The sequence below is a fragment of the Nannobrachium achirus genome (genome assembly GCF_963921795.1).
Source record: "Nannobrachium achirus genome assembly, chromosome: 9".
In the NCBI taxonomy this organism is placed as follows: domain Eukaryota; kingdom Metazoa; phylum Chordata; class Actinopteri; order Myctophiformes; family Myctophidae; genus Nannobrachium; species Nannobrachium achirus.
Window position 1 is genome coordinate 43,937,632 of NC_137818.1, and position 72,089 is coordinate 44,009,720.

Here is a 72,089-nt window from a genome sequence, read left to right on the forward strand (position 1 = left end):
CTGATTTCATCAGTGACTCTGACGTCAGCATCCTGAATTTGAACTTTTTCAAGTGCTTGTTCAGAGCACGTAAGTCCATAATCGGACGCAGCCCCCCTCCTTTTTTCTGAACCAGAAAATAACGGCTCCAGAAGCCTAAACGGCTCTGGTCGCGTGATAACTCCACTATAGCGCCCTTGCGCAATAGTGAGCTTATCTCCTCCCTCAAGGCATCCGCCTTCAAGCCGCGGGCTCGAGTATAAATAACCTTGCTGGATAGGGAGGGTTTTTTCGCGAACTGTAGTCTGTAACCCCGCGTCACCGTCCGAAACACCCAGTGATTCGGATTGCAACGTTTCCATTGCTCTGCACACTGTGCTAACGTGTTGCTGAGCAACGGAGAAGCCTTGGGGTTGTACCGCCTGAGCGGAACTACTGGGCCGGGAGGGAAAGGTTCCATATCCGGGCACGTATCCGTATCCGCTAGACGCCGGGCCGGAAGGCGCGGAGTCACCGGCGGAAAGAGCGTTTCCGTTACGCTTATTTCCGTATCCGGTGGGAGACGAACACGTGACCTCCAAGAAGCCTCGCTTGTTAATAATACATGCGACACACAACGTGGAGCCCGGGGGACAGGGTTCATCGCATAAGTAACATAATCCCCGGCTCGGGGAATTGTATTTACGTTTATAACCTGTGCTAAGGCCTTTATATGCTTCCTTGCGGGAAGACGAGGCCGACCCTGGGTGATATGTGTTGGCTTCTTCCCTGACGCTAAGACCAAACTCCTGTCCTGAACTAGAGTCGGCATGACAGTGCCGCTCGGTGGAGACAGAGGGGTATTGCACACTAGTGAGACTATACCACTGTGAATAGGAATTAGCTTGTCTGGGAACATTTTGCAAAGAGAAATATTCTGCTTGTAACCTGTCTGCATGACTGGAGGAAGCGATATTTTCTGAGTGGAAAGAAATTCCAGCCTGGACTTCTCTACACTGGTTAAATTCATGCAAAATGGGGTCGTCTGTAGTAAAGCAGGTGGGTTTGAAATAAACAGGCATTGTTTTATCAACACACTTTTTATTACAGGCACTGGAGGAGAGCACAGAGGAGGAATAAACATTGATTTCTTGGCATGAGAAAAATTGTTTGTATTGTCCAAACGTCTGCGCTTGCAAGGGGGGGTCCCCTGAAAATTCAGGGGGACCCCGCCAGAGTCCAGTGTCACTTTCGCGGCGGCTTCCCACGGGCTTTGTGGGAGCTGGCCGGTATCCCGTGCCTGGGAGGGTGGCGGGATTGAGAGCGGGCTTGAGCCCCCACTGCAGTGTGAGGGGGTCCCGCGGAGGAAGAAGAGGGGGTCCTAGGGGGATTGTTCTGTTTCCCCTGTTTGGAGGTAGAGCGCCCCCTGTCAGCCTGACCAGGGGCCTTGCTCCGTCCCTGTCTCTTTTCCTTTCTGGGTACCTGGGGGTCCGTCGTGGCTCCCAGGAGCTCCAGAGTGATCTTCTTATCCGCCACCTCCTGGCGGAGAAGCTCCAGTCCACCGCCCATGAGGGAGGAAGGATGGCCGGGGAGGTCTTGCAGGACCTTCTCGGTCTCCTCTCCGGAACTGCCAGGACACTTTACCTTGTCTAGCCACCTGGCACGTTCCGCCTGGATGCAATAATCCATGCCATGTCCAAGCCACTCGATTGCGTGGACATTCAGGTCCATCAGCATGCGCAGCGACTTGTCCATTTCCTCCACCAACACGTCAGGCACCTCCCGCATCTCGCTGAGGAGGCGCCTGGTGGAGAAAAGCAGCAGCTGGGTGGCGTTCATCATCCTGGCTGCCAGCGCGGACGATCTGTAAGAATTCCTCACCCTTGAAGACTGCTTGTCATCAAAGGCTATGGCAAACCCAGGAGGCTTCTTACCCACGGCCAGATTGAGGGGAGGACGGCCTCCAGGACCGGTCCGCTCATGGCTAGGCTTGAGGCTCCCTACCAGGGACTGGGCCATCAGCTTGTCCATGGGAGGGCACAAGGGGATTCCCGCCTTCTCTGCGTCGCGGCAATCGACCAGGAAGGGGAGCTTGGGGGGGTCCTTGTGTGTAGTCCAGGTTGAATGCAGGGCCTCTGCAAAGCCTGGGACTAGTGGGAGCTTTTCCATCCGAAGCGGGGGAGAGGAATCCACATCCTGGCCAAGGAGGGGAATCCTAGCCCGTGGTCCGAGTGGCGCGTCTCCGAGTGGCAGCTCCAGGCCAACGGATGGTGGCGCGTTCCAGCACCGAGAGCTCGTCCATGGGGATGGAGTCTGGGTCTTGCGCCGCTGCCCCTCTCGCCCCAGCCGGCATGGAAGGGGGGAGAGAGGCAGAAGGGGCTTGGGAGGACGCGGCGGAGATGGAAGCCTCGGCATGAGGAACCACCCTGGCCGCGCCTCCGCCCTGTCCGGAGGGGAAAGAGGACTCGTCCTCCTCCGAGTACTCACCCTCCGTGTCCAACTCCTCCATGTCGCAGTCCTCTAGCTCCGGTTCGTCTCCGTCGCTAGCATGCCAGGAGACGGGGCTAGGTGGCCGCATAGCCCGTAGCTGGGGGACGGAGAAGGAGAGAGGAATGTCACCGACGACTAGAGGGTGGAATTCCTTGGGGGGGACGGTCCATGTTGCAGCTGGCGGAGAAACAACGTGGGCGGTCTTGCATGTTCTCTTCTTGGGCACGGCACCAGTCGAGCCCGTCGGAGAAACAGCAGTGGAAACAGGGGCCGCAGACCCGCTAGCAACGGGGCTACCGAAGCTAGCTGAGGGCGAGGCCGCTGGAGGCCTAACCACGTGGCGAGAAGCAGCGCTGTGGCGTACAGCGCTGTCCGGCACACGAGGAGAGGTGTCTGGGAGGGTTCCGGCGGAGACCGTGGTGTGAAGGCCGTAGCCTGCGGCAGCGATCTCGCATCGTGCCTCGAGGGCTGGAACATCGTACTGGAGGCATTCAGCACAGTTCACCCCCGTGGCCGGGGCCGGAGGGGACAGAGAGGCCAAGGCGTGTCCTACCCCCATGCAGACAATGCAGAACGGATGTGTATCTTCATTGGCGATGAGGCCTTTGCAGCTGGGAAGGCCGCACTTCTTCGGTACCCTAGCTAGCAGGCTGCTAACTGTAGGTCGACGAGCTGCCATCGTGAGCTAACCGAAGCTAAGCGAAGCTAAGCTAAGGCAGGGAGACACGTGGCAGAACGTACAGAGAAGAAGTAAAGACTCAAAGCGAAAGTGAAGAAAAAGACCGAACTGTTAGGAAGAATAGAAGTAGAAACGTACAGGAGAATAATCTATAAAGGCCAGTGGCCGACTTCCTAGTCAACGCTTAGGCTAAACTTTACAGAAAATATACTTATATGGCTGAGTTCGCGACACTCTAGTTGCAGGTAAGCAGAGGTGCGGAAGAGGAAGTTATGATAGCCCGCAGGGCTTTTATACACTCGGGGGCGGCGCCCTCGTTTGTGATTGACAGCCCTACCGACAAATGATATTTCTCGTACGGGAGCTTATGAGTTTTACTCTGTTGCAGCGCCAGATGGCGCTGGTTATCCCATAGGGGGACCTTGTCTGGAGGTATGACAATAAACGTAACAGTTCACAGTGCATTCAAGTGTATTATCTTATATTACCGTACACGTACAATAACCATATAAGGAGTTCCCAATGCAGCTATGCCCAAATATGGTGTGTGTTGTCAATGTGCATCAGGCGCAAACAATCCAGTCAGTTCGATATACCGGTATGGGCACAAAAGGGGAGTCTCTCTTTGATGACTGAACTTCTCACCTTATCTCTAAGGGCTCGTACTCACTGCCCGACCTTTTTAGCCTGAGACTCATGCCACCTCTCGCACAGATAGGTGCCTCTCCAGGCATGATCTACAGAAGTGGTTCTCAAAGTGGGGTCCGGGGCCCTGAGTCATCATTGGTGGGTTCATGAGGCCTGGAAAGAGGCAGGTGGAACGGAAGGTGTGTGGCTTATTACTCTCACATCTCTCAAAATCTGAGAATAAGGCATTTGAAGAGGTGCATGCATGATGAGCAATGTTGTACTTGTGTGTCATGTTTACTGTGACAGCATGACATTAGACTCAAACAAACCGTGTTGTCATGACATCAGACAAAGAAATACATTATAGAGAGCTTGTTTTTGAGACAGGTAATGCTTCAAAATCACAGCAGCTTTAAAACACAAATGTTCTAAAGTTTAGAACATTATTATTATTATTATTATTAATGTATTAATTAAGGAAGATGTTGACAGTTTAGAATCTAAAATGTCTCTTGTCTGTTCAGCACCTACAGTAGATGTATGTAGTACTGTATAAGTTCTATGTACCCTAACCCTTTGTGACGTATAGAGGTGACGCCAGGCATGTTCATGGATTTTGTCGAGTCTAGTGCTATAATTACTGTTAATATCACGTTACAGGACCATAACGCTGTAAGTGTGTGAGCCTGTGCGTAAAGCAATCTGTCAGAAAAGAGGAATATATAGAGTTCTGCCAGTGATACGGACGAATTACATCCTAGCAACCATCAGTATGGCTGATCCTTGGCAAGAGTGCATGGACTACTGTGTGGAGGTTACCAAACAGGCTGGGAACATGATCCGTGAGGCAATGCAGAACCATATTGCCATTATGCAGAAGAGCTCCCCTGTTGACCTGGTGACTGAGACAGACCAGAGGGTAGAGGAACTCATTATTTCCTCAATCAGGGAGAAGTATCCCACTCATAGCTTCATAGGGGAGGAGTCGGTTGCAGCAGGCGCCCCCAGTATCTTAACGGACAACCCTACCTGGATTATAGACCCTCTTGACGGTACCACTAACTTTGTCCACAGGTTCCCTTTTGTGTCTGTCTCAATTGGCTTCACCGTGAGGAAAGTGATAGAGTTTGGGATCGTCTATAGCACTATTGAGGACAAGCTTTACACAGCCAGGAAAGGGAAGGGAGCATTCTGTAACGGAGTTCCTATCAAGGTGTCTGGGCAAGAAGATATAACCCAGTCCCTGGTGCTGACAGAAATGTCCTTCAAGGAGGATCCTGAGCACTTCAAAATAATGATGGACAACATGAAGGCCGTTCTCAATATCCCTGTGCATGGAATCCGAACGCCAGGAAGCGCAGCAGTGATGATGTGTATTGTGGCATGTGGGGCAGCCGACGCCTATTATCACATAGGTATCCACTGCTGGGACATGGCGGGAGGGGCGGCCATCATCACTGAAGCAGGGGGTGTAATCATTGACATTTCAGGAGGACCTTTTGATCTCATGTCTGGCAGGATGATTATCGCCAGCAGCCAAGCAATAGCAGAACGTCTTGTCAACGAGATAACTGAGTTCCCCTGTGAACGAGATGACACTGAGGGCTAATACACACAAAATGGTCAGGTTTCAGTCTTTGCCGTAAGAACCTACAACATTTTCTAGATATTAAATCTAGAAATCAGCTTGCCTGCCTGGTATAGTGGACTCTGATGCCTGACAGTGAGTCCCCGGTTTGATTCCTCTTCTTGGGCCTGCCGGCTGCTGGGCCATTTGCAGCATGTCACTTCCTGTCTCTCTCTACACTGAGAATCAATAAAGGCAGAAAAGCATACATGACAAATAAACAAATAATAACATCGATTATTTGACTATTTGCACGCATATACATTTTTGAGCGGCGGTAAACCGCTCCATAGAGTGGCTGTGTGTGTGTCTTGTAGCCACTTTCCCTCAGCGTTTTGCCATAGCAATGTGTTTTCCTCAGCGTTTTGCCATAGCAATATGTGTGTGTGTGTGTGTAGCCATATTACATCACATTACATCACCAGTTACATCCTAGACCTATCTGTAGCCACTTTTCCTCAGCGTTTTGCCATAGCAATGTGTTTTCCTCAGCGTTTTGCCATAGCAATGTGTGTGTGTGTGTGTGTGTGTGTGTGTGTGTGTGTAGCCATATTACATCACCAATTACATCCTAGACCTATATCCTAGTCTTTTTCCTCAGCGTTTTTCCATAGCAATGTGTGTGTGTAGCCTGTATTACATCATCAATTATCAATTGAAGACGTTATGCAAGCATGACCACCGCTCACTTCACATTGGGTGTGATTTTTATCTATTATTATTATATACGGTAGGTGTAAAATAGAATCAGAATAGTCATATTTAGCACATGAAGGAATGCACCATTAACACTATAGTATAGAGTATGTGTACTGCACAATTCAGAAAAGCCTCTGTTTAAACACTTTTCCATAATATTGCATTAGTATTAGTATTTATAGTTAGATACTCTGATGCCTACCAAATATTTGTCAGAAACATTCCTCACGATGAGTACAAGGTTGAGCTCATTTTTCCAGAATATCTGCTTCATTTTGTTTGGACACTTTAAACAAAGACAGGAAAGGCATGAGAGAGAGTTGGAAGAGCTGCGGGAAGGACTATAACCTTATTTATTTTCTCTTACCAGGTGAACCAGGTTGCTTATTATCTCCGATCCGCCAGGCCGAAAGGCATGGCAGAGACTATGTTTTGCCCCCTGTCCGTACGCCCATCTGTCAGGGAATATATCTTATTATTTTATTTAAAAATCAATCAACATTTTAGTTTCTACATCAATGTAAACAGCAATCTTCCCAATAGACTTTGAGTCAGGGACATGCTGGGCCCCTGATTCAGCCCGAGAAAAGGAGTTGGAGAGGCCCTCATTGCGCGCTACAGAGAGAGATCTCTCTCTATAGCGCTGCTGCTACTCAAAGATTTGTGACAAAGTGACAAGCCAGTGGGCCAATTACATGAGTTATTATATCTCGTCGTTGTCGGGTGGAAACCTTGTATGTCCAAAACCGTTTGTTTTGTATTTATCATTTTAAAATGATTTAAACTAGTGAGAACAGGCGATCTACAAGCACACAACGCCTCGCACCGCAAGGCGTTGTGTGTACTGTAGATCGGCTGTTTTCACTACTTTTGTGCAGTTTAATTTTTACTTTTGTGCAAACAGTTAAATTTTTTCCTAATGGCCTGGACCGGCCGGAATGAACCGTCCGTTCGGGAGTTGTCCCGCTTTTCCAAATGGCCAGCACGTCCCTGCTTTGACCCAACTAAGTGAATAGTTGGGTCAAAGGGCCATAGGGTGTCCGAAAGCAGTAGGGTGCTTCCTCTGGGGAAGGTGCACCTTTCGAGATACATTGTTGTTGAATTCTATCACCAACATTTTAAGATAATGGAAATGAACACAAAGGAGAATTGATAATCATCTTTGAAATACTGGCAACCATTTCTTTATTGAAAATGGAACATCTTGGCAATGACAATGACATAACAATGGCATCTTGCCAAATACACATACAGTATAGTTCATAGCAACAGATAATTGGAGTGAGTATCACCCCTTTATTATTATGTTCCCCTGATGCATAGTTCTGTTCAAGAGACTTCAGCCCAAGTAATGTGGACGATTAAATGAATATTTCACTTTCAAACGTGCTTTTTTAAATTTGCTTGATTCAGTATTTAGATATGTGTTATTCATTTTATCAGACATGCCCCCCTTCCTATACAAACCCATTGTAACCTTGGTTCTGGAGATTGATATTCTAATGCGTGAGGAGCCATGTTTTTCCAATTACTGTAATTAATGTCTTTTTTATAATTGTTTTAGAAAATGAAAATGTAAAAAAATAAAAAGTCTGGGGTGCTCACAAAAGCTTGAGTAGACATTAAAATGACCCCAAACATGTTTGAAAGTGAAATATCCCTTTAATTCAAAACGATACATGGCCCCTGACATGTCTATGCTTTCAATACTGTATACTGTATGCTAGTTCTTACATTACCTCCACCCGTATAACAGGTACTGATTAAATAGACATGATGATGTAGGTTTGTACATGGCAATCTCGTCTATTTAAAAAAAAGCTATGAAACCATTTATTTTGATCTATATTACAAAACATCAACAGGTGATGTAAAAAAGGAACACATGAATGAATTACATTACACAAAATGTAATGTTGGTTCACAGTTGTATACACTTATTGCAATGCTTTGGCTTTTGGCAGCCTTATTTTTCCAGTTTGTCAAATGCTGTAAAAACCACCCTGACAATTGTTAAAAGAAAATGCTATTTGTCATTTTCACATGAAAAAAAAAAAATATATATATATATATATATATATAATGCTAAACGAAGCAAAGCACCTTTAATTTAGCTGCTTTCCGAAACAGACATACTACTCCATTACAGCCAGTAAAACAAGATTATTGGCTTGCGTCAAGCAATATGATATAAATATAACACAATTAAATGAGTGAGGAAGAAAATCCATCTCATTCATGCTTTGTTTTGGTGCTCAAGTGCCAATGATAAAAGACTGCTTGATTTTCACAAATGTTAATTACGTAAACCAAATACAACTCTCTGGGCAGCAGCCGGAATATAAAATATTGTGAATTTGTGAATGCTGTTGTTTAGAAAGCATTTATAGAAACAAATTCACTCAAGCAAATTAAGATTTCCACCATCGAGCAAAATTGTTTTATATATTGACTTGAAATGTTAACAATCCAATTTCTTTGTATTGGAAGAATTGCCCTCTCTGCTCCTTTGATTTTGCTGTATACCTCATAACCCTGATATTCAACCTCCATTAATTTATTGGCAGTCATTTTAGTGGTTCTAGGCCTTCCATGGACAGCGTGTCCCTTGACTACTCAGGTTTAATTACGGTACGAGCTGTAATCTGTGTGAAGTGTGTCATCCCTGTTGGATGGACATCATTGGATTCCTCCTAGACTTCTGGCCTGCCTCCATGGAAGGGTAGCTATGTCCTTTTGACCTGATTTGGAGGGGGTTCTAAGCAAAGCCCATAGACATTGTGGATCTACCCTTTCAACGTAAGTTGGATTTTGCTCCCCATTCCAAGGACGGGGTATGTGGTGGGGCGTGGGGTCAAGGAGGGTCTTTCTATTCAGCGTTGAGACCCCAACTGTCAATAGACACGGTTTAATGGCCGCCCATACTTCGTTTCTCCCCGCTCGTCCAGTCAAGACCGATGAAGGTCAGGCTCATAGTCATGAAGATGAAGCCCAGAGAGCAGAAAATGGCAGCCTATAAATCCACAGAAGAAGAGCTGTCAAACATGATGATTAGCACACAGACAGACAGATCCAGAGATTTTCTTTTTCTTCTTTTTTCTCTGTTATGGACAATCTTAACTATTAATTTACAGAATGTCTGTCTGCCTGTTTGCCGTCTGAACACACGCTGACATCACTGATACTGTGTTTACCGCGATGGTAACAGCCGCATGCTGAAACAATGCCCGACATCACTGACTGACATCACGGAACAGCACATTATGGGCATGACGGGTGAAACAGTCTGCATGTTGACATCACTGATATTAAACAATAAACAGTGTCGCCACCATGGTAACAGCTGCATGCATTTCATTGCCCAATTAATTGCATTTTTCGATCGGGCCTTTTGACTCGGAGGCTTTCAGCTTTCAGGAAGAAACCAAAAATACACAGGGAAGGCAGATTTGCCCATTATAACCACACCCGGGGGTCTATTAATGTAATGTAATGTTATCCATGTAATGTAATGTTAACTCCATAGACAGAAACAGAAAAAAGAAAAAGTACTAAACTATGGCACCACCTCTTTAAAGTGGATGTCGGAGGTCAGATCGGGTTGAAACCATGTATGGAATCAAAATTTCATTGATACGTCATACTGTAGATAGTCTCGCGTGTGGCCAGACAACTATTCCACAATCTCCGAATGCTATATAAGTAGAGTCTGGAACTACACCTCCTGAACGGCAAGTATGGAAACTGACATTACTGTTCAAGAAAATATATTTTAAAATGTCATTTTTGCTAAGCAGCAAGCTAAATATGCTTAGATGATTTTTATTTACATAATGATAAATGTGCGACGGAAATGGAAGTGACGAGGAGGCTTCACTTCCGCTTTAACCGGTTACTCATCGTTCTTCTTCCGTTATCCCAGACTGTATGACGGGAGCATTTCCAAATCGCGTCAACAGTCTGACAACGCGAGACTATACTGTAGATAACTGGCATCATAGATTGGCCTCATGAAGATTCACAAGGGAGCCAAGCTCATAGACCCCGTCTTCACAGAGAGGGAGAAATATTGATCTTGAGCGAAACTGATACACAGAAAGAGTATAGTATGCAGGGACAGATTTATCTTACCTGGATCTTTGGTCTTGAGGTAAGTGGCTCCTGTTCATTAGGAACAATGCGGATGTAGAAGAGACTTGGGAGGATGAAGATCAGACTAGGAGCAGTGGTGGCGCCTGCACACAGAAGAGTCACATGTTAAAGGGCCACATTGATGGCATGGTCTATTCACACCATCTATGCATCATCGCACGTAAACAAAGACCATTTACGCTTGTTTACATTAACTCCAAAGTAATTAACACAGACTGTCTTTTTTTACGTCTCAATCTACCGATAGTGGGTGACTTATGGCTAATATAGAGAGGCAGATGCAACATGATTTGTCCACAGTGGCTTGGAATCCATGCACCAATCAGGGGTCACTGGTATGGTCGGCTATAGCATCATTGCATGATTAGGGCAAAATCTGTAGGAGAAGTGTCCAAAAATGTGTTTGAAAAAAATCGTCCTGATGGTGGCGCTATATGGGACAGATCCATGTTGAAGACATGAGTGTAGACCAATTGTGTACCGATTTGCGTGATTTTAGGTCAAAATGTGTAGGAGCAGTGTCCAAAAATGTGTTTAGCAAGAATCGGCCTCATGGTGGCGCTAGAAGAGGTTCATGTGAGAATTGAGGTTGTGGTTTGGCAGGCAAGGAGTGTGTGTGCAAAATTTGGCTTGGATCGGGGCAACGGTTGCGGAGATATGAGCAAGGCAAAAGTGTGACGTGTGACGTGTGACGTGTGACAGACAGACAGACAGACAGACTGACAGACAGCTGGTCGAGGTTTTGATAGTAACTGCGACCTGACGGTCGCAATTAATCTTTTCTCCAGCTAAGCTTTTTAGCTCTTTAAAATGCAATGATGGCCCGGACCGCTGGTGTAGTGGTCCGGGCAACGAGGTTGCAATGTAGCCTGACAGCGGGTTGCGGGGTCGAGTGCCGAATCTCCCGAACCCGACTGGCCTTTTACTGCATGTCACTCCCCAGCTCTCTCTCCCCGTTTCCTGTCTGTCTACTGCTCTATCAATAAAAGGCATACATTATTTTACAATTAAATAAAAAATATAATGATAATGTAACTAACTTTGGAGAAAAGAAAATAGAAATACTGCTTTTCCCTCCTCCTCAAACATGAAACAAACCCACAGTGCCTTTGGAAAATGGTCATCCACTATGTCAAGTACAGGGTTCAATTTGCAGCGCTTTGGGAAATGGTTGTCAACAATATAAAGTACAGGGTTCAATTTGTAAAACAAACATTTTGTATTATAGATCTGCTATTTTCACTACTTTTGAAATTTGAAAGGAATTTGAAAATGTTAGAAAATCTGCCCAAAAATAGGGACGGTAGGATTAACATAGTTAATTCAATTCAATTCTATTTTATTTAAGTGCAAATCACAAGAATCACAACAGTCTCATGACACGTTACATATAGAGCAGATACCCGACATTGTCCAAACCTGAGCAAGCAATTTTGCAACAGAGGTAACGAAATTTCAAACAAATCACACAGTCTTCATTTCCCCAAAGGAAATGCATGTATAGGCCAACTTGACCAGGAGCGGGCATAAAACATATCCACACTGGCAATAAACATTAATGACTGGGGGTATAGGCCTACTGTAAAAAAGCAGAGGCATGGGTCCATCCAGCCCCAGAAAATCCTAGACTGGTCAATTATAACATGAGTTGTAGATACTGGGCTAAAATATGCCACACCACAGGTACAGTATGGCCCTTTAACCCCCAAACAGCCCTTCCTCAACAAATAATATCCCTGCAACCATACATTAAGATCAATCTGTCATGCGTTTTAGCAGAAGGCCAAACAGTACTGTTTTGAGGGTGATCCCAAAGCTGCACGCCAAATTGCCGTTTACCATAGGCCTACCTAATCATGTGCCATTTCTAACCAGCCAATGCTTTGTGAGGTTCTATTGTAACATGTAGGTCTTAAGTGGTTAAGCTGAAGTAGTTGTATCTTCTTTGGGGTTTCTCACCAATGATGCCAAAGATGTCACGAATGTTGGGAACGAGGATGACAAGCAGATTGACAGCGAACAGCAGACACAGGGCAATGGCAATGTGACGGACCCAGTGGAAGGGCTTCTCTGGGAACAGGAGTTGGAGAATTGCACGTCGAATCTGGGATAAATAGACATACCACATGTAGCTTTAGGGACATTGCTGATCAATACTGGTAAGGCACCAATAAAATTGAGCCTCCTTTTGGGAGGATTGGGTCATTATAACAGTCAGGAATAAGGAAATGAATTATCAACCAAAGTGAAGTACACAGAGCTACACATCTCAAAGTCTCAAATATATAGAATAGAAAAATTAGGAAAAAAGGCATGTATATCTTGCACAAGTTGAAGAAAAGAAAATTCGCCCACCAAAATAGGTCCTGTTAAAAATATTTTTAGGAGAGCTGGGGTGGTGCAGAGGTGAAGTTCCTGCCCATCACTGTGGAGACTAGAGGCTTGAACCCTCTGCAGTGCAACACAACTGGCCATGTTTGTAGTGTGAAGCTGGGTGGGGAGGGCATTCTTTGTTGTTGCACACACATCTTCAATAATTTTGAACGGCTCGATTGGGGCCAGATTTAGTCAAACCATGACTATTCAGATCTGGCCTAGAATATCACCTGATTTCACATAACATAAATCCTGCCCACGAAAACGGACTTAATGGATTAATCAGAGAGGGTCCGATCAAGGCCAGATAAAATATCACGACTAGTCATATATATCCCAGAATATAATATTATTTCAACTAACATTACAAACAATAACAATAATCCTGTCAAACTAAAAAGTCCATATGACGTCCTGGTAATGACGTCAAGACCATCCCCACGCAGGCTGTGATCTGGCCTAGTTCTGAACATCACCAGAGGACGTTATCATAACGTCATCATGACGTCATTTGGCTTGCAGGGTTTAATTCACTAACAAAACGTTGTGGAGTGCTGCTTTATGTTTTACTACTTTTAATGGAACAAAGTGAACTGCGCAGAGAAGATTCTTACTGGAAACAAGACGACAGGCACAGTCAGGGTAACCGCCACCAGTACAGCCAAGCGCACGCACAGAATCAGTGTGTCCAGGGGGTCCACCGAGCTGTACATGTGCAGGAGCTCTGCTTCAGTGTATGCTGCACGCACGCACGCATGCACGCACGCACGCACGCACAGACACACACACACACACACACACACACACACACACACACACACACACACACACACACACACACACACACACACACACACACACACACACACACACACAAAGACACATGGTTTCTCTGATTTAGTTGTGCAGGGTGCAGAGTGTAGTTAGCAACTCAGTTCCTAGTTAAGCCCTTTGCACACAGGCCAGTTGTGTTTCTTCCGTTTGCTGTATGAATAAAACGCATTGGATTTGGTGTGCAATGCTGTGCGGAATCTGCGCTGCGGATCCCAAAAGGAGTCTTAAAAGGAGTGATGAGTTTTTTACCGCATGCGACAAGACGCACAAATCGAACTGGTTTCGATCGAGAAAAAAACGCACGGCCGCAGCCAGTCGTCGCACGGCTAATTCGGATCCGGTGTGCATGAGGTCGTAGAGAATAATTGTTTTCTTTAAAAAAAATGAAATTGTCCGTTTTATCCGTGCGGATAAACGCGCCAGTGTGCAAAGGGCTTTACAGTATCTCTGTAATTATTTCACCAAGGTCAGTAATATTCACAGTCACGCCACCAGAGGGAGACCCCTAACCCTTCAAAACATGTAGCTTTTTGGAATATTCTAACTATTAGTTTGTATTTTTTTTAGGACTTTTGTATTGATATTGTAGATGGTATATTGAAATATGTATTTTTGCGGTATCCTTTTGATTATGGTGGGTCAGATGTATGTGACATATGTTTTTTCATGATAAATAAGGATATTAATCAATAAATCACGCACACACACACACGCACACACACACACACACACACACACACACACACACACGCACGCACGCACGCACGCACGCACGCACGCACGCACGCACGCACACACACACACACTTTTATGCTGTAACATAATTTCATGTATTAAGTCAATTACTTTTATATTTTAAAGTTGATGTTTATTAATGGCGTGCTCTGTTACCATAGAAGGTCAGGTAGCCAAAGATGCCAGTGAGGAGGTACATGATGAACATGGCTAAAATGGAGACGTTGCCAATGGCCTGCATCCTCCTCTTGGTCGGGCTATAGTTGAGGGAGAAAAAGTAGACAGTGTCATTTGCCATTTGGTTTCGCTTTCACGGTGATATGTATAGTGAACAATGTTAGAGTCACAGTGAACAAAAGGGCATTTAAAATGCAAATTAGTTAAAAAGAGAACAATTCCATCTGCTTTATGTCAGAGGTGAATGGTGAACATTTGTTCATGTAACCCAATTATATATTCCAGTGAAAAAATACTAGTATAAGTATTATTACTGAATAATTCCATCATTCTTTCAGAAAAGAATGTTGCCCACGCTAACTGACAAATGATATTGCAAAGTAAAAGATGTTCCTCTCCAACAGTTTGTAAAGAAATTCATCGTAACACATGACACTGAATGAGGCCCCACTGAATGAGGCTCTAGTTTAAATAAAAAAGGACATATTTTAGGCTTTTTGGTTAAAATTGTACTGCTACATTCTGGTGACAAAGACATACAGTATCGCGCTATTAGCAATTACGTTGTTGATTGGCAAACAAATATAGATAGATTCAAATTGTCCTTCTTCTGAAGGCATCAAATGAATGCTATAGTGCAGTGATTTTCAAACGGCACACCTATTATTCATAGTGAACATAGCAGATCTACAAGCTCTCAAGCTTGAGCTTGTAGATCTTTTAAATCGGGTGTTTTCACTCATTTTGAAATCTTGTGGGGGATACTGTAGGAAGTGTTTAGATAAAAATGAATTCACCAATAATGACATACTCAAAATTGGGACACAAGGTCAAGTTTATGGTATATAATTTGACTCGCAAATAATTCAAATAACTATATATTACAATAACAATGTGTGGTTGTCACAAAATCCCAAGGCACACCTGGATTGTCTCACAGCACACCAGTGTACCTCAGCACACCATTTGGGAACCACTGCTTACGTATAGAGTGTATTGTGACATGCTGGATTCACAGTATTACATTAGTCTGCCATTTACTTGCGCAGTTCAGTGTAGATGGGAAGCACTTCCGGGTGACACACAAATGCAAACGCCAAGATGGGGATGGTGTACGCCGTCTGCAACCAAGTAGAAGGGAACTAAATTTAGCCACTGGTGCACGTGCACGGGTCAGGGACGTGCTGGGCCCCTGATTCAGCCCGGGAAAAAAAGAGTTGGAGAGGCCCTCATTGCGCGCTATAGAGAGAGATCTCTCTCTATAGCGCTGCTGCTACTCAAAGATTTGCCATTTCAGATGATGACAAGTGACAAGCCAGTGGGCCAATTATTGTACATGAGTTATATTTCGTCGTTGTCGTGTGGAAACCTTATGTCCAAAACCGTTTGTTTTGTATTTATCATTTTAAAAATGATTTAAACTAGTGAAAACAGCCGATCTACAAGCACACAACGCCTTGCACCGCGGGGCGTTGTGTGCTTGTAGATCTGCTGTTTTCACTACTTTTGTGCAAACAGTTTAATTTTTTACCTAATGGCCGGCCTGGACCGGCCGGGAATGAACCGGCCGCTCGGGAGTTGTCCCGCTTTTCCCAATGGCCAACACGTCCCTGGCACGGGTTCAAGTAATGCTTTGAGGGATCACAGAACCCTCCTCGCTTACAAACGATCCACGTGGTTTGCTCCTGTGTAACACGATGCATGAAGCTATGTCTTTAGCATATTAAGTGACCAGAGCCCCTACTGTAAATAGCTCCTGGCCATGTGTGGCGAGACACAGCGCACACCTTCCTGAGGTGACCCTTGGCCTAAATGAACAATTCAGACTTTACATCAGTGGTTCTCAACCTGTGGGTCGGGACCCCCAGGGGGGTCCCCAAATTATTTTGGAGGGTCCCCAGATGATTAACTTAATGGGCTTAGCACCCTCATATTTGAAAGATTCTTTAGAGAAATATGTCCCAGCCCGCCCCCCTTAGGTCACTCGGTGCTGGACTTCTGACGGAGCCATCAATAAATGGTAAGAAATATGGTGAGGCCGCCTTTGGTAGCTATGGACCAAAGATCTGGAACCTACTCCCCCTAGAAATTAGACTGATAACCTCAGTTGATGACTTTAAGAGGCAGCTAAAAACCCACTTTTATAACCTTGCTTTTAACTGATCTAATTTTAACTACTACTTTTTTCAGTTTTTTCTTCTTTTAACTTCTTACAATGTCTTAAAGTGTTTATTGTCTTGTTTGCTTTGTTTTTAAACCTGAATGTAAAGCACTTTGAAATGCATTTATGTCTGAAACGTGCTCTATAAATAAAGATTATTATTATTATTATTAATGTGCAACATTGTTTTCTCTCTCAACAGTAAACAAACCAACGTAAAGTTTAAGTGTATAGAGGGTATCTGCACATTTCTAAAGTGTCAATGTAAGGATGTTTTATTACCTCTAAAATGGTCAATTAAACATTGGTCAAATTGTCAAATATTAGAGCAGAAATTGTGAAAATAGCAGATCTACATGCTCACAACGCCTCGCAACGTAAGGCGTTGTGAGCATGTAGATCAGCTATTTTCACAATTTCTGAACAGTGTTATATAAAATGTTAAAATATGATTATTTGGGGGGTCCCGGTCTGAAAAGGTTGAGAACCCCTGCTAATAGCAGGCTGCTATACATGATCATTTTGTGGCTGCGGTTCTTAAGTCGGGACGTCACCTCTTGGTTGATGGTAAACAATTTGGGCTCGCACATGTCATCTGGGACGGTGCTGTTAGCGGAGGAGTTGACAAAAGCCTCAAGGGGACAAGAGATGTTGAACTTCTTGTAGATGACCTTTGGTGTGTAAGAAGAATGGAAATAAAGTTGGCAAACATGTGGAGAGAGTGGAAAAAAGACATGTTAGTTACAAGAAGCTGACAGGTGTGAGTTAACTCTGGTGAACTTTTTGCAGATACTGTATGTTGTTTCACTATATTGTTGCTCGTGCCTTGTCATTATTGAACCTGTGGTGGAATTCAGATCAATCAATAATCAAGAGAAACAGAGGAGACAAGACAATGATATTAGGTGGTGGTGTGGTTAAGTTTATATAACATGATATCATGGACAGAAGTACAATTAACACTCTGGGCAGTGGTAAAAGAGTTCTGCCAAGAAGAATGGTCCGACACTAGAGTTATACTGTGTGGCTTCAATGCCTCTGGAACGAGCTGTACCATAACAAGATAGGCTTTACCAAAACAATAGTTACTGAGGCCCAATGAAGGCCTCTCTACTCCTAACTATCAGGTATTAGTATCATCATAAAGACCTAGATATTTAATATAATCAATGAACACATGATCTACTCTATAACGTCACACATAATCAATCATGATAAACTCTAATCTACGACAAACCCAAAGAGTGTGGAAAACATCGGGTGAGCAGAAACCATGCGGACTCACCGAGGACAGGAAAAAGACCATACACATGAGGGAGAAGCCACTGGTGTAGCCCAGGTACCCTGCAGATTGCAAACAGACAGTCCTCAGACCCTGACACACCTAAGAGATGTGTAGCCTATGTGTAGTACTAAATAAGGACCAGTGAATTATCACACATTTTGATGTCATGATTATTCTGCAGCAAATGGTTTTATATTCCGATATTTATCCTGTCCAGTCCGTTTGCTGTACAACTGATTTGCAATATCTTGAGATAATCATTATCTACAGTGTAATAGATGCTCTAATCTATAAAATAGTTTTTATCATTACGTTTAGTAGTAATTTAGTAACATTTGCATTTCAAAGAGCAGAACTACGAGCAAGCTTTAAGCGCAACTTGAAGCTTAAAATATTAAGCAACAAAGATCATCCAGCTTTAGTTCAGGAGTAGGCGATTTCAGAGGGCCCTATTTAGATGATTTATGGCACAGGGTGCGATGAATGCATCGGAGGTGTGTGCAGCTCAATTTCTTTTTGTAAAACAGTGGTTTTCTGGGAGCAGTGCAAGGCACTTTTTACATACCAGCATGGCAAATTAGCCGGTGGCAACAGGCACTCAGCCAATGCACTATGCATAATATGGCCCAGATTATTCATGATCTTTTCAATCCCTCATAATTTAACATGAGTGTTGTTTTGATTTGATTGCAATTGTGCGGCTGTGCACGCATTGAGAACCTGCTTAGTACAGTATGTAGGCATGCATACTGTAGGCTATAATTAGAAGAATGTGCTCTCTAAATAGTATGGAAATATCAGTGTTGTCGCTGCACTGCATTTAGGCCTAGGATTATTGACTGCTTTAACTATTGAAAAACAGCAGATATACAAGCTCACAGCGCGGCACCGAGTGCCGCGCTGCGAGCTTGTAGATCTGCTATTTTTGAAAAATCATGAAAATTTGAATTTTGACCCGATTCTATAATGTGTCTTTTGAATAATTCTAAGTTTTTTTGAAAAAATATCAGCAATCTGGCCAGCCATCGTCAAAGAAAAGGTCCTTTTCACTTAACTGGAGCTCAGTTAGTCTGTTCTTGAGAGTCTACTATGTCAGTGGTTCTAAAACCTTTTCATGTGAAGGACCCCCAAAATGATATGTATTTGGCCACAGACCCCCATGTCAAAATATTTAGTTCCAGGGACCCCCCAGAAGCAAAATTTGAGTTACAAACGTTTGCTTTAAAAATACATATATTCAAAGATTTGCACACATTTTCACGACTTTTTCAAAAATAGCAGATCTACAAGAGTGCCGTGCTGCGAGCTTGTATATCTGCTATTTTTCAATAGTTAAAGCATTCAATAATTCTAGGCCTAAATGGGTTAAGATCAGCTCAGGGCTGGCCTATTGCACAATAATTCTTCTTGACTTTTCCCACTGTACCTCAAGATAGCAATCTGCCAACAATGTGCCAGACCACCTCATTTTAAGACCAACACGGCCAAAGGGCACAAAGATGAGCCAAAATATATTTGATAGTTATAGAACATGGACTCTGGGTGTGAAAATGAAAACTGTGTTAGTTGTAAACCAATTATTGCGCTCCATTTACTGCAGTGCCGGGTGTAACTAGATAGGGCCCAAAGCAAAGAGTGCAGAAGGTGATCGATATTAAAATTAGTTTGACTACAAGTGGAACAGCGGTCATTGACATACCCAGGTGTTTCATCAGCGCTAGGGGGAGGATGATGCTCACGCTGACAATGACGATGAGGTAATTTCCATTCATGAACCATTCCCTATGCACAGGACACCAGACAATGACACGCACGTGCGCGCGCACACACACACACACACACACACACACACACACACACACACACACACACACACACACACACACACACACACACACACACACACACACACACACACACACACATCATATTTAAGTTTTAACTGTCAAGTTTGTTTTTATTGTTTATATACGTAACTGCAACTTTTGTATTGTTATATGGGTTTTTCAACTTTGTCATAATGGTCCAATTGTTTTGTCAACTTGATTGTTCTTCGTATACTTCTACGGACGATATGCTTAAAAATAAAAAACATGAATAAACAGATGTTTAAAAAAAAACCACACACACACGTCAGACATCTATGATGTCAGCCATCTCCATATTTGGGAAAGGTTACATTGTTAATTAAAGTCAATGGAGGAAATTAATTCACGAATACATTTATATAAATTAAACCATATAACGTATCTCTTAGCAAAATAGCACGCATGCGTGTCCTGATAAAGCCGGACGATTTGACATACTGTATGGCCCAAGTACGTGTGGCACCAAAACTGTGGCAAAGAAACGTTTACTTAAGCCCGTATCAGAGTCTACGGTGGAGACCTATCCACCGCAAATTTGAGGTGGAAAGCTTTCCACCTCAAGTCAGAAAATAAGTGCAGGCCATCATAGTCACGGCCCACGGTGAAGTCCTTTACCCCGTCAAGACCGGTTCAGGTCGACCAATCAGTGAACGGGGTGTAGAGCCTGTCTGTATGATAGTAAAAACAGAGAGATGTGTTGGCACTCGCGGTGGAAAGCTCTCCACCGCGAGGAATGATGTAACGTTGTAGTTTCATGACTCAAAAAGACTCGAAAAGACTACACCGCGGTGTAAAGCCTTCTACCGCGGACCCGACTATGATACGGGCTTTAGGAGATGGAAGATGGAATAAAGTCGGACAAGTACAATAGTCTGGTTGGCCTGCAGGGGGCAACCACATTAATAATACATCTACAAAGTAACTAGTACCTGAAGTTTTCAAATAATTGTAGTGGAATAAAAGTTTTATATTTGCCTGAGATGTATACTAGTGGTGTAGAAGTAAATTGTAAATATTGGAAATACCCCAGTAAAGTAAAAGTACCTCAAAATTGTACAAGTACAGTACTTGAGTAAATGCACTTAGTTACCGCTGCTTCAGAGCATGATCGTACCAGGAGGCACGGCCCAAGAGTAATAGCTCAGAGGTGGTGGCTGAGACTGAGGATAGGGAAGGTTCAGATGGGTAAGCCTGTATTGGCTACGAAAGGTTAGGGAAGGTTAATATTTGACCAACTATTATTGGTTTAATGATCATGGAGGGCAATGTTACGGGTCATAATCAATGGACATCAAAGTTAAGCCTTGCCTTGTATGACACCGCCACTTGCTGAAAAGAACTGATCTACAAGCTACAGTATTAGGTGGATTGATCAGTTATTTTTAGCAAGCACAGTAGATATAGATATTGAACTTTAGGTAGTTCAGTCTGTTCTCATGCATCAATGTCCTCAGGAAACACAATCTCTGCCCGCTGGCAGGGGGACTGAAATGCTGCTCACATGTTGCTCTTCGTAGTAAGAGCAGCTGGAAACATGTGTAACATCTTTGTTCTGGCTGCTTCACATTCACAAAAACGTGTCACGTTATGTGAGCTTTTGTCCCATGCATTTGGACATGCATGCGCATTCTGTGTTGTAGATTGTGTGTGTGTGTGTGTGTGTGTGTGTGTGTGTGTGTGTGTGTGTGTGTGTGTGTGAGAGTGAGTGTGGCCACCAGAAGCAGCCACCTGCACTTACTCAGAACTTTCTGTCCGACCAAGAAAAGCTTGGATGACTAATGGTAACTCATATTTCACAATGAAGAGGTAACTTGACATAGCTGTGAAGGACAGAAACATATTTCAGTTTAGGAAAAAGAAAGTATGACAATACAGTGAATTTTGTAATGATTTACAGCAACCGCGTGTATTCTCAAGGACAGAAGATGGATGGTTAAATTCATATACAGTAGCATTTTTGTTCATGGTACCCAAATTAGGTTGTCATCATCCTAAACTCTTACAATGTAATGACCACCATCCAAACATCTCCATTGTCTTCCTGCCAAGTTAAAGGGCCATTCACACTGAGCACTATAACTATAAAAAATATGGTTTTACAATCATTCTAAACTGGATGGCAGTATTCACACCAATTATAAAAAAATACAATGGTGAGGTGTAGGAGTTTAAGTATCTCAGGGTCTTGTTCACAAATGAGAGAAAGGGGAAAACGGAGAAGGAGATCAGCCGGAGAATCGGAGCAGCAGGAGCGGTTTTGCAGTCGCTAAATTGCACTGTGGTGAAGAAAAAAGAGTTGAGCCGGAAGGCAAAGCTCTCTGTCTACCGAGCCATCTTCGTACCTACTCTCACCTATGGTCAAGAAGTGTGGGCCATGACCAAAAGTATAAGGTTGCGGGTACAAGCGGCCGAAATGAGTTTTCTCAGACGGGTGGCTGGTATCTCCCTTAGAGATAGGGTAAGAAGTTCAGTCACCAGAGAGAGACTTGGTGTAGAACCGCTGCTCCTACACTTGGAAAGAAGTCAGCTTAGGTGGTTCGGGCATCTAGTACGGATGGGAGGAGACCTTGTGGCAGACCAAAGACCTAAATGGAAGGATTATATCTCCAAACTGGCCTGGGAACACCTCGGTATACTCCCAGAAGGAGTGGAGGAAGTTGCTCAGGATAAGGAACTCTGGAAGTCTCAGTTGGAACTGTTACGCCGTGACCCGATTCCAGATAAGCAGTTGAAGATGGATGGATGGATGGCCACGGTGAACCGTGAAATATATAGTTATGGTTATCTTTATAGTTACCGTGTCCAGCGGGAATGGCACTTTACATTGAAAAGATATACTGCATCTCTGTCTAGCTCAAGGATTGTAATTTGTAAATGCGCGTCAATTGAGGCAGTATCCTAGAAGTTAGAGGCAAGACTAAGTGACTCAGCAACTACTGTCAAGGTGAAACATTAGACTCCAAGACCTTTCTGATGCTTCTGGTCTCTGAACTGCTGAGTGGGCCACTTCAAGCCAGCAAGTCCAGAGTGTTAATTTAAGACATATTGTACAAAATAATGCAACCATGGGTCCATTTGGCTACAGTTACACTCTCTGAGTTAACATCAAGGAGTTTACTGTGCAGACTAATTGTAGGGTTCATGAAAGATGGTCACCTTGATTAACCACTTGAACCCCAAAGCCCCCTCGTCTCTAGTGAATGTCGGCTATTTACATTCACTAGAAATAGCCGACCTATGCAAGCACAAAACGCAAGACATTCTGTGTACAAAAGCAGAGTTCAGTTCCAAGTCAGGTCCGTTTCACTAAGAATAGAGAGTTTAAGCAAAATTGCACCTTCTTTGCTCTCTTTCACTCAAGCCCTTTTTCTTTTAACATTTCTACATATTAGTTTATCCTAAATAGCACATGGGCAAGTGTTGGTAAATGCATATCCAGCTCCAGTTGAGCTACACAGCGGTCAACAGGCAAGACTGTGGTTAAACTGGATAGCTTCCAAGTATTAACAAGTGTAACTGCGAAGCACAGCAGGAATTAAGAGGTATGGACATTATTGGCTAAATGAGTGTAAACAACCAATTTTCAAACCGGCAGTAGAGTTTAACGAAAACATGTAATTTGTTCTCAGTTGTCTTGCACACTAATTGCTAACTTGTACTAAAAGGAAATTACAGCCCATTCTTCTGAAACACTGGCTGTTGGCAGACATGTTTTGTTTAGCTCTTTGCCATCGGCCTGACTTGAACCTCAGACGCTCTTCTCACCACTGCCATGCCAGACCATGTAGATTGAATGAGTGATCACAGACTTGTCTTGTCTGAAAGTGATTGAACTTTGACCTACATTTAAACCAAGCAAAAAGATTTGAATCTTTAGTCTCTTTCACTGCACTGTTTTAATCGCCATGCGACAAGCGCATAGTGATGTGGACATCAGGGATGTGACCATACTCATAGTAAACTGCGACCTTCGGTCGCAATAACTGATAACTCATTATCAAATAAGAAACCACACGTTTGGTATCCCTGAACCTAGTTTAAGAATCAGAATCAGAGCAGCAGGTATAAAACGCTAAAACCAAGAATCATCTGAATCATCAGTGTGATGAGAAGGCAGAACTCTCTAGAAGAGGGTATGTGTTTCTTTGTTTCTCTGAGTCTATCTGGCAAGACAATAAACCAATCAGAACCCCATTTCTTGTGCACACTGCCAGTAGGCCAAGGATGTACCTCTATGCATTTTGTGTAGATGTACATATTGTGTATGTACTATTTTGTATTTAACTTTCAGACATGCATGTGAGTCTGATTGGGCTGTCTAAGGCTATCCATCCATGATTACAAATCATAGACACTGTCACCGAGATCCACATAAAGCCATGCCGTAATTAGATCCTGTCTTGTTCAAAACAGTTGTGCATCCACCTTTGTAACTATTGTATTGACTAATAATAAAAGGAGTGTAGTGATCATATGATAATTAAGAACATACCACCAATGTTATGCAGAGTAATAACGACAGCAGCTAATATTTTCCCTGGATGTCCAAAAGCACGAAACCCCAACTGCTCATAGGCTCGGATACCTGCATGTGCACAACAGTAAGAAAGCAGAATGTTAGCTCAATGGCACGGCACTTATGTGTATCTACTAGGGCATTCACGAATAGTGATTTTTAGTATTCTAATTATTCGACCTCAAAGTATTCAAATAGTCGAATATTCGACAGGACTGGCCAAACTATCAAATATTAAGTAAGCAAGAGGCGAACATTGTGAAAATAGCCGATCTACATGCTCACAACGCCTCGCAACGTGAGCATGTAGATCTGCTATTTTCACAATATTTACCTGCGGAACCGAGTCAAATTAAATGTAATACCTACAATTCCAAGTGCTTGTCAAGGTGGGGGTCGACAGTTCAAATATGTTTATTTTGGGGGTTACGGCCTAAAAAGGTTTGAGAATCCCTGGTATAGAGCATTAATAAATTCATCCACCAGGGTCATTTGCAATTCATTCTTATGACTTCCTATCTAGCCAAGCTTTATAAACTATATATTTTTTAAAGAGAAAACAAACAAAAAAATTATAATAATACGCGAATATTTGACTTTGGTGAACAACGTCGAATAGTGACTTTGATATTCGAATATTCTAATATTTGGTGAATGCTCTAGTATCTACACTGTAAAATCTGAAGTTATAACCACTTAAAGAACCACTTCACCCATTTTCAACTTATCTTCATTTAACTGGTAACTTTCCATAACCCACCATCACCAATATTGTCCATGGCCCACTTCCTTTTTTTAAAAGCAATTCCAACTATAATGACATGCCCAACATAGGGACGCCAGGTTTAGAGTGGTTGAAGTAACTCAATGTTAAACACATTCATTTTAAATGAACACTCCATATATTGCCACATTTTGCTGTGTATGTGTATATGGTGAACAAAGGTGAACTTTTTCACCTTAGAGATTTTGCAAAAGCCTTACCCACAACTCCAGCACTGCTTAGGAGTAGGTGAATAGAGTAGCTTGAGAGGAGGGCAATACATGTCAACAGAATCCTGTGGAACACAAAACAACACAGACACTTTCACTGAAAAATATTTTTAAAATAGTTTTTGACACAACCCTCAATTAAGGCACTTTCATTTGCTATATTCCTCATTCCTGAGGTTTCTTTTTATTCTTTGAGGCCTGCAGCCAAAGATAAAACCTCGACTGGAGTTTAAACTGAATATTTTTTCTTTTTTGTTGTTGCTCTCTATTGCATTCTATCATTCGGGTATGGTCACACCGAAGTTTAATTCTACCTACGGCGGTTTCTGACAATGCTTTTCAATGGGAGTTATGTAATATTCGTGGATTTATGTAATACGCTCCGTTCCCATCCGCCCTCATAGGCAAAATTAAACTTCGGTGTGAAATCACAAAAGCAGGTTTGTTAAGTAATTCACATTGCAGGCATCATGACTGGTGTTGTAATTCATAAAACAAACCTGTGCCACACGTGTTTATCAACATCAACTGCCATATTACATTTGACAAAGCTTATTCTTCTAATATGTTAAAACACACACAAGGCCTCTTGACTTTTAGCGTCCAGACACATTGCTCTGTATTTACAGCTTGAAATCCGTTTTTGGAGGAAACCCATGTGCTAGCATTCCCACCACTGAGATAAAACATCAGAACCACTAGACAACTCTCCCACCTGCTGCTGTGTACATGAACTGGAACTCCTAGACCCTGGTGTGTGCCAAAACAACAATTTGACTTCATGCTGTTTTGTTTTAGATCAGGGGTTTTCAGCTGGTCCCTGACCATGTATTCTTTTCTTTCTTTATTTTCCCCCCCTTTTATTACATTGTATTTTATTAAGAGAAGCTTATACCAGAACTGTTTATTTGTCTTATATGAGGACAGAGGAATTAAAGACATTATCGATATAATTTATAAGTTGCCATTTGAGGAGGCTTGTGTCTTCAATTCCAGAAAGGCTTCGAGCTTAAAGGGATAGTTCACCCATTTATTTCCATCGATTACTCACCCCATGGAGACTTGAATTCATGGATATTATTTTTTAGTTTTTGACACATTCCTAAGCCAATAATTTGATGACCAGTGTTCCCTATATTTAGACATAAAGAGCCTGCTTTGTTCCCTATGGAGACACAAAGAGTCTCCTCCAATTATTGGCTTAGGAATGCGACAAAAACTAAAAAATATCCATGAATTCAAGTCTTCATAGGAGAGAAATCGATAGAAAGAAAATCATTTTGGGGTGAACTATCCCTTTAACTACTACAGAAGAAGATCCGCTTATGGCCTCTAGGGCAGTGGTTCTCAACATGTGGGTCGGGACCCCCAGGGGGGTCGCCAAATTATTTCGGGGGGTCCCCAGATGATTAACTCAATGTGCAACATTGTTTTCTCACTCAACAGTAAACAAAACAAACCAACATAAAGTTTAATTGTATAGATAGAGGGTATACCGTATGCACATTTCTAAATGAACAATTGAAGGACTTTTAAGACCCTTAATACGTGTAAAATAAAAGAAATGTAACATTGGCCATATTGTCAAATATTTGAGGCAGACATTATGAAAATAGACGTTTTTCATAATGAACCATGTTATACAAAATGTAATGCCTCGACTCTTAGTGCTCGTCAGGGTGGGGGGGTCCCCAGTTAAGGGTTAGATTCATTTTGGGGGGTCCCCAGTTAAAATATGATTAATTTGGGGGGGTCCCCAGTTAAAATATGATTATTTTGGGGGTCACAGCCTGAAAAGTTTGAGAACCACTGCTTGGCCTGTCAAGAGGCAAACATCCTCTTGTGGAGTTCTAGATGACCTTTCAGGAAGAATTCCCAGAATACAAACAGTAAAAGCAATTGAGTGTTTATTCTTCATTATCTTTTGCATGTATCTCGGTGTGTTTTTTCCCCCACACTGTGATACCTAGTAAGGTTCAGGTTGGAGACAGAAAATAAGATGAGACTCTGTCTAGTACTGTCTAGCCAAGAATAAAATGACTTTATGCAACTCAAGAAAAAACCTAATCTTTGCCCATATTCCAAACAGGTTAGATTTTTAGTCAGGATAGTGTGGTCCCTGGTTCACAAATTCCATTTAATTCATAATTGTTTATTTTTATATGGATCTTTGCTAAATGTTTGCATATTTATTTAGCTTATTCCTAACAAAAAACTAAATGAAATACAATTCAGCTTGGCATGACTGCGATGTAGACCCCTGATATACAATATCATAAATAGGGGTTAAAAACAAACCAAAATGAACTGCAGTATTACAAAAACAAATAAACCCTCCAAAAACGTCTTCGACCAAGTCGTGTGTAATATTTAACTTAATGAATGTGAATGCACTCGTTTGTCAGTTGTCCTGTGCTGAGGTACAGAGCATGTTTGTCTTGCAGTCTGTCTCCTATATTTGCTCATCTCTCTGTAAACGCGGGTGACGGGTGTACACGTGTAGAGCCAGACCGATATATCGCTTTGGACGATATATATAGGCTATTATTTGACAGCACTGTCAGCAATTATGCTGCCGATGTGTCCTGATTTTGGACCACTTTTAACCCGGCGCACCTATTTTTGGCATATCATTGTAGTCGATTGTTTCCCTGTTTTCAAAAATGTTCAAAGATAGACGATCTACAAGCTTGTGCGAGCTTGTATTTCTGCAATTTTTGAAGATTTTTGAATTGTGCTCAAGTAGTTCTACAAAAGGTTATTTGTGTTCATTTTGTAATTGTTTGCATATTAGTTTAATGTTTTCAATTGTAAACTTTAATCAAATTAAAGTTTTTTCATGTGTTATATTTTCTTTTCTTTTTTTTAACAAAACATCTGTCAAAATATTGGTAATGGGTGGTCTAGAACAGTGTTTCTCAAAGTGGATTCCAAGGACTCTATGGGTTCCTTTAGGGGTGTACAAATGGAACCAAATGAACCATTTTTTTTGAATCCATTTGTTTCCATTTGTACACTGTCAGAGTTAAGAGAAGACCTTGAAATTTTAAAGTTTGAGAAACACTGGTCTAGAACTCTCCAAGATGGGTCAGACTGTACACATGTGTGTGCACAGTGGTACTCACAGGAAAAAGACGATGCCCGTGTTTGACATGGCGTATGACAACCCCAGGATCCCACTGCCCATGATGGCGTTGCTGAGGTTAAAGGCAGACATCCCGAAGGAGGTTTTACCTTCAAACTGAAACAAACACAAAAAAGAAAATAGGAATGTCACCTTTTAAAAACAGCCTCAGAAACATCTACAGTGGTAGTGTATGGTTGATTGACACATTGAAAAATGAGGAAAGGAAATATTTGCCAGATATTATTTTGTTTAAAGTCATATAATACTTAAAGGGCCATAACAGCAGTCTGGTATGTTAAGCCCATTGTTTATGGCTCATGGAATATTGACTGCCAACAATTTTCCAAATCTACTGTTACAGTAGATTGTTTGATTTTTGAGGAAGCCACTGGATATCATCCATTTCAGTACGGTATGAAAATCAACTGTTTCAAGCAGACTTGAAACAGACTTTTAACAACAATTTGAACAAACACCAGAACTAAAAATAAAGCCTTTAATAGTAAAATGCTCTATGTTTAAATATGATTGATACAGTATGCCAAAACTGTGAATAGATGATGACATGTATTGATGTTGGTATGGTCCTTTAAGGTCGCTCAAATGAGAAGACTTGTGCTTAACCACTTTCAACCCGGTGTCCCTATTTTGGGCATACTGTATATCATTAAAGGCAAACATGTTCATAAATGTGATCTTGTACAGTAGATCGTCTATTTTCGCTGCCCAACACCGTCGTACAGCGAAGTATAATAAAGTGTTTATGTGGCTAAGTGGTTCAAAATACCAAAAGGGTCATCAGTTCAAAGTGACATTGCAAGTGAAGTTGTAAAACTATAAAACTAAAATAGCAGGATATGTTTTGGTTGGTCTGTCAATGATGCACTTTGTCCTCATTGGCATACAGCCACTGAAATCCCAAATTGTTTGCGTGTCAATTAAAGTCATTATGGTTTCCCATGCTATACTTTAATCCGGTGTGAAGTTGTGCGTCTTCACTTCGATGATAAACAGGGCCTGACAAAGGGCCTGCTTGACAAAAACCCTGACATTTTCTGTCCAAACCCCGTTACCCACGGGATATACATGTAGCTTTGCCAAAGCCCAACATCAGAGTAGCTAATGGTAAATTATTAACAGCATTATTTTTCAAAAATACATTTCAGGTCAACCCAATCCTGAGAAATGACATAAAGTCAAACAAAATTAAGCTTGGCCATCATACAGTCATCGACTGTCAGATTTATGCAGAAGTAATGATAAATAATAAATGTCAGGTTCATGCTCACATCTGTGAACTGTGTTTTTTTCGTTCCATCACTCTTGTGTGGTAAGAATGTTTCTTCTTCTGGTGGTACACTGTGAGAGGAATAGCAGAAGCAGTGCAGTTCAATGCTTAAAATGTCTTACAAACTGCAAACTGAATGTAACGTATCTAACAAAACATGTCTTAATAGAGATGGTAATAAGTGCTTCAAAGATATATCTTTTCTATAAAGCTGTTCTTTTCATCAAAATAAAATCCAATTATTATCAGATTATATTAGTAGAGTGTGAGACAAGAAAAGCACGTAAGACCAAATCAATCAATAAATAGAACATTGGGAATACATACATAGCACTGAGTTGTGGAATTGAGTGTGCTTATTTGGGCGTTATGTCTTTACAACATACCCTTCTTCCAAAGGGGCAAAGTCGTGGTGGTGGTTCCCATTGGAGAGCTTCTGCAGTTCCATACTTCAGCTTGACGTGTTATTGAGGTGATGAACGGGCGTAGGAAGTTACTGAGCTCCTCTCTTCACGGATTAAAGGAAATCTTAAAGGTTTCAAATTTGATGTAGAGGATCTGAAAAGGAGAAACACAAGGGATTAAGAGAAAGAATCTAAGGTGAATGAAAATACCATGTTGTGATTCAATTACATTTAGGATTGTTTATGTTGGGTTGTGTTGCTAAGGGGTTTACACACAAACACACACGCAGGCACGCACACATGCACACACGCAGGTCTCACGCCCACGCGCACGCACGCATGCACACACACAAACGTGAGGTCTTGCCTACAGTACGTCTTAAAACACACAAGCTCACAACCAGATGAGTCAGTTCAAACCATTATACTGTATATACCATAATGACCATTAAAACACAGAATAGAGCTCGCCAGGCTAGAGGCAGAGAGCAGAGATGCAAACATAAAGAAATAAAAATAACATTAAATTGATTATCTGAGCAAAATGACATAAACATATTTTTCACTCACACTACTTACATGCCCATGCTGTGTTATTCAACAGGTAGTGATAAAAGCTACCTATCTTATCCCATGGGGGAACTTCAGTTTTCAGCTTAACCCAGCTGAGTGCTGCCAACTGTGCCAAGTGCCCACAGAAGAGCGCGGAGGGGGGAGCAGTTAGGGCTTTTAGGTGTCTTGCTCAGGGACATTTCGAACACATTGCTGAGAGCTGGAATCGTACCTGGGAGCTCCGGAGTCCTATAGGCTCACTAACTAACCATTCAGCTATGGCCACAGTGGTTTAGCAACACCTAAATGGCACACTAATTTTGTCAGTCAGTAAGAATACTTACTTTGCGATTATTTGTGATCACTATTTGCGACTGTCTTGTCCACGTATCTCTGTCTGTCTGTATGTATGTCACGTCTGACACTGTGGTTCCCCTGACACATCACTGTGACATCACAGGCTCAGCGCAGGGATAACGCCTGATACTGTGGTTCCCTTGACACAGCACTGTGACATCAGAGCAGGGATCTCCATATATAGGCATAAACAGGTGACATCACAGTGATGTGGCTGGTTCAGACACATAACGAATAACCGAGTAAGCATGTTTGGGGTCTCACAGCATATCTCCATATACAGTACATGGATCTCCATATATTGGTAACTGGTCCAATATACCGGTACATCACTGGCCAGACAGCCAAAACATGGCGTGACCTCGCCCTCGCATGTCGCCCTGGGTGTCTTACTAGTACTAATTAGTTACAACTTACAGTCATGAAAAACAGCATGGACTGAGGTTGTATTTCCAATCATCTTAAACATTAGTGTGCACAAAGGAAGCTGTTATAGCCTATTTATCTTTTACACTGTAGGCGTACAACAACCACAACACTTTCAATCATTGAAATCCGAACCCAGTGACACTTGCGCTCTGTGGTTTTAGAATGCCAGTGATGTGAGATGTTGGAATTATTTTTGTACTGGTGGGCCAGAATATTTTTCTCCAACCCCTGGGATCGGATACGTGGCTCTACAGCTCACAACTTGGAGCACAGCCAAGGCTCACCAGCTGCATGCAACTCCCAGCAGTTGTTGGCTCTCTCAGCCTTGTAGCGCACAGTGACAACAGTGGGCCTGATAAGAGTTGGCTGGCACTACGGCTGACCTCTCAATACAAACAGGGTTGAACTGTCTCCTCACGCATCGACGTTTTGTACAGCTATACCATCATATGGACGTCACTGTGCAGCATATTCGTCATTTGCTGCTCCACCTTTGGTCTGACTTTAAACTAAATGCTTATGTAACATTTTCTGTCACGCAATCATGCAGACAAGGACGCTAATATTATCACTATATTGCATGCATCTTATACAGAGAGCTTCCCCCAAAAAAGTGTCAAATTAAAACATACAACAAAGTCATTGCATCAAGGAAAAGGTTACATTTCATTTGGCTAGGGTCATCAAAGGTCAGAACACATTATGGTTGTTCATAGCCCTATCTGGCACCCTATTTATTGATGAGTCTCACTGAATATTCAATACTCAGTGTGTGGAATATAAAATGGATACATTTAGATATTTTGCAAGTACCTACTATAAAAATGTCTGCAACTCAGCATTTTTGGCTTTCTTTTCTGAGAAGTTCATGTAGATTTAACACCAAGTTGACAGCAGCAATAGAACTTAGTTTGAAAAACGTTACCTTCCCAAACTTCACATTTAGCTGTCACAAGCTTCGTGTGCTTGAGTCAATACTACTGTCAATCACTTAGCGAGAGTCAAATCTGTGGTTTTCGCCAGTGTGGAATTTAACAAGTCTTGGTTCCACTTTTGGATAAAAGACAGGGCTTTATAAAGCTTCAAGTTACTTTCAACTTTTTGGGAAACGGCCAGGCACATCTGTGGAAATCACGGTTGAAAGCAATCGTGGGAAAATATAACAAAACTAGAAGCAGTGCTCTTCCGAGCACAGGTCTCCACCAGGCCGTGCGTCCTGGTGGTGCTACTGTATAATAGGCCAATGTAAAAAGGGTGGCATATGTTCTTCAACTTAGATCTTTCATGGCAATCTGATGCTGCATGCATGATTTGAAGCATTGTGTTCCAAAAATGTGTTTTGCTAAAGTCTACCTGCTGGTGGCGCTATAACAGGCCAATGTGAAAAAGGTAGCATTTGTTCCTTGACCTAGTGGGAATATGTGTGGCAAATTTCACGGTAATCGCAAGCTGCGTTGATGATTTGAGGCATTTTGTTCAAAAACGGAGCAATCCTGCAAGCTTTGGAAGCCAATATTAGCCAATCAGGATGGAATATGAAATACAGACGGATCGGACTTGATCACATGACTATAGAGATACTGTGTACCGATTTGCGTGATCTTTGGATAAAATCTCAAGGAGTAATATCCAAAAATGTGTTTTACACAAGTCGGCCCAAAGGTGGCGCTATAAAAGGCTGATGTGAAAAATGCAGGGCAAAGGTTTATCCTTAGCCTCTAGGGAATGCGCTTACAAAGTTTGAAACTGATCGATGGAGTTATAGGTAAAACCACAAATCGGCCTGTTATAGCGCCACCATGAGGCTGATTTCAAAAATTGTAAGTGGCATTTCTTCTTCGACCTAGTGGGAACATTTGTGCGCGATTTCATGATAATTGCACTTTGCGTTTGTGATTTGAGGCATTTTGTTCCAAACGGCTCAATCCTACAAACTTTGGAAGCCAATCTTAGCCAATCAGGATGGAATATGAAAAATCGGACAGATCCGTGTCGATCACATGACTGTCGAGATACTTCCTACCGATTTGTAGGATTTTTGGACAAAATCTGTAAGAGTAGTGCACAGAAATGTGTCTTGCGAACATCGGCCACTAGGTGGCGCTAGAAAAAGCCCATTTGAAAAATTTAGGGCAGAGGTTCTAGATTGGCATCCAGGGAATGTGTGTGCTCACTTTGGCAGCGACCGGGCCAGCGGCGACTGAGATTAGCTGCACACAAACTGCGAGGACGCACGGACACACGGACGCACGGACACACGGACGGACGGACGGACACACGGACGGACGGAGGGGAAAACATACTCTCCCCCATGCCTTCGGCTGGTGGAGACAACAAAACATTCAGTGCTTACTGTGAAATATCTACTGTACAGTGCACACAAGTCAATCCTAACATAAAAACCCTGGCCTACGTGTTACAATCCACAGTGCTAAGTTAACTCTGCAAGTGTAAAAACTGACCCCTACGTGTTTGACGTGTAAAGGTTCAGGTTTACGGTATATTTAGTTCAATTGTACAATTGTACAGGTGCATCACGTCCTTTTGAGAAACTTTCAGAGGAGCTGTATAAACCTGTACAAACCTGATCATTAATAGTTCACTCTAGTTCATTAAAGACCTAATTCAGCACATTCAAACCTGCCTATGTGATGGAGGTACATCACGTCCTTTTGAGAAACTTACCTTTCCTGGAAAAACAAAGCCTTTGACAGATGATTTTACTCTCAGATCACCATCATCCAAGTACTACTCTATACTAACTCACAATTAATTAGATATTATCATTGGTCAATTACTGTATTATTGGCTGGTCATAGCACACGGAGCAGGAACGCTCTGGCAAAGAGAGACAAGTGAGTGAACATAAGCAAACAGGGAAGGGAGGGAGGGTCTGTGGGGGAAAGAGGGAGTTTTTCCATTTATGAGGCAATTTAACTATTTAAATTCCCATAATCTGTTGTGTTTGACACTTTCTCTGGGACATGTCTGCTTTACAGACTCTGACTGGTCTTTGCAGTCAATAATAGGTCTCTCATTTGCTTGCCCCACCTATTTGGGAACATTCCTTTCTCTCTCTCATATGGTTTTGTCTTTGCCAAATGGCTGTATAAGTGTTTTCCACCACTGAAAACTGTATTCCAAATACACAGGGGGTCACATCGCTAAGCATTTGCGATGTATTTGGCTGTAGCAGTATTTCTCAAATGATTCTTGCCATTTGTTGTTACCTACAGTATAATAGCAGAGACATACAGTATGGGTGGAGATTACCCATAAAACAACACAATGCTAGAAATATTTACTTTATTTACTTACTGTAAGATTGACAATTTACAGTATATTTTAATTTCACTGCCTCAACCATCTGTTACTCCAGTGAGCTTATTTACATACCGGTATACGTGTGTGTGTGTGTGTGTGTGTGTGTGTGTGTGTGTGTGTGTGTGTGTGTGTGTGTGTGTGCGTGCGTGCGTGCGTGCGTGCGTGCGTGCGTGCGTGCGTGCGTGCGCTCGCAAAGTGTGGTTATAATGTTCACATTAATAACAGGGCCTTTGTTATCTATAGGTAATAAGGGAACAAGCCTAAACTTGCAGTAAGAGCCTGCATGGGAAGTGAATTACTGAATGTACCAGTACTGTAACTTTTATTAGACAGTCACACATCAGGGCAACGGTGTACACGTCAAGCCACACTTCATGATATCCCTGCACTGTGCTGAGTGCTCTTCCAGACACTGTGGGCTGTAACCCAATATGGCCAGCTAGGAAATCCGCCACCAGTGCAGAAGGAAGCCCTGGTGTAAAATCCATTGTTTGAATGGCAAGTTAAACGTGCTGCTACAGTATACTCCAGAACAACTCAAAAAGGAAAGTACGAGCCCATTACTTCAAAACAGATTGCCGTCTAACAACCTGAAATTACCACTTTCAGGTTGACTTTACAACTCCTCTCAAATATGTCTCAAGTAATAAAAGGTGCCTAGTCAGCTAATTTATTCAATTATTAATCTGTACTGACACCAGTTGAATTCATATATATAAGTGAGCTGAATTCTTCTGTCCAGTGGCTGAGTGGGGGAAGAATGAACACTATACAGTAGTGTGTTTCTGGAAGGAAAAACAGGGAAAATGAGGCCCTTTTCTAAGAAACCCCCCACAGCCATTTTCCAAGTACAGTATGTATAGAGTTACAACTTATGTAATGCTGTCACTTCAACGTAATATAATTGATTGAGTGATTTTAAGTGTTATCATTTGGAAGATTACTGTGGCATCATCGACCTACTATAATAACTTGAGATAAAGCATTCCATATTAAACCTTTAAGTTGTATTTTCTTTAATTATGTGTTTTTGTTCCAAGGTTTTCTTTGTGATACATTATATTTGCTTAGGGATAGCTTAGCTTTCAAATAAGATTTCTTTCCAAGGAATACGTTAAACATAACCCAGTTAACATTACGTAGAACTTTAAAATGTTTTACCTACTTTACTTTATCTCTCCCTGACCATATCAATAATGATGGCAGTTATCATTATCACATGAACACCTAACCATTAAACATCAACTCAAATTAGTCTTCCAAATTCCCCAAAACAAGGCAGAAAAAAATCTTCAGTGTGAAGAAAACAAGATTCCATGAGGAACAGATATACAGCTCAGAAACAGAAACTAGAAGTAGAACAGACCATCCAAATTAGTCTGCCCAGTTTCTAAGGTTGGATCCTCTGAGATAGAGCACAGATGGTGCCCAAAACAGAAGTCTCGGTAGTTTTCCCCTCCTGACATGACGTCCTCCTGTTGGATAAACCACGTATGCAGTGCATGCAATACTGCATCTCCACCCACAACAAAGCAATGGATTCACCTACCTTCACCGCTGGCACCCTTGTCCTCCCTAAACAAAGGCCTTGCAAAATCCTTACAATGTTGAGGTGTTGCTTATTAGGTCCAGAAACTAAAGGGGAGCACATGTGGGGAGAAGGCGCTCAAGAGGGAGGGCTGCTCCAAATGATGGTCTCAAGTTTCTTATGATGTCACATGTAGAGTCACTCCTCACTCTGTCAAAAACGAATAAGGAAAAAAAGCAAAGAAAACAGGACCTTTTAGTGACTTTCTCACAATGTTCTGCTGATGTATTGCTCCGCTGGGGACTTACTGGGACCTTATTGGCCATTTTAGGTGCATTAGGCCTGTTGAATTGTTTCCATACTGTAAGTCTTTCTTCCCTAGCAGCCCCCCCCCCCCTCTGCCGCCCCAACATACACACACACACACACACACACACACACACACACACACACACACACACACACACACACACACACACACACAGTCGCAGTGACAGTGGAAATGAATTATGGTGAGGTGATCAACCTTAGATTACACAACAGTCTGGTGTGGTGGTATGACATGCGACAGCCCCCCACGAGAAGCACAGTGTATAGTGAGGTAAATACATGAACCTGACCTCAGCAGTCAAACCACTGCAGCTGGATTAGCAGTTGAAGCAACAGATGGCACATATTTTACATACAGGAACTAAAGTATGAGTATACTGTAGTTACTAGTGGGACTAGCGGTACATAAAAAGGAGCAAAGTATACTATAGAGGACTTGTCTTGCACGTGTACATGCACATGCACACGTGTGCACACACACACACACACACACACACACACACACACACACGTGTCTCGTCTCGTGGTACAGTATGTACAATGTGTAGAGTGGGTATACACACATACTATACATAGAATAATATGAGAACATGAGAGAGATTTGTAGATTGGCAATGGATGAAAAAGATATGATGTAATTAACCTTGTACCTTGGCCAAAGCCTGTTTGCACAAAGAGCCTAATATTTGAGAAACCTTGGGTTGAGTTCACCACAATTTGCCACAAATGGTCTTGAACTGAATACATTCAGAATAAAGAAATAACACAGCATTCAGACTAGGACATACAGTACCTGTGTTGGTGGGTAGTGCCATCCGCCCACGCATCTTCTTTTATTGCGACCATAGGTCGCATTTAGTATGAAAACCTGCAGATCATGTCCGTCCGTCCATCAATCCGTGTGTCACGCCTCATGTCACGCTCCACGCCTCATGTCATGCTCGTTATATGACCAAGATGTCATCAATATTAAGGCCATACCTGGGAATGCACATATATGGACATATTGTGTCAGTCTCATGATAACCATTAACCAGTGTAGTTGTCACGACATGAGTCACACTTGCAAATTAATTCTGTCCTTGTCCCTTTTATGCACATATGGAGATCCCTGGTGTCATCAATATTAAGCCCATATCTAGGAATTCCCATATATGGACATATTGTGTCAGCCAGCCTCATTCTCCTGGATGGTATCTTCTTACACACCCTTGGTATCATACAGATGGTTGTTAAAAAGGCTAGTTCTGGTTTCGTACTGCACATACCAGTATAGCATTCTGGTGAAGCACTCATCCACATGCAGAGACTGATGGTGGGCAGACTTCAGGGTCCTGCATTCACAGACATATAGGAGAATCGATTCTAAAGTTGCAACAAAGAAGCTGAGCTTCATATGTGAGGTCGGCATTCCACACACCATCCATGCTGTTCAGAGCCCTCAGCCCTCCTTGCAAGCTCCTTTTTCACTTATAACTAAGGTCTCGCTTTTATGAGCTGACCCCTTATATTAATTGACATCTTTCAGCAAACGTCCTCTTGTTGTCAATAGAGGTGGATCAAAGGTAATCAAATCATCCAACTTAGAAAATAAAGATAATTTGGTTTTCTTTGCCATTGCCAAGACCAACTAGACGGAGACTAAAGCCTACAAAGTGTTTGTTTTCTTCATTTAGATATCAATATCAAATTGTCAGCATACTGCCAGGATTCAGTGGATCCGTAGATAAGAATTATTCATCATTATTAATGCATTTGTGTCACCTTGGATAAAATGCTGTTCATGTGCAGTGAGGATTATAATATCATAATGCAGGTCTCTGGCTCTGGCATTGTCTGCATAAATATAGCCTACTCTGTTTTAAGTTTAGCCACTGGATGCTAGGCCACAGACATGGCTACATTTAAAACAGAGTGAAAGGATTCTCTTCCCTACTTTTTTTCTCTCCTCACAATCTAAATTCACTCAGGTTCCAAAGGGGATTTTATTTCACTATATTGGGATATATTGCGAATCAAGCAAGGTGATATATTGCGATAAAAAGACGTAATCTGTCTGTGCACTGTACATGTATATGTATTGTACAGATGTCCTCTGCCACTGTGTGCATGTGTACAATCATCATTTTGTCGGTTTGTGACCTCCGGCTCTCACTGGATCAGCTCGTATAGAGTATGAGTCCATGGTTCTCAGCAGGAAACCGGTCGATTGCCCACTCCGGACAGGGATTGACACCTTACCCCATCATCATCATCATCATCATCATCATCATCCTCATCATCCTCATCATCATCATCATCATGTCTCTTGCTCAGTGGCGGGGGCAACGCCATGCGTAGAGCCAATCAACTTCTCCAATCTTCTCCATTTGGGCCAGTCCAGTGCTAAGGGCTCACTTTGCTTCAGCCAGCGACAAGCCCATCTGGTGTAAGTCTCTGGTGATGGCATCAATCCGAGCTGCATACATACGTCTTGCACTGTGGGGGCTTTTAAAGCTGGCGTGACTCCGTGCATGCACATACGCACGCATGTGAATGTACGCATGCACGCAGGCTTGTGCATACACACACACACACACACACTGGCCTCAAAACGGGTCAATGGAAACCACATGCTCCCTTTGTCCAATTATTTTACAGTCTATGGTCAAAAGTGTAACTCTTCATCTCTGTCCACCAGAGGGTGTTGAATACACCAAAACAAACAGGGTCTGAAACAGCCTACCAGAAAGACCAATGGTTGGTTGACGTGTGGTGTGCTGGAGGAGTGGTCAGTCCATGACCTCATGATGTATCTATGACTTATGACTCCAAATTTGGGCAATCCTGACCTACTGCCACACTAACCTCCATTATAACATTTTTAAATATTTCATGTGAACATAATTAATAAATATAAATACCAATGCACTACTTTGACCTACTGGCAGTAAACAACATGTAATCAGGCCCTCAGCTGTGAACTAAATAAGATCTGCACCTGGCTCAATGACAATAAACTTTCAATACACCTAGGTAAAACGGAAACATTTGTACGGTCATGAGACAAACAATTAGCTGCTACACCAACACCAATAGACCAATTATTTGTTTACAAACATTGAGACTGAATGCACAGCTGACTGTATCATGTAATCAATTCCCAACAGATCCCCAAACCTGTTGTTTTGGGGAGCACTGGTTATTCAACCTCCTCTTGTGTGCTAGTGAGGTGCTCCCATGGGTGCGCTCTTATCGAGACATATATACTTCATTGCGCAACGGTGTTCCACGTCAAGAGTAGCTGATATACAAACTCACATTGCGTCACCAATGCACTGATGCAACCCTTCTGAGCTTGGAGGTCTGCGGCTCTGCGCGCGACACTGTCGCAGGACGGAGCATAATTAGGCTTCATGGACTGCAGCTGGGCGAGCAGTAGACGCTCTGGTGATCCAGTGGATCGGGTGGGTGATCAAGAGGAGCGCTCCCTCTGTTCTGATGACGGTGAATAGAGGTGGGGTTTGAAGGACAACTGTTTTGAATCGCAATTATTGTTTACAATCAACAGAAACTAAGGATTATATATTTCAAGAGTGAGAATTTACAGTAAAAATCCTACGCATTCTTCCTCCACACTGGGAGAAAAACGGCATCTGAAAGTTTGATGGAATGCATTTTTAAACACGAGTGCCATCCATTGCATCCTATGAACGGTGGGGTTCATTTGGTGCCGACCGGCGTGCGCATACTGGTTTATATCAATGTGACGTGGACCATTAAGGCATCTATACAATTTGGTGAATTTAATTCAACTTGATTTTCAGGCCGCTATGCAGCCTTCAAATCCTGTCCTATAGCCTTGTGCTGAACAGAGCAATGGTCACCTAGTTATAGCCTATGTCCATTTGCTGTAGGACTGCTGTACTATATGGCCCAGAGGGCCCCTATCGTGGCCCCCGGAATGGTGTTTGTACCGAGTTTGGCTCCTGGGTGGGTGCCCGGGAGCCAATATTGTGACATTTTGTTCTACGTTCCATTTGTTTGACACGGGTGAATGTTAACCTGGTGAAATGCTAACCTGCCAACGCTGGTGAATGCTAACCTATGCTGCCTAAACATAACCTCACTTCAGTAAAACTATGCATAAACCTAACCCTAATCCTTAGTAGAAATAATGACACCTGGTGTGACCATTCTCACTCCAGACCACTGTCCAGTGTCCACCCATTAGGCAATTAGACTAATTCTGCACATAAACAAACATATGCATTATTATAGGCCTACACAGTAGAATTAAGTACTGTCCGAATATGTTTTCTTCTGTTCTCCGCTGACTGCGCCGGACTCTGAACAAGTTCAACCCATACTAGTGTCCCGGTTGCAGGGTTGCTTCAAGTCAGTCCTGGCCTGGGTTCTGGGGTCTTGTAACAACCGCACAAATTCTGAAATGCACGTGCCAAAACCTCTTGTCGATCATGCGACTGCCTCAAGCAATGCATGTCGGGAATTGGTGTTCTCGATCTTGTATTTTTCTCCGACGTTTCAGCGGCAAAAAACTCCACCTCCTATGAAACACAGCGGCACTCCTCCCATATGACTTCCTGTCGTCTACTCTCAACAAGATGCAGAAATGTCAGAAATGAATGTTGCAGCCAACGTTGGCCAGCGGCAGTTTATTAAGGGTTTTAGGAAAAACGCGTTCAGTGCGACGAAAGGTTATTATTATTGGTAGCTGAGATACGTCTAAAAGCACTTGAGACATGAACTGGACCCGAGTTAGCAAGCTGACTGGTGGTTTCCTAGCTAGCAGGCAAGCTAGTTAGCAGCGTTAGCATAGTTTAATCCAATGGACAACCCTGATGTAAATATTATCTAATCATTAGCAACCCTGTCAGCATTAGATACACCGTCATATAAGCCTGTTTGTTGCGTCGTGACGGGGGGCTGGTTTGTGAGAATTGCCAGTCGTGGCAAACATCAGTAATGGAGGAAGTTGATAAGATTTTGATTCACTCCCTCAGACAGACCGGCACGTAAGTATCCTAGTTTGTCATGTAATGCTTGGTTCTCAAAGTGGGGTCCAGGAACCCCAGGTGTTTTTGAGGGACTTCCAGGGGCTCCCCAGCTAAATGATAGTTAGGAACCAAGTGGACCCTTATGGGTATGTAATCTCTCTGAGTTAAATTAACATTGATTTTAGATTGGGGTTTAAGAGATAGAAATGCCATTAAATGGTCAAAATGCATGTCAAACTGGGGGTTCTTGAAATTAAAAGGGTTGAGAATCACTGCTAGAGCCGTGGAAACTTCTCTTATGGGGGCTCCCTGGCTCCCTGGCATAGCTTTTCAAATGGGGGTCCACAGGGTAATAATAAGTGTCATTTTATTTTTGGGGGTCCTTGACATGAAAAAGTTTGAGAACCACTTATGTGATGTCTTGAGCTTTTCTAGGCAGGCTAGGTTGACAAGGTTAAAGATTCTTGTGGAGACTCAGATCTTTTCTAGGATATAGTAATGTGAATTGACAGCCAGCACATCAGATGACCCTTGAGGTGAATGACTGTCCTTTTAGAGCGAGATACTTGATTGTGTCACCACTCACCAGACACTTTAAATCTGGCGTATCTATTTCGGGTCTCTCAGGTCCATAGTGTTATATTTCGGGCATGTCAATGTTTCTTCTTAATCAAGAATAGCAAAAAATGTAGATCTACAAGCTCACAACGCATATTGATGCTGTTTTTGAAAATAGGACAGAAACTTTGAATCATCCAGCTCATATTTATATCTCCTACAGGGAGGTGAATGATGACATTCAAAGTGTCAAGCAGTTCACCAGTGAGCTGATTGTGGAGGCAGTGGTGAGATGTGTGCGAGTCATCGACCCAGCCCTGGGCAGTGGGATATCCCCGTCCCTGCCCCCCGGCATGTCTGCCCGCTTCCGAGTGGGCATGAGCCTGGCACAGGCATGTCAGGTAAGAGAGATGAAATCTCTTATCAAAAAGGGGTGTGTGTGAGTGTGTGTGTATCTGTATACATATATAATTCTGCATATCACCTGTTTCGAATATGCCCGTAATGCAGGAGGCAGCAGGACGTTGGGTTATTGAAAAGGAGCGCTTCTAACACTCACCTGCACAGAATTTATTGACAGAAAATAGCTCATAACATGTCTACGGTGGATTTTTATGAAACAAAAACTTTGCAGATAGAGGATAATACACGGTTTCCATACAGTTGCAATGTTGGTGAGTTTATTGTTGTTTAATACAATCGGATGTAGGATGGGCTGTCAAGTTGGTATTGCAACTCTAGATTCCAGATATTAACCCATTCAGGCCGGGTACACATGTTGTGTATAGGAGGGGATTACAGTACATGTACAGTATGTAGCAACATATTTGTTTTTGTAGGCTAATTTCTGTTTTTAAAAATAGGATCTAAGAGTTAAAAATAGGATATAAGAGTTGCTTGCGGCTAGTAGCAAATATCCCAACAGGAACATTCTATTCAAGCTTCACACCCACTTCATGAATTTCACTTTTAGTTCCTTGTAGTAGAAAGAAATGAGCAAATCTCTTAAACTGACATTGTTCTTGTGAAGCCGTTTATAGTTTTTTTTTTATTATGCTGTTTCCAATTGCCAGCAAGGCAGCGCAAGAGGACACTGGCTGTTTACTCTGAATCAGCATAGCTTAGTAGTTACCTCTTTATAAATGGTCAATGTTGGTGTAACAAAGCAATTCACTTCAAGAGCACATTTTCCCCATTTTAACTTGGTTCTCCTCTCCCAATGCTTCCTATAGTGTTGGCACACATTTGATTTCCATCTACTCACTCTGTCTCATTGGTGGGCTATGGATAGTTCAAAAATCACACCCAATGTGAAGTGAGTGGTGGTCGTGCTTGCATAACATCTTCAATTGGTAATTGGTGATGTAATACAGGCTACACACACACACTTTGTTATGGCAAAACGCTGAGGAAAAAGACTAGGATATAGGTGTAATTGTCTCCACCAGCCGAAGGCTGAGGGGAGAGTATGTTTTCCCCTCCGTCCGTCCGTCCGTGCGTCCGTCCGTCCGTGTGTCCGTGTGTCCGTCCGTGTGTGTGTCCTCGCAGTTTGTGTGCAGCTAATCTCAGTCGCCGTTGGCCCGGTCGCTGCCAAAGTGAGCACACACATTCCCTGGATGCCAATCTAGAACCTCTGCCCTAAATTTTTCAAATGGGCTTTTTCTAGCGCCACCTAGTGGCCGATGTTCGCAAGACACATTTCTGTGCACTACTCTTACAGATTTGTTCCAAAAATCCTACAAATCGGTAGGCAGTATCTCGACAGTCATGTGATCGACACGGATCTGTCCGATTTTTCATATTCCATCCTGATTGGCTAAGATTGGCTTCCAAAGTTTGTAGGATTGAGCCGTTTGGAACAAAATGCCTCAAATCCCAAACGCAAAGTGCAATTATCATGAAATCGCGCACACACGTTCCCACTAGGTCGAAGAAGACATGCCACTTACAATCTTTGAAAGCAGCCTCATGGTGGCGCTATAACAGGCCGATTTGTGGTTTTACCTATAACTCCATCGATCAGTTTCAAACTTTGTAAGCGCATTCCCTAGAGGCCAAGGAAAAACCCTTTCCCTGCATTTTTCACATCAGCCTTTTATAGCGCCACCAGGAGGCCGACTTATGTAAAACACAATTTTTCCTATTATTCCTTGAGATTTTATCCAAAAATCATGCAAATCGGTACACAGTATCTCTATAGTCATGTGATCAAGTCCGATCCGTCTGATATTTCATATTCCATCCTGATTGGCTAATATTGGCTTACAAAGTTTGCAGGATTGCTCCGTTTTTGAACAAAATGCCTCAAATCATCAACGCAGCTTGCGATTACTGTGAAATTTGCCACACATATTCCCACTAGGTCAAGGAACAAATGCTACCTTTTTCACATTGGCCTGTTATAGCGCCACCAGCAGGTAGACTTTAGCAAAACACATTTTTGGAACACAATGCTTCAAATCATGCATGCAGCGTCCGATTGCTATGAAAGATCTAAGGTGAAGAACATATGCCACCCTTTTTACATTGGCCTATTATACAGTAGCACCACCAGGATGCACAGCCTGGTGGAGACCTGTGCTCGGAAGAGCACTGCTTCTAGTTGGTGATGTAATATGGCTACACACACACATATTGCTATGGCAAAACGCTGAGGAAAACACATTGCTATGGCAAAACGCTGAGGAAAAGTGGCTACAGATAGGTCTAGGATGTAATTGTCTCCACCAGCCGAAGGCTGAGGGGAGAGTATGTTTTCCCCTCCGTCCGTCCGTCCGTGCGTCCGTCCGTCCGTGTGTCCGTGTGTCCGTCCGTGTGTGTGTGTCCTCGCAGTTTGTGTGCAGCTAATCTCAGTCGTCGTTGGCCCGGTCGCTGCCAAAGTGAGCACACACATTCCCTGGATGCCAATCTAGAACCTCTGCCCTAAATTTTTCAAATGGGCTTTTTCTAGCGCCACCTAGTGGCCGATGTTCGCAAGACACATTTCTGTGCACTACTCTTACAGATTTTGTCCAAAAATCCTACAAATCGGTAGGCAGTATCTCGACAGTCATGTGATCGACACGGATCTGTCCGATTTTTCATATTCCATCCTGATTGGCTAAGATTGGCTTCCAAAGTTTGTAGGATTGAGCCGTTTGGAACAAAATGCCTCAAATCCCAAACGCAAAGTGCAATTATCATGAAATCGCGCACACACGTTCCCACTAGGTCGAAGAAGAAATGCCACTTAAAATCTTTGAAAGCAGCCTCATGGTGGCGCTATAACAGGCCGATTTGTGGTTTTACCTATAACTCCATCGATCAGTTTCAAACTTTGTAAGCGCATTCCCTAGAGGCCAAGGAAAAACCCTTTCTCCCTAGAGGCCAAGGAAAAACCCTTTCCCTGCATTTTTCACATCAGCCTTTTATAGCGCCACCAGGAGGCCGACTTATGTAAAACACAATTTTTCCTATTATTCCTTGAGATTTTATCCAAAAATCATGCAAATCGGTACACAGTATCTCTATAGTCATGTGATCAAGTCCGATACATCTGATTTTCCATATTCCATCTTCATTGGCATGATTGTCTTCCAAAGTTTATAGGATCGGGCTGGTTTTAATAAAATGTCTCAAATTACAAACGCACTGTGCAATTATTATGAAATCGTGCACACACGTTTCCACAAGGCCGAGGAAGAAATGCCACTTCAAATTTTTGAAAACAGCCTCATGGTGGCGCTATAACAGGCTGAATTGTTGTTTCCACCGATCAGTTAAAACTTTGTTTGTACTTTGTAGGCCATAGTTTGCCAAAGAGGATGAATGTCAGATGGATAGAACACACTACAGTACATAGCCTAGAATAGTGCGTGCGTGTTGTCGAGGAAACGAGCATGACACGTCACGTCACGTCATGGCATGACGTCATATTTATTATTATTATTAGTTATTATTATTATTATTATTGTCTCCACCAGCCGAAGGCTGAGGGAGAGTATGTTTTCCCCTCCGTCCGTCCGTCCGTGCGTCCGTCCGTCCGTGTGTCCGTGTGTCCTCGCAGTTTGTGTGCAGCTAATCTCAGTCACCGTTGGCCCGATCGCTGCCAAACTGAGCACACACACTCCCTGGATGCCAATCTAGAACCTCTGCCCCACATTTTTCAAATCAGCCTCATGGTGGCGCTATAACAGGCCGATTTGTGTGGCCTGGTTGTTACCAGCTAATCTCCGGCGCCGTTGGCCCGATCGCTGCCAAACTGAGCACACACACTCCCTGGATGCTAATTCAGAACCTCTGCCCCACATTTTTTAAATCAGCCTCATGGTGGCGCTATAACAGGCCAATTTGTGTGGCCTGGTGGAGACCTGTGCTCGGAAGAGCACTGCTTCTAGTTGGTGATGTAATATGGCTACACAAACACACACACACACACACACACATATTGCTATGGCAAAACGCTGAGGAAAACACATTGCTATGGCAAAACGCTGAGGAAAAGTGGCTACAAATAGGTCTAGGATGTAATTGGTGATGTAATATGGCCACACACACACACATATTGCTATGGCAAAATGCTGAGGAAAACACATTGCTATGGCAAAACGCTGAGGAAAAGTGGCTACAGACACACGCACAGCCACTATTGAGCGGTTTACCACCGCTCAAAAATCCTGCCTACCAATGACATCACTTTGAGGATTCAGTGTTTCCCATAATTAATTTACTATTGTGGAACTTGTTTTTTTTTGTTCTTAGGGACCAGTGTCCACAGATGCGTGTTTGCCTGAGCGCAGTGTCCGATTTGAATTAGGGAGAGCTGTGTATTAAGCTATGCTGGAAACACCAGCAGTGTGATGTGGCGCTGCTGAGCGTCTATCCTTTGCTGCACATTGACATCTGGTGACTTTGTCTGGGAGCCCAGAGTTGAAATATTTTCATATTTGCATTTGGAAGCGTTTTAGGAGAGCTCCTTCACTGCCTAGGTTTTCAGCTAGGAAAATGCTTTGGACACACAGCGTTGATACTTCTTAGGTTTTTGTGGGATTAAAGGTTGTTAGGTGGGCTAGATGGATCCTTTTGAAGGCTGCCCTTTGTCTGGAATTTAGCCTTTAAAGGTCCTCGCTAAGGGTGAGATATCACATTATCCAATAATTGTGGATCCACCAATTTGTCCCCCTGGTTTCCTGTCCTCGGCTGACACATTTCAAAACCTGAGGATTACCCCACTGTTTGCTCCAAAACACTACCACATATACCACCCCCAGCTGTACCAAATTCTTTCTCTCTGACTCTGGTGTGTATTCTTAATGTGAAAAGCAGTCGTCGTGTCCCCACATTTCAAGATGGAGATTGTCACTCCTAGGATTTGTAGCTGTCCAATTGTTCAATTTCACTGTTGCTGATGACCAAGGGCAGGTGGTCCCCACACAGGCTGTGAAAGTCAACTACTAATTCTTGTTTTTAGAGACATTTGATTTCAAGTTATTTGCTTTGTATACACCAGAATTGGAATCTCACCTGTAAGCTGTTCAACAATTAGAGTTCAAACCAACTACAGTGGCGTCATCAGCAAATGTAAGCATCCTTACAGACTGAGTTGGAATTGGAAATGCAGTCATTTCTCTACAATAAGAACACACCACTGGGGCCTGTGTGCTAATGTGAAAGCAACCGGTCTGTTGTCATTCAGACAACTTTGATTGGATTTAGGCACAATCACAACTGGCCTAAAACATGTGGGGACCTTCTGCTGTGCAAAGGACCAATTAAAAATATCAGTAAAAAAATATGAGCACAAAATGTAATGATAGCAGATCATACCAAAGCCTGCAGTCTTCATACTGTTTTGCCTGCACAGCAGGTTTCTTACTTTGTGCTCGCTGATGTGTAGAATAAATATTACATTTCAACATTCTCTCCAGGATGCGCTGCAGGGAAAATAAATATTTAATCATATATTTCTAGCCTACTTAGTCATTTTGATAGTAGGCTAATATAGCTATGTATAATAACAGCATGTGTTGCCTTCATATAAGGCATATATATGGCTTTTAACTTTTTGCGGCTCCAGACAGATTTGTTTTTTGTTTTTTTGGTCCAATATGGCTCTTTCAACATTTTGGGTTGCCGACCCCTGCACTAACTGATCAAGGCTGTGGGTCAAACTTGCAGTAAATTATGTTCAACTGATTAGCCATATTGGATTTAGTATCTAGAGCGATGTGATTTGCTTTGTAATTGATTATTAATTGAATAGCTCTCTGCTGTCCTTCCAGTTAAGCTTGTTTTCTATCTTTATTATACTCGTTTTAGATTTCTAGTTTAGCTTTACTGAAAACTCTTTCAAAGAGTTTTTGTTTTCTGATTTGAAAGATGCATTTTCCTTTCATAGGAACCATGGCTTATTGCTCTAAAGCCACCATGAGGCCCATTTGAAAAACATGGGGTAGAGTTTCTTCTTTAGCCTACTGTAAAAGTGCGTGCAAAGTGTCATGCCAATTGGCCGAGTGGCGCCGGTACCTGAGATTAGCTGTTACAGACAAACTCACAGGGCGAAAACATAATCCCTGTCTTTGACCGGCGAAGATAAAGAGTCCAAATCGTCATCAGTCTCCTTCAATACAGTCTAGTTGTAGCAAGACAACCACTCAGCATATCCATCACTTGGGGGAACATTGTCTGACAGTCCTCCCTCCTGCACAGTTTGATAGTCTTCAGTCTCTGATGGTACTTGGGAATGAGAGAAAAAGTATTGTTTTACATAGAAGCAGATACCTCCTCCACTTTGCTTCAGCGACTCCAGTGGGCAATCAGCCCTGTGTACGGTGATGACATGTTCTCAGGGTGAAGCCCATCTGCTGCAAAATACCGTTAATAAATGTGGTTACAACTAACAACTTTTGTACACTCTTGGAGCTACAAATGGATACATTTGCCAGTTGCTTGCCAGACCAGATCATTCAACAGGTGCCACACATATTGCATACATATATGATGACTGAGCAACAGCAGCTTCTATTTTTCTGTCTTCCTTCTCCTATGTTGCAAATCATATTAGGCTATCCTTTGAGGTTCTGGTAGACCAAGAAATCACATGACAGAAGGCAAAGTTAATAAGTACTACCCTTCCAGTGCATCCTTAATCAAGGAATGTCAAGAAGCTTCTAGTCTTTTTTATTAACAAGGCACTGCAACTGAATGTGGAATGGTGGGAAGGATCACATTTGAGATTGCATTTGACAGCGCATTGCAAAGTGACAACCATTAGACCAAAGAATAGTCTTTGGTAGGTGCGAGTAGGTGCTGCGTAGCAAAGATAATTGAGTACAAATTTAGTCTTCCTTCAGTTAGACAAAAGTCATTGGAGTAGGCTACACTGGTACTCCCAGGGAATCGCTTTAACTTTGAGCGATTGCTGCCGCATTTGAATGTTTTTTATTAATTTGTAGTGATAGGTGGCAAGAGTGATATCGTCGCTGTCTGACAGAAACTAGCTAACTAAAATGTTCTGCTTTTTTTATAAATCAGTGCTATTGAACACACTTACGTCTATGATGTTGGTTAAGAAATATTGAACCAATGAAAAGTATTAAAAAGTGCTTCTGACAAGCTGTCTGCTAAAACCAGCCAACTCCACCAAAGGGGGGTGGGGTTAGCTGGTTTTGCTAAAGGCTCCACATCCTTTTGACCTCGAACCTTTTTTTTTGGAGTTAACTGGTTTCTGCCTGACAGCAGAGATATACTACTGTCTATTGTCATGTGGGTCACATGAAGATTAATTTGTTGTACAGTAGTATGAGTAATACAAATGTATGTGATCATATGAAAAAAGAATAACTCAACATATGCAATGACATGCCTTTGCACTTGTTTAACTTAAACAAATTAAGTCCTACTTTAGTTTGGAGTTACTGGGTTAATGGTCATTTGGGGATGGGTTTAGCTCCTCTTAATTGATGTGGCATTGCAGTTCTGACCAGGTGCGATCTACGTGTGGGCCTGCCCTGGATGAACCCATGCCCACCCTGAGCCCATTCAGGCCCACTCAGATTGACAGCTTTTTTCACATGTATAAGATCCATTTGGACCACAATCAAAACAAGTCCCCAGGACCTTTTTTTGTTGTTATCCTTTTAGCCTTTTATTTTTTTTACTGTACCTCTGTACATTTTTGACAAATTAAATATTGAATCCAAAAAAGAAGAAGAGAAGGTTTCCATGCCACCGGGTGAATCCAGATTCCACCAGACATGCCTCAGCAGTAGAAAGCATGTGTGCTATACACGTCTTCATTCTACAGAAAGCAGCCAAACAGTGAAACAAGGTCATATTGACATCATCCACTGGCCATTATAATATCAAAGCTTAAGAGAATTCGCACCCACCCAGATCTTTCCAAGCCCAGTCCACTTTCTGAGTTTCTGTACCTGCCACTGTTCCTGACCATATCAGTATCAAACTATCAATACATGTTAATGTCAATAAACAACTTTGGCTGTATATTGTACATTCATTAATGGTTTTACTTTTAGACTTTAGACTTTTTACTTTTAGACTTTTTACTTTTAGAATTTTAGACCTAAGTTATAAAACATAACCGAAGTTACCTGAATATTTGTTAATTGCATGGTAAAAGTTGGTCATGGATGGGTTCAAATGTCTTTAGTAAAGGTATTTGGAACAGCTCTTAGCAGTCTGATACTTCTTTATCAGAATCTTTATGCTATGATTTGATCTCCCGATTAGGGAGTCTTACTGTAGATACCTTTATTATCCCACGGGGGAAATCAGTCGCCTAGAGGCGACACAGCAGTTAAGGTTACATAGTTACAGGTAAGAGTATGAAAAATATACTGTTGTGTACAGCAACAAATAATTAGTATGATGTTTTATGTTTTGATGTTTGATGTTTCATAGGACCTTGGCTACAAAGGAGAGATAGGCTACCAGACCTTTCTGTACAGCAACGAGCCAGAGATCCGCTCCCTTTTGATGTTCCTGGTGGAGAAGCTGCCCAGAGCGAGTGCCGAGTCCTCAGACCAACCCGCAGGTACTCCAGCCTGTCTGTTATCTCAGTGGCGTAGCTCAGGGGTAGAGAAACCTTCATTAGAGCACGAAGGGTTCCCAGTTCGAATCCAGGCTCCCTCTGAGTTAATGTTGAAGAGTCCTTGAGCAAGACTCTGAACCCCTAGTTGCTCCTGGTGAGCCTGTTGGTGCCTTGCAGGTTTCCTCTGCCATCGGTGTATGAATGTGTGTGTGAATGGGTGAATGTAATGCACAATCTATGTTAAGCGCCTTGGATAAAAGTGCTATAGTATGCACCATTTACCATTTACTGGTTCTCAACCGTTATGGATTTGTAACTCAGAGTTCACAAATGGATTTGTTCACTTTGTTTCAAACTGGGAGTCATTAAAATGTAAATGGTTGAGAAGCACTGTTATCTTATCCATTCATTCGTCATCCATCTGTTCATTCATTAGTTTTTCCCATGGTGCAGCCAAGGGCATCAGACAGTAAATGCAGGTTAATCAAGTATGCAAAAAACCATGTGGTGTCTTATGAGTTTGATTGTGTGGTAGTCAGAGACAGAGTGTAGGTCTCTGCCATGAGGCATATTATGGCATATTATGGCTGTGCAAGGCATCAACCTGCTCATCAGGTTAAGTATCTTACACACTAAGCCAGGTGGCGCTTGGGATTGAACTGTGAACCTTCCAGCATTGCATTTTTCTTTAGAAAAGCATCTACTGTGTACTTCATCAGATCTTTCCTTCTGCTGTTCTCCTCCAGGTAAATCAGTGGTCCTCCAGCGAGCCATCGCAGCTCAGATCAAAGCCCAGCTAGCACTGCCCTGGCTTCCACCCAACTGCAGACTGCCCCTCCTCTGTAAAACACAGGTAAAACATCTCTCTGTTGAATAAATAACCGGATGAATGTGACGACCAGTGGATACCGGTATGTCATCTGCCTCTAAGGTGCCACTCAGACGACGCTGTTTTCTAAAGAAATAAAATGTCAGATATACCGTCTGTTTAGACGAGCTACATGGCATGCACAGTACAGCACACTTGAGTGTTCTCAGTCACTGATGCATCTCGTTTGTAAATGCAGTCAGAATAAAAAAGTGCCAACGCAACAGCGCTTTGACGTTTTTTCTGTTCTGATCGTTGTCGTCTGAACGACACCTAAGCCTGGTTTATATCCGTGTCTCCACACATGCCCAGTGTGCCTACCTCTCATGTAGGCTAATTTATGGTAGTCTGGTGTCATGTAATTTCACCCTCTTTACACTAGATGGTAGCATTAAACGTAACTTTCATCATGGTAACTTTCAGCACTGGAGACTCCAGAGTATTGGCAAATGTGAATGTGGCATTCCTGATGTGGGTGTGTCTAGAATATTCAGCTTTCAATGAAAACAGAAAAATAGGAAAGTTACAGTGTTCCTACTAGTGATGATAAAAACATTTTTGGAAGGTGCACTTTGGTTCAAAAGTCAATGCCTTGGATCTATTTATTTTTGTATTCTGCTGCAGTGTGAAAGTTTGACTAATGACAGTCATAATTAACTTTTGAACAATATTACATCCATCTTCCCCTTCATTTTGAGAACCTTGTAGACTGCATAGGGTGCACAGGTCAATAATAAAAGGCAAAATACAATCCAATAAAGCATGTGTCATTACGCCCAAGTATAAGTATAATTACTTGTTAGCGGCAGCTGTACTAATTTCACTGCTGTGTAGGGCTGTCACGATATGACATTTTACATGACGATTAATTGTCACTCAAATAATTGGCGATTAACGATTTAATTGTGTTTTTGTCGTTGACAATTACATTTCTGTTTGGCTTTTAGGCTTTGAAGCTGCACATGGCAATCATGACACATAACCTAAATATACAAAAAATTACTGACATATTTGACAACTTAAAAAATAACATTGATAGTGGAAATAGCTGATCTACAAGCTCACAACGCGTCGCAACGCGACGCGTTGTGAGCTTGTAGATCTGCTATTTCCACTATTTTTTTATATATTTTTTTAAATATATGAACATTTTTCAACATGGAAACGATTATGACGATTATGAAAAATAATCACGATTATTTAAAAAAAAATCACAATTAGACGATTATGTAGTAATTGTGACAGCCCTAGTGTCAGTTCTCCACAGAAGTAGTTATAGATGGTTGTTTTTCCACCTCTGGAGTGGACATTACCGTGGTGAATGACTATTGAGAATTACCATATTTTTTCCCCTATAGAACTCAGGGCCATCTCACAGCTACCATGCTCAGCCCCTAAGTTTACCATACAGCACTGAAGATCCAGGGAAGACGCACTTAAAAGGTTTGCCTCCTATTGCACAGATGTTTGTTTTTGAACTTTTTAGTAAAGTTTAATCCTTTCTGGGGTGTTTTTATGATGTCGCAAAGGATCCCCCTCATTTTGAACAAGGACAACGAATGGTTTGATTTAGATTAACAGTAGTAACATAAATGAAAACTCTGCAGCTTTAGTTTCTACTTTCTGGCTCTGTACAACTGCCCCAGCCCAAGCAGATTCCTCATCAGTGATGCTACTAGCCCTGCATCCTGCGTCCCTGACGCATATTTTTAATAAAGGACTCATTAAACTAAGCATCACTGCATCCCCAGGATGCATACAACACTATCCTTCCTGCTATCAATCATTTCACTGCTGAGCTGCATGTGGTGGAGTCTCCACAGCTGTGCATTCTGGCATTATTGATGAGATGATTGAGATTGTCTTGTAAATCCATAATGCTGTCCTTTATTAACTACATACAAGTAGCTATTTGCCACTATTTGTTTAAATTAAAGTCCTTTTTGATGTTGAAAACCTAGCAACATCACTGCCTCAAAACTAAAACAAAGCACACTCACAGTTTAGCGTAAGTGGAGAAAATACATACAAAGTCGAAGGAAATGAAATGACACCCCGTGCATGTTTTTCTGTGTCTTGATTGCAGAGGTAAAGGATTACCATAGAAACCTACTTCCTCCTGTCACCGCTCAGCCTTCCCATCATGCCTCTGTGGCAGCCTCCCTGCTAGAGCAGCATGCAGTTGAGCTGAGTGCCTCTCAGGAGTGGGAGAGCGAGTGGAACAGTCAGGGCCTCCTATCTCGCCTCACGCCGGAGGTACGCTCACATATACGTAATTACATTACATACTACATGTTCTCTCTCTTATGGTAATGGTTGTTTGCATGTGACCCTTTTGCCATGGAATGTAAACGAATAGATAAGATGTTTGTTTCCAGAGCTGTTCAACTGTGGTTAGATTTTGGCAACTTGATAAAATTTAAAATATACAGCCAACAAGTGCAATTTTACTATCTTTGTTTCAGACTCATGGGTCCATATAAAAGAAAACCGGCACAGAATATAAAAAAGACAGCTGCATATCAATATATACAATATATATTTAAAAAACGGATCACTCAACCCACTTTATAATTTCAGAAATAGAAGACATAGTAGATCGCCTATTTTATTTTCGATGTATTTCTAAATGTATTGATTATACAGTCAGTCACTAATCTGCTGCCTTTTTGTTCGACAGGAATACCGATCCAGGAAACGTGCCCGTCTGCACAAGCGTATCGAGGAGCAGCTGCGCACTGCGGCCCAGCCTCAACCAGACGGTGCCCCGCGCTCCAGCTCCGACCTATCAGAGCTGCTACAGTCTTTTAGAGGCTCCGCCCCTAGTGACAGCATTCTGAGCAAGGGATCCCACTTCACACACACTCAGAAGTTTAACTTCACTCAGGTGAATAATCCTCCTATCTATCATATACACATACTTAATATCTACAAAATACAAAACCTGAAACCTCAAGGCATGCTGGAATCAGATTCTTAAAATAAATCTCCATTCGCAAGTGGTGGGGTTTTTCGGTAAATCGCTTATTTGGATGGTTCAAATATCTTTTCATTTTGTAGATGTTGTTGACGAAATACTGTCCACAGTGTTTGTACTTTCTGAAGTCTTGCGAAACGAGATTATTTATTTAGTTATCCAAAGTCCCCTTTGAGCCAGCTGGGACACAAACACTGTGGAGAGTATTTTGTCATTATAAACAGATGTCTGCAAGCGAGCAATATAAATAAACGATTTACCCGGAAAAGAAAACACCGCTCGCGACCGAGAAAGAAAGCTTATCGGTTTAGAAGGACTAAAGATAAAGTACATTGAAAGGTTGAATCGAGGTCTATCTTATATAATCAGGATATAAGACTCAAGAGTCCGACCACACTGGGCACAGTGCAGTCGGCAGGCTCTGGACCTCCCTTATACTGTACATCCATAGGCAGACTCAGGCAAAGAATAGGGAGAATTTGTTGAGATAAGAACTCGTACAGTGTCGTGACCACACTAACTTTGGTCACAACCCCTCACATACTACTTAAAGCATATTTATTTTCTTTGTTTTTTTTCCTGTATAGTAAAGTTAATGGGACACAAACTTTCATCAGTTTTTTATGAAGCTTCCCCCGGGAGTTCAATTTCAACCTTCTAGTACATATTATTACACACCTTTAGAAACACATTGGTGAAGAAATTTCTTGGCAACGATTTACTTTGCAGATTTTCTTATGTTTCCCTTATTATTAAGAAAAACTTTGCAGCGTGTTGAAATAAAGAGTTTAAATCGCTCATTTTGTCAGAGGTGTGTCGCTCTCCATTCCGACATGGCGCCACTCCGAAATTGACTTATTATAGTCGGAGTGGCGACACTGCCATAGGGGTTAAGTTTAGGGTAAGGGTTAGAGATATGGTTAGTGTCGGAATGGAGACATGTCGGAAAGGAGACATGTCGGAGTGGCGAGGTGTAACCCTTACGTTAGAGATGGGGTTAGTGTCGGAATGGAGACATGTCGGAAAGGAGACATGTGGGGTGTAACCTTGTCAGAGCTGCATAGCGGAGGGAGAGTTTCTGAAACTAGCAGACTTCACTGTGTGTGGGTAAAGTCTATGTAATGTTATTTTATATAAAACTTAAAGGAAAATACATTAATTGAAAATAAAATAAAAACAACAAATTAACAATGTAACTGAATAATAAGAAATATAATTACATTAAAATGTTGTGTGTTGAATACAGTATTTCAACTAGCACCGAGTGGCAGGCATGCGTGTGCACGTGACGTCATGAATTTAGAGGGCCTCCACTTAAAAAATCGATATCACACCACTGGCCAGTTGGCACTTCCCACCTCACAACGCATTGCTGCGCTGTGTTGTGAGGTTGTAGATCGGCTGTCAATTGTGAATTTCTGATTTATTTCATAACCTAAAATGCTGTGTGTGTTTGTGTGTCCTCTGCAGGAGCCTGAGAAGGCAGTCCAACAGATGGCTGCAGCAGCCAGTTCTCTGTCCAGCGGGCACCAGTCAGAAGAAGACGTCCAGGCGCGCCAACAGGAGGAGCTGACATCGCTGCAGGACCAGCTCCAGCACTTATCACTCCACCTCAGCCAGCTAACCGGAGACATGAAGCAGATGACTGTCACCATCTCACAGGTGACACACTCACCACTGTCTGCACAGCTCAGCTGTCACATGGGCGATTAATTAGCACGCTGCTTCTCAACGTGTGGTCTGGGGACAACAGGGGTCAAAATGGACCCTTACGCGTCTGTAACTCAAGGGTACAAATGTATCATTTTTTTAATCTTGGGGAAACCCAATTTACTCTGTAAAATTATCAGTGTTAATTTAACTCTGAGAGTGTAGAAATGGAACCAAATGGACCTATTTGGTTCCATTTTTACACTGTCAAAGTTACAGATCTATAAGGGTTCTGTTGGTCTCTGAACATGACATTGAGAACTAGTGGGTCAGCAGAATGTATGGCTCTGAGCTGGCAGTGAGCCATAAACATGTTTTTGTTGTCATAATTTGTTGTTGAATCGATACTTTGCGTTCGTTGTTGTACGGTATGTCATTGGGTACAGAAATCTTTTTATACAGCATATATAGTATGTGCCCAAAGCATATAAGGATATCCGTAGGCCCAAGCATTGTTTTTATTTTGTTTTTCCTACCGATAAATGTATGACACCTCAAATGGTCAAGTACCTTTCTGTGTCTCATAGTTAATCTCCTTTATGATTTAATAGCTAGCACAACTTTTGTATATAATTAGTTAACCACTAAAAAATGTATATTTTATATACTGTTTTATTCATTCAGAGGAAAATAAATGGTGCATTTATATAGCGCTTTTATCCAAGGCGCTTTACATAGATTGTGCATTACATTCACCCATTCACACACACATTCATACACCGGTGGCAGAGGAAACCATGCAAGGCCAACCTACTCACCGGGAGCAATTATGGGTTCAGAGTCTTGCTCAAGGACTCTTCGACAGTAACTCGAACTGGGAACCCTTCGTGCTCTAATGTCGGTTTCTCTACCCCTGAGCTATGCCGCCCCCCGAAGATACTCTGATAGCTTGCAATAACTGGAAAGCAAAATACCTTCATAAAAAGAGCAACGTAGGTAGGGTTAGATAGAGGCAAAAAGAAAAGTGATTTTACTCTCCATTCAGCTTTGACGTTTGGGTGCAGGTATCTGATGAGTTGAAGCAGAGAGATCTGGGGAATGAGGAGAAGGAGGAGAGCGTGCGGGTGAAGAAGCAGACCATTGATCTGCTGCCAGACGCTGAGAACAACTTGTCAAAGCTTCAGGTAGGAACACTAATCAGCAAGGATCAACTTTCTTGGGAGCACGGTGGCACAGTCGGTAGTGCTGTCACCTTACAGCTAGAAGGTCCTGGGTTTGATTCCCACCGAGGGATCAACTTTCTTTGGGAGGTGTCCTTTAATTATAAAATTATAAGTTTTAAATTTGATAAAATAATGTTCAACGTAAAATGTGTGTATTAAAGGTGTGTGTGTGTGTGTGTGTGTGTGTGTGTGTGTGTGTGTGTGTGTGTGTGTGTGTGTGTGTGTGTGTGTGTGTGTGTGTGTGTGTGTGTGTGTGTGTGTGTGTGTGTGTGTGTGTGTGTGTGTGTGTGTGTGTGTGTGTGTGTGTGTGTTCACCACCAGGGCCTTGTAGAGGCAAGTGCTAAGCGAGTGGTGAACCTTGCATCGCAGTGGGAGAAACACCGTGCTCCACTTATAGATGAGCACCGCAGACTCAAGGAACTGTGCAGTAACCGGGATGTAAGTCCTTTCAATCACCTTAAAATGACATTTTGTTGTTGCATTAGAAATAATAACAGTACATGTTCCTATTTCTTGAATAGACATAAATAAACATTATCTTGTTAAACTGTTCATACGGCTCTTTATTACACAATTGCTAGCATTTAGTTTCAGTTCAATGTGCACTCATGTTAAAGTGAACTGAATTTACAGCACCAATGAGTCTGAGTTCACTTGTGTCTTTTGAGTACACAAAATGATTGTGTCCATAACCTTGCTTCATCCGACAGATGGAATCGTCCAGAAAGCTGTCTGAAATCAAAGATCTTCACGACAAAATTCGTCAATCTGCTGAAGAAGCAAAGAAGAAGGAAACATTGTACAAGCAACTGGTACTTAACTGAATTGAGTCTAATTTCAAAAGAAGGCACTATAGGCACTGGTCTGGTGGCGACACCATCATATGACAGTGTCATTGCCGACAAGAGCCGATCCACAAGTTCACAACACCTCTCATTGTGACACGTTGTGAGCTTGTAAATTGGTTCTGGTTCGCAAGAGACAGACCGACACTATCATATGATGGAGTAGAAATTAAGCGCAAGACTCCCTCACTGGCCAGGGGGATGAATCTTACATTTTTTCTTGCAGTTGCGCATTGCTTAAAGTGTGCCTAACCCCTGATATTGTGTTGTGTTTCTTAACAATCAGATCACAGAGATTGAGAATCTTCCTAAAGACGTCTCGCGCTCAGCGTACACACTGAGGATTCTTGAGATTGTTGGCAACATCAAGAAACAAAAAGAGGAAATTACGAAGGTATTTTTTGACATGTGAATTACAAATAAGCGTGATGTTCCAAAAATACTTGTTGTCAATGTTTTCTCAAAAGGTAAAGGTGGCATTTATCTTATGACATGATAATGCACATGTCATGTACTGTATTAACAAATGTTGACCTCAACTCTTATTTGATGTTTCCATTGTGAGAGCAAAAACCTAGTGGAACATCATGAAGTGTAGTATCTGAGACTGCTTCTGTCTTTCTTGCGTGTAGATCTTGTCAGATACCAAGCAACTGCAGAAGGAGATCAACAACTTAACAGGAAAACTTGACAGGACCTTTGCTGTGACTGATGAGCTGGTCTTCAAGGTAGTAGATCAAGGACTATAAAGACTTCTGGTGTGCTTTTACTGTCTGTCTCCAGAATAATTAGGTTTTTGATTTGTGTTCTTTTCCATTGATATTTCAAATAATGTTCCATTCAGTCATTTTAAGGACTGGGGGGGGGGGGGAAACTCAATGGATCAATGAAAGTATAACTAACTTCAAATTTCAGTTTTAAGTCAGCTACAGTTGGTCATTGCTTTCATTGTGTCTGGAGTAAACCACCTATTAATGTTTGTTTCATGAATTTTAGGATGCCAAGAAAGATGAATCCGTCCGCAAATCATACAAGTACCTGGCAGCCTTGCACGAAGTAAGGTCATGCTTGTTGTTACATTGATGCTATGGTTAACATGTCAAACGTTGCATCTAAAAGTCTGTGTTGCTTATCTATTATTCATCCCCTTATAGAATTGCACTCAGCTGATCCAAACAATTGAGGATACTGGCACGATCATGAGGGAGATCAGAGATCTAGAAGAGCAGGTACACTTTCCTTTCCTCTATCCTGCCTTGTTGCAGATAGATCAGTAACTCTTTCTTACTTACTTAGGCATACTTATAAAACAAAGTATAAATCAGGCTTTAGCATATTTGTATATCATTTCCTCACCAGCATCTGTAATTAAATGTAATGGAATGGAATGTTTTCCACAGATTGAGACCGAGAATAGTAATAAAACTGTGGCTAACCTGGAGAAGATCCTGGAGGACTACAAGGCCATTCGACAGGAGAACTCTGCACTGGCCGCCAAAATCAGAGAGGGTTGAACACCTTACCTGAGTGAGGTGATGGATGCCAAACAGAGCAATAGCCCTGAGCCGTAGACTGCCTGCCCTGTGTGGATTCAACGGAGCAGACCTCAATCTGCACATCTAAACATTTGCTGTTTATCGCCACCTCCCTCTACTGCCATTGGAGAACTTGGTCGCATATTTAGGAATAAAAGTTGATTCTTTTTTTTCTACCGAAATTGACTTGACATTTTTAATGAACAACCCCCCATGTTGGATGAAGATGACATTTTGATGCATTTACAAATGGCTGGTACCTGGTCATGTGGTTGTCCAGTTACAGTTACTGATGCTCTTAGACATTTTTCTATTCAAAAGTTTTTAGTAGTTCATATTTTGATTGTAATCAAATCCTTTTCATCCACAAGACTTGATGATCAACGTGCAAATTTGGGACTTGTAATACAGCAGTCATTCCCACTGATTTTCAACCATCAGTAAATCAAATTTCTTGTTGTTCCCTTTTCATTTTGTTTGTGATTGGATCAATCGAATGTAGACCAGTTAAGTTCTATTTTGCCCAGTCACAGACAGTGTTTGTTTATGATGAGTCATAGGGGTCTGTGAGGTACCGTCTCAAAAAGATTTGAGATCCTAATTATTACATTAGCACTAAAATATTCTTACATTACCACACTTTAATAATGAATTAATTTATTTTCTGTATGGGACCTACTTTGTCTCTATTACCACAGATACATTGTGTAACTTTGTTGGGAATCATAGCAATTCCATTGTACTCTCCAGTGCACTGCATTAGTCTTAAGCCTGATTTATGCTCCATCGTACAACAAAGTATAAATCATGCTTTACAGTTGCCGGTGAAAGGTTTCGCTGACCAATTCGGTGGTGTCATACAACCATGGATTATACTGGGGGTGCTGAGGAATGTGCCACGTTTCGTGCTGAAATAGAATCGTATGGATGGACATTACTTGTGTAGTTTATACTCATGCCTTGAAATCAAATGCTGCTTAAAGTCTCTGTCCATGGCTCAGTATTATTTTGTCATTGGAGCCCTGCGTTGACTTCCATGTCTTTATGTGGTCTAGAATAGAACAAATGAATTATGAGAATGATACTGAATCTGCAGATAATGTGCTATATGTCCATCAACTGACCTTTGTAAAGCTATTTGTTAATTCCATAAAGGTTGCCATTGCAGAAGAGTTTGTTTTGTTATGAAGATTTTATTCACAAAGGCTTTGGGAACATAAGAGAACTGCAAACTAGCAAAAGTATACGTTGTCTTTGTAGGAATGCATGCCCATCTTCTCCCTCACTGCTGAAAAACAACTTGAAATTGAAAAGACACTATCCTATTTCAAGTTGTTTTTCAATAACTATGGTGTCTCCTCCCTCAGTTCTGTACTGTGATCACGCGTGACAGCAGCAGTAGTCTGTGGCTGTTCTGTGGTGACATGATCAGTTGACAGTTGATTAACGTTTTCTATTGATCGTCTTGATCATCATCTTGGTGTCAAGTCAACTGAGAACTTTAAGAATAAGAACACACTGTGTGTTCTTTAAAGTTCTCGTCAGTCAAGGGGCGGATTAGAATTTAGAACTTGCCTCAACACAAACACTAACACCAGTAAGACTCCCTAATCGGGAGATAATCGACCGTCAGGTCGCTGCGTGATTTTAGGGCAAAATGTGTAGGAGCAGTGTCCAAAAATGTGTTTGAAAAAATCGGCCTGATGGTGGCGCTATATGGGACAGATCCATGTTGATGACATGAGTGTAGACATAGTGTGTGCCGATTTGTGTGATTTTAGGGCAAAATCTGTAGGAGCAGTGTCCAAAAATGTGTTTTGCAAGAATCGGCCTCATGGTGGCGCTAGAAGAGGGCCATGTGAGAAATGAGGGGTGGGGCCTCCGAGTTGTCTTGGTGGATGAATAGGTACCGGCCCCGGCTCTCCCGGACGCTCCTAGCCCGAGTTACGGCATTTTATGTGAGCTGCAGTGGAGGGGGCCCTCCACTGGGGGCGCCACCACTTTTGCATCCGTTCTGGAGCACCAGGAGTCGGTGGTCCCCGGGAATTCCCAGTGAGCAGCCCCGTTGGGGTGGTCATTTGGTCATTTTTGCACATTTGGTCATTTTTTACATCTGGGGGTCCCCAGGGGTCCCTGGAGCTCCGGGGGTCCTTGTAGTTTTGTAGGCAAAACTTGTAGTTTGGCAGGAGGTTGTAGTTTGGCAGGCAAGGAGTGTGTTAGCTCTGGTCCATCGCGTCACCTCCCGCATCGCTCCCGGTGACGCTCTGACAGACCCGTCGGGAAACGGCTGGACTCGAGATTGTCGGCCCCTCCGAGCGCTCAATACCAGTCAAAATAAACAAAATCGTTTCACTACTCACCAAACCAAAGGTCGTTTTGCGCTGTTGAAAGTCTATTCTGCGCGGTGGTGAACCCCTCAGCACCCCACCCACTCTGCAAAATACACTATTTTTGGCATGAAATAAAACGCATCCAACTCGACCGCCGCTTATTTCCGGGTTGTGAACCATTGTATCTGCAGTGGCCGCTAGGTGGCTCGAGGTGGGTGCGTTTTATTTCATTTTGTGGAGGTTTTGATAGTAAGTGCGACCTGACGGTCGCAACAACAGTCAACAGCTAGCACTGGCGTCTGGCCCCAAAAGCTGAAAAGCTGGTATTCATAGGACAAAGACCAGTAGACCACTGCACGTAGCGCACGCTCGTGCCAACCGTCCTTATTGGCCAAACGGCGGCCTGTAAACACATTCTGTAACCAATTAAAACGCACCATCGGAGGATATTGACTTTATTCCCCAATGCCATTGGTTAAACAACCTCAGTTGCGGCTGTAGCCTCCGCCCACATCTGCTTCCAGTAAGTTGTTAGTGGCAGGCTGCCTGAGGCAGGGCTTGGCTGACTAGTGGCTACTGACTACTGTCTGTGGTAGTACTGGAGTCTCTGACTGTACGTGGTAGCCTGGCTGGGAGATGTGTTCAAACATTTGTTTGCTTTTTGGGGACATGTTGTCCTGCAGGACAGTGGGGACATTTGGCCTGATCAGCACCCGGGCCCTCGGCATGAGCGTGGCGTCAAGAGGAGCTCACGAGTCCACGGGAACAGCACTGGAACATGGACCAAAGCTTGGGACAAATGATAACAACAGCCACGCTCAAAGACCCTCATCCAGCGCAAAGCCACTCAGACATGGGCGTGCAAACCTATCTCACTCTGCACACAAGGTTGATACAAAGACCATGATGTGGGCAAAGTACAATGACACCAAACGACTCGTGCACGGTAGGTGACTTGTTTAAACACCCTTGTCTGCGTTTGTTTGTTTGAGACGCGGGCTTGTTTCCAGAAGGTTTTATACCAACACTGTATTTCACTGCCAATGGTTCCCAAACACTGGGTCGGGAGCCATTTGTGGGTCAAGGACCAATTTGGATGGGTCACGCCTCGAGTAAAAAATAAATTTCCTTTCCTACATTTAAAAATATGCATAGCATTTATGTATTTCAAAAAAAAAATTTTTTTAAATAATAAAAGTAATGAATGTAAATCTAAGAAATTCCGTAGGCTATATAAACAAATAATAATTAAGAAGCAGTGAAAATAGCCGATCTACAAGCTCGCGTCATGAAACTAACTTTTCCTATGCAAAGTAACTTCACGTCTTCAAGTTCAATCAATCAACGTTTTAAATAGTCTGGGTCCTGGGCAAAGCGTCTAATCTCTCTTTTGGAAGCGTTTGGGACCCACTGCAGTTTATTTCATGTCATTGTGTTTAAAATATTAGTCTGGTATTTGCGTTTCTGCAGCAAATATCTTGGCCGAAAATAGCTGATCTACAAGCTCACAATGCAAGACATAGGGATTGCCAGGACATCTGCATGACAAATATTCATTTTATATATTTTTGTTTATACAACTTAACTAAATCACTTTTGTGTAGCTCAGTAATCTTCCACTTTACATTAGTGCAAATACTGTACATTTATTTAGAGAATTTATTGTTAATAAGTTGTGCTGTTATTATGCTTATTGAAAATGACTCATTCACTGGCATCTAATCTGGAAAAATAGTTACATTCTGTCCTGTTAAGGGGTATACATTCAATACATGCATATAATTATATAATGATAATGTGATATCACATTATCAAAGGATGAAATGAACTGTCTTGCTATTAAAATACCTTTGACAAAGCAAGGTTCAATTGATTATATTGCAGCATTAACTCAAAATGATGTTGTTTTCTTTTTCCCACTGGTCCGACCGGTCTCCACAGATCTCCTTCCACCAGGTGTGTGCAAAGTGCTCAATCCATCTACCATCTATGCCAACAATGAGGTGGACTTGGGGAAAGTGGACATCTATGGTTTTGATTATGATTACACACTGGCCCTGTATTCAGACACACTGGATACAATGATCTACAACAAAGCTAGAGAATTCCTTATTAAAAACTACAAGGTTTGAAAACAAATTGAATCAAAATCAGGATTATGTTAATTAAGTTTATTTTACTGGTACCATCATTAATGTGAACCACGTGTATTCTAACAGTATCCAGCAGGAATCAGCGATTATGACTACATCCCAAACTTTGCTGCACGTGGCCTTCATTATGACATTGAAAAGGCAAGTCAGACTTCATGAATACATTTTGACTGTGTTCTTCTCCTTCACATGGATGTCCCCTTTAGTGCCACAGACCCCTCAAGCCCTATACCTGAGGGTTATAGTGTGCTAAATTGGTGACACACATTTTTAATCAAATCACTGCTCAAAACACACCTGTATGACATCCTCTAATGCTGTAGGTAGGGTTGCCACCTTTCAGAAATTGAAATAAGGAACACCTCTTCCGGGCACGCGGTGCGTGCGTTCCGTGCGCGTGGCACAGCCGCCGGCCGGCGAAAAAATGCAGTCCCAAACCCATGAAATGCATAGAATAGTTATAACTATAACACACAACATGGTATAACCTATATTGTTTTGCAGTTTGAAGTGGCCAATTGTTTCTAAAATATGAATAAGTTAATTTTGTATGAAATAAAGCAATGAATGATTTGAACCTGGCTCTTGTATTGGGTCACTTGGTGGTCAGTAAAGAGAAGGTAGTCAAGAAACCATTAAGTCATATACTTAAAGTTTAAAGTGCTTTATTAGCAACGAAGATTACAAATGTTTTACTTTAGGCTGAATAGGCTTCACTATAGGCTTCACCTGAGCAACTTTACAGAAATAAGAGCCCAAAATACTTATAATAGTCAGATTTGGCAACACTGCATGGAATTTCTTCCAACCTAGCCCAACATGGCTTATATTATCAGACCTGGCAACTGCATGTTATTTTTCTCCACACACTGTAGGCTCTTTTCTCTTCGGAGATGAGTAAGCCTGGCTACGCAAGGCTACTGTAGGCTAGGTTGCTTGGCAAGCAACCTTCACTGACGCTGTCAAGCCACGGGTTTGTTTCTTCCCACTCGCGTCTGTACCTTTGTAGGCGTCTGTCCTTTTTTGAGGCGGTGGAGTATTGTCTTCAGACGACATTTTTAAAGCGCGCGGTGTGCGCTGACTGTAACTAGGCAACGGTGATTGACAGCGACATGCAGTGCATAATGCAGACAGGGGCCGGCCGGGCTAGCGAGAGGAGAGGAGAGGAGAGGAGAGGAGAGGAGAGGAGAGGAGAGAGCGACTGCGAGGCGAGCCGCCTCACCCTCTCCCTCCTTTTGCTGTCTTTTCCTGTGTTTTATTTCATTCATTATTGTTAAATTCTGTGTTGAGGTTTGTGTGACAGACCTTTATGGGGCATTTGGTTAAATACGGAACAAACCGCGTTCCGTATTGGTTCAATACGGAACGCATCTTTTAATTGTCCAATACGGAACGATTCCGTATTATACGGAACGGGTGGCAACCCTAGCTGTAGGCTCATTACTTTGTAAACTGTTTTGAAAAGTGCTATATGAAAACAATTAGTATAATTCTTATTTTGAAATAAACAATGACAATATTATTGGATTCTGTCTTGTAGGGGTTGTTGCTGAAAATAGATGCATTCCATTATATCCAACTGGGTACTGTATACAGGTGTGTGACCTTTCATTGGGGTAATCTTTAGTGTTTATTCATTCATTAGTGTAACGTGCAACATATTTTAATTCACTAGTATCTTAACTAGATGGATGGATATCCATGGATGGACATCCATAGATTCAACAGGAAAATCATTTCCACAATATGCTATCATTTTTTTCAGAGGTCTGAAGCCTGTCCCTGATGAGGAAGTGCTTGAACTCTATGGCGGAACGCAACACGTGCCCTTGCAACAAGTCAGCGGTTTCTACGGCAAGGTACCACTTCGTCTCATTCAGAAGCATTTTGTCTGTCAGGACAAACAAAACAAAAACAAACACTCAAAACTAGTTGCAGAAAATAATCGGAAATGGTTATTCATGGGGTATGATATTGGGGATTGGAACCAAGTTATGCTACTGAAGTTATGTAGAAGTAATGCAATGTATATAGCATTGTAGCCGTTTATTTTTCTTAAAAATGCTATCCCAGTTATTAATAATTTAGTTTGTTGTTTTTTAATAATACATTTTACCCTTTTGTTGCTGCTCAAATATAAAGTCCTCTGGTTTTATTGTTCCTCTTTGAACCTGATGGATGTGGATTGTGCAATGCTCTGTTGACTTGGCAAGACAAGGGAAACATGTGGCAGTTGGCCAAACTAGACAAATACCCTTCGTATATGAAAGCCTCCCTGTACCCCCCGACACTGACAGGCCTCTTCTGTCCCCATCACTTTAACCCCTTTGAGTGTAATCTATATTAAATGGTAAATGGTGCATTTATATAGCGCTTTTAATCCAAAGCGCTTTACATAGATTGTGCATTACATTCACCCATTCACACACACACATTCATACACCGGTGGCGGAGGAAGCCATGCAAGGCACCAACCTACTCACCGGAGGCAATTAGGGGTTCAGAGTCTTGCCCAAGGACCCTTCGACATTAACTCAGGGGGAGCCCGGATTCGAACTGGGAACCCTTCGGGATTTATACCCTTCGTGCTCTAATACCAGTTTCTCTACACCTGAGCTATGCCGCCCCTATTGTATTGATCACATGATAAAAAAAAAACTGGAAGTGGTTAGAGAATTGATTATTGCAGAATGTAATTTATTTTTATCAAAACAAAGTCATTACAAACATGTTTGAATTTGTCCTCTGGAGAATTGGAGGTTGTGTTGCTGCTCATGAGCGAATGCAAACGGAGGCACAGAAAGTGAAGGGCATTATCATTGTTATTACTAAAATGTTTTGGCCGATTGAACACTGTGTGATTGGTTGTAAATTCAATGTGCAGAATTTGTCACCAAAATGTGCCATGTGTTTTGAAGAAAAGGATGGGTGCGGTCAAAACGTATTATCTACCTCTGTACATGCTGTCCCTCGTTGCTGTTGCACATCGGCACCACAGTCAGCACTAAACAAGTCTACTGTAGCGTCTTGTCTGTGATGTGATTACACATATAAATATGGATATACCAAACTACACTATGACAGATAGACATTGCCCAAGCCTGTATATTTGTCTAACTGCTTCTGGTACAATGAAAAAGTGATTTCATCACTCATCATTTCCTTGAGTGATGCAATGGATGTACTGTTAAGACATATCCAGAAGAGGGACGCTAGCCTGGAATCAGAGGGAAACCCCCAGTGCAAAAAATAATAATAATTGGTGGATTTGGGTCTGGCCCTGCTCAATTGTGAATCTATTTCCTCACCCCGAAGAGTTGGGTCACCAATCAGGGCCCAGTATTTGTCTGGTCTAACCAATTGTGTCCAGATAATGTTTTTTAACCTGCTTCCATATCGAAGTACCAGACTCCTATCTACGCAGTAATGTAGTCTGGCTCTACGCGAGGCTAGAGGGACGCTAGGTTATGGTTGATATACTGGCTATCATCAGACTGATGAATATTACAGTGATTTTAAGTATCCCAAGCTATTTTTAAGTTGGAATTTAAAAAAGACTTGTCTAGCTAGTCTTTTTTTTTTTTTTTTTTTTCCTTCTGGATTTGGATCTAGGTTTTATGAATGTGGCCAAAGTGTTACCAAGTAACCCCAGTGGGGATTGTGGTATCTTCAATGCGTCTTTGGTTCATTTACCCTGGGACACATTTATCGGATTACAAAAACAGGCATTTTATTCAATGGTAGACTGAAGAGGATGCAGCCAGGGAAAGTTCAGCAGTTTCATTCAACAAAATAGATGAGCCCCTTTTGAGTGTCTCATTGTAGATTTATCACCAGGGAGCACCTGGATTCTTCCAAAGATGTTGACCCTTTTTTCAGATCTCTTCAATCCCATTTGTGACGCTTTGTTTCTACCACAGGGACCCATGATTAAGCAGTTCATGGATGTGTTCTCAATTCCGGAGATGACTCTACTTGCAGCTGCCAACGACTACTTTATATCCAACAACATTGAGTATGACCCTGTCCATCTCTACAAAGATGTTTCAGTAAGTCTTAATTACCATTAGTAAATCTTATTTAGCTGTAATGCAGTGACTATGCTGGATTAGAGTTGGGGGAACATGGATTTGATTCCATACGCACAATTGGGAACCAAGAGATTATTGTTTCCAACTGCCTTCCTTGTAAAACAGGATCATTTGGACAGCAGCCCTCTTTCAGCCTGACTCTTTCAACTTTGGTCTCTTACCCATTTGACAGGAACTGGCAAGCTGAAAGACAAATATAATAGATGTCCTGTGGTTGTTCATGCTTGCCAAAGCTTGCAAATTAGCTTTTAATCAAGAACAAAACAACTCACTGTTCCTCTGCTGGGCGTTGCTAATTGCGGTGCATGACATTTTGTTACTATTTTGTGAAAGGCCTTTTACTGCAGAGGTTTTCAAAGTGGATGCTGTTTTTATGGGCATGTCATTATTATCAAAATGAAGACCTTGTTTTGTGCGTGTCATTATTGTCAAAATGTTTCACAAATGTTCTAAATATTTCAAACCATATTTGAAAATATTCACAATGTGTTGAGATGCGCTGTGTAGATCTATGACTATTTCTGGGGTTCTTGACATGGAAAAGTTTGGGAACTTCTGAGCTATAAAATACATGACTACGACTATGCTTCTCTCTAGTCTCTGCTTGCATTATTTACTTAAACTTTAAAGTTTAATTTTTTGCTATAAAGTTGGAAGCATACATTGTTGAATTTATCAATGATATCTTATTGATCTCAGGACGCGATTGGGATGGTACATATCAAAGGCTACATGTACAAGTGGATTATGCAAGATTTGGGTAAGAATAAGAATTTTAACATGTTTGATACCTAACTGTATCTGTTTAGGAATATAGGGCTCCATTTCTGTCCATGCCTTACCCCTTATCCCTAAACTCTTTTGCCATTTTTTACTATTTTTAAAAACATTTTATATATTTAAATACAAATAGCTGATCTACAAACTCACAACGTGTCAATGTAGATGTCAGGCTATTTGATGTACGGTATTTTAAAATGTTTTTCAAAATAGTAAAAAAAGGCAAAGAAGTTTAGAGATATGGGGTAAGACATGGATGGAAATATAGCTGAAAATGTAAAGTTCAAGTTCTTTCTTTCCTTTTTACAGAGAAATATATAACGCATGGAGATGACACACATGCCGTGCTGGACCACTTGTCCAGTAGTGGGAAGAAGCTCTTCCTAATCACCAACAGCCCCTTTAGCTTTGTGTGAGTGACCTTTCTCATCAATACAAAAAAAAAGTTTTTTATTAAATCTATGCATACAAACTAAAGTTGCTGCAAATGTGCTTATCGTAAGTTTCCTTCAGCTCGGTTCAACTAGTCAAAGAAAGTATTCTCTGTTAGTAAACTATGAAGGAATGTTCAAATTGCTGTAAATTGTAACTTGAGAGTAGCAGATAGACGATAGATGGCAGGCTTCCAATGCAATGGAGAAATAATGCTTCCTTCATGATGTCTTGGTCCTCTTACAGAGACAAAGGGATGATGCACATGGTTGGTAAAGAGTGGAGAGACTTCTTTGACGTAATTATTGTCCAAGCTGACAAGCCCCATTTTTTCAACGACTCTGTCAAGTAAGTTCCATGACCATCGTAACATGTTTTTAGAAAATAGCATTTAAGCTGGATAATCAGAACTCTTACTTTGATTATTTGTCAAGCTGCCGTTATCAAGGCTACTTGATAACATTATCTGTGCTTTGGTTGTCCTTCATGTTTAAGTGTCATAAGGAAGGTGGCAAATCTCAGAATATAATAATATAAAGTGTCTTTAAAGGGCCATGTAATAACCAGGACCTGATAATTATTATATTAAAACATTAAATACAATTTATAAAAAATCAGTGCGAAGTGAGCAGTGCAAACACAACACACATGCATATCTCCTTGTATGGGCTGTTCTGTCCGTGACCTCAGTTACTTTGTGTGTATCACCCCAAAAAATGTGCACAGATCTCCGTGTATGGAGATCCGTGCTCATACACACAAAGTGAAACATAGAAGCAGTTTGCACCGCTCAAAAAGATGAAAGCATATTTTGCATTGTTTTATGTTTTGCTTACTACAAAAGGGCTTTTGGAAAGTAGTTGGGACAAATCAACTTGTGTTTATTTTATCATTATTGTTCTCGTCATGAGACCACTTTTTCTAGGGTCATCGTGTAAAAAGCATTTCCATTGTTGTCTCAGACCTTTTAGACGCTTGGATTCCAATGGTGACCTCCAATGGGACAAGATCAAGAGCTTGGATAAGGGTCAGATTTACAAGCAGGTGATAATATGGAGATAATGTGAAAGATTGTATGGAAGGAAAGTTTCCTATTGGCAGTGCTTGTACTACAGACCAGGGTGAAGTGTTTCTTTCGCTCATAGTCCCTGTTGGAATGGGTGTTTTGAGACTTATTATAAGGATCTAAGTAGCTGAACTGGGTGGGACTCATGTTGCAATGCTCTACCACACTGGTTCTCAAACTATGGTATGTACACAAGGCCCCCTCTAGTGGTGCAAAAGGGAATCTCCTATAATTTAATAAATGTTATTTAAAAACATATAATACTATTAAAATACTACTATAAAGGGAAATACCATGATGCTGTTGTATTTTTGCCTGGGGTCGAAATTGTCGTATTTGGAAAGCCAACTATTTCCAGGTGACAGATCATCTGGTAAAAAAGGTTTAGAACCACTATATCAGTGACTGTTCTTGGCTATGCATGTGGTTGCATATCCCTGTAAACAAGTCTAATGTACCAGTCATGCGCAAGAAATCGAGCTCTAGATGTGTTACATTTGCTATAAACAACCACCATACTATTTATTGATCCAGAATTATACCATGCTGTTTTGAAATGTGGTTTTACTCTTTTGTAGGGGAACCTTTATGACTTCATCAGACTAACTGGATGGAGAGGGTCCAGGGTGCTCTACTTTGGGGATCATCTGTACAGTGACTTGGCAGTGAGTCAACGTTTTGTCCATTTGGTGTCAGTAGTTTGATTTTACATTTCAGGTTTTTAATCCAAGGTTGTTTGATTAAAATGGAAAATATTGCTATGACAATTGCATACAAATAATTGTGTTTTATTGTAATTTTCTTCTATTGATCCAAGAATTCAACCTTGGACTTGGCAAATGTATTCATTAATTAAATATATGCACACACACTAATTAATTGAACAGTCTGAGGTGTTCTCCTTGGAGGTTAATACTGTTTTTTTTTTTTATTATCTCCTCCATCTCTGGCGGGGATTGTAATCGCCATTGTCCATGAATGTGTGTGGGCCCAGAGCTAATATCTATAAAGAATAGATAAACTAAAACAGTGTA

At 42.0% G+C, this 72,089-nt stretch overlaps 4 protein-coding genes across 4 annotated transcripts in view; 3 read left to right on the top strand and 1 right to left on the bottom strand.

Annotated features, from left to right (window-relative positions):
• Positions 1-4,529: 4,529 nt before the first annotated feature.
• Positions 4,530-5,366, top strand: LOC308290620 (inositol monophosphatase 1-like; the record flags this gene model as incomplete). Its single annotated transcript, XM_080732530.1, has 1 exon — positions 4,530-5,366. One exon carries the CDS (start codon positions 4,530-4,532, stop codon positions 5,364-5,366), a length of 837 nt encoding a protein of 278 aa, XP_080588656.1.
• A 1,870-nt stretch (positions 5,367-7,236) lies between these two features.
• Positions 7,237-34,196, bottom strand: slc38a5b (solute carrier family 38 member 5b). The gene is made up of 16 exons (XM_080734061.1): positions 34,023-34,196; positions 29,982-30,153; positions 29,597-29,666; positions 28,306-28,421; positions 25,172-25,245; positions 24,164-24,256; positions 21,410-21,491; positions 19,503-19,585; positions 17,804-17,862; positions 17,073-17,189; positions 15,399-15,478; positions 14,337-14,437; positions 13,226-13,350; positions 12,195-12,339; positions 10,215-10,318; positions 7,237-9,096 (listed from the first exon to the last, which is right to left on the bottom strand). Exons 2-16 carry the CDS (start codon positions 30,041-30,043, stop codon positions 8,992-8,994), a joined length of 1,416 nt encoding a protein of 471 aa, XP_080590187.1. The 5' UTR covers positions 30,044-30,153; positions 34,023-34,196; the 3' UTR covers positions 7,237-8,991.
• Positions 34,197-41,118: 6,922 nt separating this feature from the next.
• On the top strand, positions 41,119-61,321 carry ccdc22 (CCC complex scaffolding subunit CCDC22). The gene is made up of 16 exons (XM_080733638.1): positions 41,119-41,534; positions 42,298-42,475; positions 50,976-51,108; positions 51,852-51,958; positions 53,332-53,416; positions 54,060-54,229; positions 54,654-54,860; positions 56,421-56,612; positions 57,665-57,784; positions 58,145-58,261; positions 58,534-58,635; positions 58,955-59,062; positions 59,301-59,396; positions 59,665-59,724; positions 59,823-59,897; positions 60,069-61,321. Exons 1-16 carry the CDS (start codon positions 41,485-41,487, stop codon positions 60,180-60,182), a joined length of 1,914 nt encoding a protein of 637 aa, XP_080589764.1. The 5' UTR covers positions 41,119-41,484; the 3' UTR covers positions 60,183-61,321.
• A 1,773-nt stretch (positions 61,322-63,094) lies between these two features.
• Positions 63,095-72,089, top strand: part of nt5dc2 (5'-nucleotidase domain containing 2) — a 14,263-nt gene continuing 5,268 nt past the window's right edge. Inside the window, exons 1-11 of the mRNA XM_080732427.1 lie at positions 63,095-63,479; positions 64,475-64,659; positions 64,753-64,827; positions 66,227-66,282; positions 66,452-66,545; positions 68,607-68,735; positions 69,477-69,537; positions 69,867-69,969; positions 70,236-70,337; positions 70,952-71,033; positions 71,634-71,720. Of these exons, the coding sequence (XP_080588553.1) occupies positions 63,170-63,479; positions 64,475-64,659; positions 64,753-64,827; positions 66,227-66,282; positions 66,452-66,545; positions 68,607-68,735; positions 69,477-69,537; positions 69,867-69,969; positions 70,236-70,337; positions 70,952-71,033; positions 71,634-71,720 (1,284 nt within the window). The 5' untranslated portion in view covers positions 63,095-63,169. The remainder of the gene's footprint in view (positions 63,480-64,474; positions 64,660-64,752; positions 64,828-66,226; positions 66,283-66,451; positions 66,546-68,606; positions 68,736-69,476; positions 69,538-69,866; positions 69,970-70,235; positions 70,338-70,951; positions 71,034-71,633; positions 71,721-72,089) is intronic.

What these genes read in the sequence shown, in the direction of transcription:
- slc38a5b (XM_080734061.1), bottom strand. Translation starts at nt 30,043, where the DNA reads ATGGAACTGCAGAAGCTCTCCAATGGGAACCACCACCACGACTTTGCC. An exon ending in AAAAAACACAGTTCACAGAT is followed by an intron (nt 28,422 to 29,596) that starts GTGAGCATGAAC and finishes TGTTTGTTTCAG; the next exon opens with TTTGAAGGTAAAACCTCCTT. An exon ending in TGTTTACCATCAACCAAGAG is followed by an intron (nt 15,479 to 17,072) that starts GTGACGTCCCGA and finishes ACTTGGTTGCAG; the next exon opens with ACGGCGTACACCATCCCCAT.
- ccdc22 (XM_080733638.1), top strand. Translation starts at nt 41,485, where the DNA reads ATGGAGGAAGTTGATAAGATTTTGATTCACTCCCTCAGACAGACCGGC. An exon ending in CCCTCCTCTGTAAAACACAG is followed by an intron (nt 51,959 to 53,331) that starts GTAAAACATCTC and finishes TTTCCCCTATAG; the next exon opens with AACTCAGGGCCATCTCACAG. An exon ending in AAAAAGAGGAAATTACGAAG is followed by an intron (nt 59,063 to 59,300) that starts GTATTTTTTGAC and finishes TCTTGCGTGTAG; the next exon opens with ATCTTGTCAGATACCAAGCA.